Source organism: Rhizophagus irregularis, chromosome 4 (assembly GCF_026210795.1).
Source record: "Rhizophagus irregularis chromosome 4, complete sequence".
NCBI classification, from domain to species: domain Eukaryota; kingdom Fungi; phylum Glomeromycota; class Glomeromycetes; order Glomerales; family Glomeraceae; genus Rhizophagus; species Rhizophagus irregularis.
In genome coordinates, this window is record NC_089432.1 from 2,028,007 (window position 1) to 2,088,182 (window position 60,176).

A 60,176-nucleotide genomic window follows, 5' to 3' on the forward strand; every position below is an offset into this window, starting at 1 on the left:
ACTATAAAAACGTTTATACTGGTAAATATATTCAAGACATAGTAAATTTATTCTTGAATTAATATTAATTAAATCAATTACTTTGTATATTTTTAGATTGTTGGAATAATGAACCAGATGGTCGTCCCACTATCAATCAGGTTGTCTCTAAATTAAATGCAATGATTATAAATAACAGTAATAATATGACTATAAAAGATTTTCAGACTAATGGCTCTTATACAAACATCCAATTATCCAGTAAACAGCAACTCAATTTGAATGCTTTTGAAGATCCTATAAATAATCCACCACATGGGGAATTATCCAAAATTATTCAAAATTTTAACGATATGAGTACTAAAGAAATAGATTCTTCAATATCATCAAATAATAACTTTAAGGTGACAGTTGATGAAATGGTAGAACTTTCTGATAAGACAAATATAGATGCAGAACAGTTAGATAGACAAAGCCTTTATAATTATCTTAATAATCGTAATATAACTTCACGGGAAATTTATATTTGGATAATAGATAATCAAAATTATTTAAATTCTATTGTTTTACTTGGAGATTTTAATTACTTAGGAATTGAAACTAATATTGATAAAGAAAAGGCATTTGAATTATATCAGGTAGCTGAAAATTCAGGAAATATTATTGCACAATATAATATTGGTTGCTGTTATCTATATGGGAATGGTGTTTATAAAGATTGTGACAAAGCTTTTGAATTATTTAGAAAATCAGCTGAAAGAGAATATTCAAAAGGAGTAAATTATTTAGGATATTGTTATGAAAAAGGAATTGGAATTAAGATTGATGTAAAAAAGGCATTTGAATTATATCAAAAGGCAGAAGGTTTAGGAAATTCATATGGAATAAATAATTTAGGATATTGTTATAGAAGAGGAATTGGAACTGATATTAATGAAAAAAAGGCACTTGAATTATATCAAAGGTCAGCAAATTTAGGAAATTCATATGGAATAAATAATTTAGGATATTTCTATCAACATAATATTGATGTAAAAAAGGCATTTGAATTATATCAAAAGGCGGCAGATTTAGGAAATGCAAATGGAATATATAATTTAGGATATTGTTATCAACATGGGATTGGGACTGATATTGATGAAAAAAGGGCATTTGAATTATATCAAAAGTCAGCAGATTTAGGAAATTCATATGGAATGGATAACTTAGGATATTGTTATGAAAAAGGTATTGGCGCTGATATTAATGAAAAAAAGGCAATTGAATTGTATCAAAGGGCTGCAGATTTAGGAAATGCAGTTGGAATAAATAATTTAGGTAATTGTTATAGAGAGGGAATTGGAACTGATATTGATAAAAAGAAAGCATTTGAATTATATCAAAAGTCAGCAGATTTAGGAAATTCATATGGAATAAATAATTTAGCTCATTGTTATAAATATGGAATTGCAACTGATATTGATGAAAAAAAGGCATTTGAATTATATCAAAAGGCGGCAGATTTAGGAAATGCAAATGGAATAAATAATTTAGGATATTGCTATCAGTATGGGAGTGGAACAATTATTGATGAAGAAAAGGCATTTGAATTATATCAAAAATCAGCAGATTTAGGAAATAGTGCAGCTCGATATAATCTTGCTTTTATGTTAAGTATGAGAATGGAGACATAAATCAAGCAATTTACTGGTATTATATATCTGCATTACAAGGAGATCAAGATGCTCAAAATAAATTAGAACAAATTCATGTGTTCTATGCAAAGTAAATTGGAATGTTTAAATAAAATAAATAAGTAATTAAAAGTACTTTTATAGGATTTTTTTCGTTTATTTCTTTGAGTGCTATACAGTGGCGGGTGATCTTTCGTAACACAGTAGTCATGACAGTACAAAAATGTTTTATTTTGATTTAATAACAATAAGTTTATTATTTGTAAAAATTTTATATACATTAATAAAATAAAAATCAAAAATTTATTAATATTGGTCAAACATGTGATGCATTTCTTTTGATTGTTATTAAAATTTTTTTTATTTGCATAATAAAGATCCCAAAAACAACCCAAATATATAAATATTTTGATAAACTACATTTTACCACCTAGTATAATCTCCATTAGCTCTAATAACATCGTTTACTATACGATCTGGCATAGCACTCTAATATCATTATCTTCAAACCACTATTTTGTAAGATGTGCGGTATGCTTCGGATCATTGTCCTGTTGAAAGACAACATTATCTTTATCCATCCCATGCCACTCAATGGTTTCCCAATAAGTCTTCCTCCAAGATTTGACGATATAAATTACTATCATTACTATCCATATGACCATAAATTCGGCATATTTTACCAGCGCCACTGGATGTAAAACATCCTCATACCATAATACTACCCAAACCAAATTTTACTGTTGTTTTGACACGGTGGTCTCTTAATGGCTCCCCTGGTTTTTTCCAGCAATATTCTCTGCTATCTGATCCATATATCATGAGCTTTGACTCATCAGACCAGATAACTTTGCTCCAATCCTCTGATGTTCATGATCAATACTTTTTTTGTAAATTTCATACGAGCAATTCTATGTGTTTTTTTAAGATAGGGCTTTTTCTGTTTGACTCTTGCACCTGATCCATTTCGATGTAAGGTCCTATTCACTGTACTTTCACTGACTCCCATCTGCTTTTCAAATTTTAATTTTTTAATAGCTACTGCATTAGTGCACTTCCCTGTTGTAATATACCGCAAAACTTTTCGCTCATTTTGGCCTGTTAAGAGTTTTGGACGTCCAGATTTAGGTTTATCTTTAAAAGTTCCAATAGCATCTTTACATTGCTTGATTCTTATAACAGTTGATTGCGAAATTTTTTCTTTATCCACTACATACCGGGAAGGATAACCTTCTTCAAGAAGAGCACAAATCCTAGACCTTTTTCGATAGATAAAAAACCATAGTTAGTTTATAAAATTAAAAAAGGAAATGATATGCTACAAAGCACCTTTTTATACTTTTTCATTGTTGTTTTGAAGCGCGAAAAAAAATTGTTTATTATTGAAGAAGTTTACTTCAGTTTAGTAAACGGTCAAAAGAAAAGGATCGCGTGTTTTAAGAATTTTTGCATATGGCGAGTGGATTTTTAAAAGATGGACGAGATTGATAAAATAAGGTACCATGACCACTGTGTTACGAAAGATCTCCATTTTACATTTTTCATTTCGGTCACTTTTGACCGCCACTGTATAATAATTAGTAAATAAACATATGAGCTGTGTATTTACTAGCAGTTTATATTAACAAATAATATTATCTATTTATTTTTTAAGTGCAATGTTAAACATAATCATGTGTTTTAACGAATTCTTTAGGACTATACACACATTTTCGAGGATAAAAAAAATCGCCACTGAGAATTACCCTTCTAGACCAATCCCGTACTTTCCATAAAATCTGTAATAAAAAATCAATCTTTAGCGTCTAGCAAATAACGTGAAAAAGAGCATTATAACTTTATGGAATAGTATCAAATTAACTATAAAAAGTATAAAGTTAAAAAGTGAAAAAATGGAACATTAACGAGACAATTCAGGTGTAAACTTTTGAAATAACTAGATGTTAATGCTTTAGAGATTTTATTGTTTTTTTTAAAAAAAAAAAAGACTAGAAAAAAAATCGTAACGAAAATGAAAAAATAATTTTTTTTTATTCGCTTGTAAAACTCAAAACCGCAACGACAAATTACGATATACGATATATTTACAATACTAACTTCTAACTTCTTTCATTTCTATATAACTTAATAAAAGTTTATTGAATATTATTCTTATATTTATCATAAATTGAAATCTTTTTTCCGAAGCGTCAAGTTTTAATAGGATATAGTATTTAGAAATTAATATCTAGTAAGCTTGACGAACAATAAAATAAATTATTATATCCACTATAACTAATTATATATATAAATCAAAGAAACTGTTTAACGAAGCAAGATAACTTAGTCCCATATTACCGGAGTCTAAATCTACTGAACCAACGATTGGAAGATGAATATAGAATGTTCGTCATATTTAATTTTTAATTTCATTTAAAAAGGAAATTATTTCATTATTTCAAAAAATAAAAAAATTTAAAATCCCAATTACGATCTAAGTATTCTATCACAGCACATTCCTTTGTTTTACAAATCTTTATTCATGCCGCATCATGTATCTTAGCTAAAAATATATATATATATTTATAATTAATTATTAATGGACAATTAAATAGATCATATACTGTATGTACAGTATAAAATAATGTATACAGAATTACAAAGCCCAGAGAAATTATTTGTCATATCTATAAAAGAATGAATTCATTAAATAATATTTAAAGCTCTAGATTACTTAAATTTTGACGGACACAATTTAAAAATTTAATTATAATATCTTTTAAAAAAATTACTTACTATTAGTTCACTTAAATATATAAATTAAATTATTTATTTATTTCATTTATATACTTCATTTTTAATTATGTTAATAGTATACATTATTAGTAAAAGAAATGTTTCACCTTCCCTATTTATAAAGGATATCGAAAAAAAAAATTTAATAAAAAAATTTCTAATAAAAAGATATCAGAAATTTTTATTAATATCATTATTAAAGTACTACGGCCCTACCACAAAGGGACTTCCTAAGAAGTGCACTATGCTCCTCCCGTGAAAATTACGCATAGCACCATGCCGTACCACAACCAACCGGTCCTATCGTGGGACTGCAGCGAAAGCTGGTACCCACGAGCTTACTAAAAGCAAGCATCTATGCTCCAACCCTTCGCATAGTATTATACCGCTCCAAAAAAATTCCCAGCCAGCTCTACTGCGAGACTGCAACAAAAGCTGGTACTCACAGGCTTACAAAGTAAGCATGCTATGCTCCCACCCATGCATAGCATCATGCTGCTCCAACAAAAGTACCCGAAAAACTACTTGAGAATACCTATAATACTTCTTTAGACAATAAACGTACGAGTTGTGAGGGGAAGTGAAAAAAATGAGAGAAGAAAGGAAGGAGGAAAAGGAGGCGAGAAGAAGGGTGAGACGACAAGAGTGAGAAGGTAGGGGAGGGAAGGTTGAAAGACGATAAAAATGTGAGGAAGTAAAGATGATATAAGTGGAAATAATAGTTTTATAGTTATACTCTGTAAAAAAGTTTATGATGCACGATCAGTACTATTAAATCAACAAATTATTAGATGACTCATAATTATTACGTCGATGTTGAGTCATTTGATCACGTGATTCAGATCCAGAGTTTATACTTAATGCCAGCTGGAATTATCCAAAAAGGAAAGATCTGCAGTAAATTATTTTAGATCAATATATTTCTACAAAATGCAATCATAAATTTGTGCAACATAGAGTATATATATATATATTTCAGGAGTTAATGTAACACGGGTGAACTTATTTTGTTTCAAAATGTCTCAACTTAATATTGATTGTTTAAACGAGATTTTTAAATATATAGATGATGATGATATAGTTACTTTAAGTTCATGCTTATTAGTTAATCAACTTTGGTGTCAAGTTTCAGTGAGAATTTTATGGAGAAATGTTTCTAATTATAATACTTCGAATTTTAATACTTTAATTGCCTGTCTTCCAAATGAATCAAAAAAAATTTTAAATGAGAATGGAATTAATATTTCAACACCAAATTCAAAATTTCTAACTTTCAATTATTCAACATTTTGTAAAATTCTATCAATTAATCAAGTTCATTACAAAATTGAGTTACTTCTTAGAAATCAACAAACTATTTCATATCGTAAACTTACTAAATATACTTATTTAGTGGTAAAAGAAATATTAAAAATGTTTATGAATAATATTCCTTCCTTAAAAAGTTTAAGTTATTTAAAAAATTTAAATATAAATTTAAATTTGTTACGTTATAACAAAGAAAAAGTTTGTTTAAAAAATCTCACAGAATTACATTGTAGTTCAGATATTTCCAACAAATTTTTTTATCAACTATCACGAATATGTAATAATTTATTACTAATTGGAATAATGATTAAATGTCATAGTATTCCAATTAGATTAGCAGAATTAATTTCAGTTCAGAAAAATTTAAAATCCTTTTATATGATAATAGATTGTAGTATGGATGACATTCTGTGTAATATTCCCTTATTAATGACAAAACTTCCTAACACTTTAATGAGTTTATATCTTTCTGCTGGAACATGCAATTATTCATTATCATTTATAACAAATTTTACCAATTTACAAAAACTTGAATTATCATTTAATTCTACTCTTTATCTTGATTTTGAAAAGTTACAATATGCAAATTTTCCACAATTACAAGTTCTAATAATTAAATTTGCACGTCCAAAATTTGAATTATTAATTAATTTTTTAGAAAATAATGGAAAAAATTTGAAAGAATTATATTTAGATCATTATGACAATTCATTTAATTTAGCAGTTGCTAAGTTTTGTCCAAATCTCTTAAAACTTTATACTATATTTACTAATGAAGAATTAGAAACATTAAAAATGGTTCTTATTAGTTGTCAATATATAGAAAGTATTGAATTATTTTGTGATGAATATTTGAGTGATAAAAAGGCATTGGAAATGATAGTAAATTATTCACATGAATATTTATGTGAAATAGTGATAACATATGATTATCAAGAATCAAGATTACTTCCAGAAGAATTGGAATTTTTCTTTATAAATTGGACGAGTCATATACCACAAAAGTCACTCTCTTTGGAAATTATTAGATGTGAAAATGATAAAACTAGCTTAGATACAGATCATGAAAATATGAAAATAATTGAAAAATATATCAAATTAGGTGTTATTAAGAAATTTAAAATTACAGATTTTGATATTAATAATTACACGTTATCATTTATTATGTCAAATTCGTACAATGTTTAAAGTATATTTTTATGCAGTTATAAGTAATTATTGAGTATTTTATATATAAATTAATTAGTTAATTTTGGCTAAAATAATAAAAGTGACCAGAAACATGAGTTATTAATTTTGTGAAATCTTTCTCTAAATGCATAGTGCTTTCTTTATTATACTTGCTTAAAAAATATTTATAATTCCAAATGTTTCTTAATTCTTTCTTTTCTATTTGTCATACTTTTATATCTCTAAATGATCCATTCCAAATATAACCGTTACAAAGCATATATATATTCACCGGTCATAATTTTTGTTAAGTAAAATCCTTCTCTATGCGGAACTTTAACACTACTTCATATGCTGCAAAGTGCAAATACACATTTTAATACACATTCTCTTATAATAGTAGAAGGTTGCGTTTAAGCCAACCTACCAATCTTCTCGTATAGATCTTTATAATGTTGAGAAGTTAGTCAGTAATAAATCTTTTTTCCTTGTATAATATTATAGTTGATATATTTTTTTCACTTTGAAAAGAAATTTTAATGTTAAGTCTTCCAAATATCGTGTTATCCGATAATATGTGTCTAAATCTATTGGTTGAATCAATCAAAAAGGGTTATCCAAAAATAAAGTCCAAAAATGCGATGTTTCCGAGTTGTGATAAATAATCGATTCGACTATTGACGTATACGCGATAAACTATCTACGTTTGAATGTCTTTTGAAAATGGTTTTAGCCTAGGACGACCAATTTGAAGTCGGAAATACGTAAATGAATATCTTATAAATCCTCCATATTTGTTATATTCGATTAAAAAGTGAAATGTCATTATTTAATGATATATTCAACCTTACTTTAGTATGTATATATTGGCTAGCCGACATTCATAATTGAATGTCTATTGGAGAAGATGTAGAAAGTACAAAGGTAGAAATATAGTACTTGATAAAGGTTTTTTTCTTGTGGTCAGTTTCTCCTTTGATGTTTATAAAGAAAGCTTAGTGTTAATCATATTGAATTTCGTTGTAGGTATAAAAACTAATAATTATAATTCTAATGTTTGATATAGAGAGAGTAATATTTTTTTTAATAAAAGTTATATATTTAAAATCCTTTTTAATATTGTTTACCGAAGCTATATTTATTAAAACGCGTATAATATGGTAATCTGTAATGATTGTTGATTATTAAAAATCTCGTATAAGCCTTAATAACTCTTGAACATATCATATTTTCTCTAAATTCTATATAAGGAAATATGATATTATAAAGTCGTATAGAATCATTTCTGCTTGATATTTCCATAAAGTGTGAGGCTTTAGTGTCTTTGTTCGCGAAGGTAAAATAGGCGTGCGGCTTGGGTCAGTAAGAATTACTGAGCGAAAACGGGATGTTAATGGCTTTCGCGGAGACTTGTTAACGTCAATTTTCGATATTACATTATTCGTATTATCCTTTTGATTGCGGTATCATGGTCTTTGATTTCTCATTATTAATTAATTAATTTACTTTACTACCTTATAATTATTCTCTTTCATCACAATAATTTTTTTTCTTGTAATGCCTAGTGCATAAAAAATTCAACAAGTAAAGATCACACATTTCATTGTTCGTTATTTTCCATTTTAAGCACAATTGAACTGGCGTAACGAACTCTGAACATTATGTTAATTAAATAATGAAACCTCATTATACTAGTTTTTGTTCTAGGAGTTCAATTGATTGTAGTTTTTAGATTAATTAGAATAATTATATGATATGTTTTACAAAATTTTTAAAACTATTTTTATAAAATAATTAAAGTTATTTAAATTATATAAATAATAAAAAAATGAATAAAGATAATTTATCATGAAATAATAAGAAAGCATAATAATAAAATATATATTATATCACTATGATGTGACATTAGAATTGAATATTAAGGTTATTAAGATTAAGGAAATAATATTATTAGGAGTTTTATACTGTAAGTATTTTGGAATGCAATGATTAAAGTTTGACCAGTTTCAATAAATAATCCAAAGATCTAAATATAATATCACGTTGCTCAATTTTCTGTATAACTTGGTTGATTAAATGCCATTGGCGTCTCATCCATATTGACAATTAAAGGCAATGGATTATGATGTTCTCTTCAACAAGATAAAAAATTAACTCTGTTTTCTCAATACAATTATTTTCTTTTTACATACCCTAGACGATCGCCAATTTTTATCATATATCTTAATTACTGAATTATTGTTGTTGGTGTTAGCTAAAGTTGCCTGCCGATATTCTATTAGCCAATGTCAAATGTAGAAAAAAATCCCTTCAAAATACTGACGCAGCATACACTTTGACACTATTGCATAAACATTTGTTATTCTTCGGTTATGAGAAAGTAGTTTCTCCTCTTCAAAGTTCAAGCTTTCTTTCGATAGTTCTTAATGCATTGAAGTCTTTCAAAGTTGAACCTCTTAAAAGCAAAGATCGCCGAGTAGTGAGCGTATTCGAGACACCGCAATGAACGAAAGACCTGCTGCGAACTCTGGTCTATTTTTGACTTTGAGTCCCTGGCTTTTATGTATTGTAATAGCTCATGCGAGACCTATAGGGACTTGCAAACGTGAACGTTGTGTTTCGTTTTTACCTCTAAGTTATTATGAATATTATAAGAATTGCATAATCTATTCTTAATTAAAACATATAATTTTTGCATAATTCTTGAAAATTAGAATAAAAAACATATATATTATATTATAAAGAATAAATGTTACGTCGTGAATAAGAATATTTAATAAAGTAAAAATTTTATATAAGATAAAAATGGTCATAAATAAGATCTATTCTGTGTTAAAATAATATAATTAAAAAAAAGAAATAAATTAGAATAAAGGATTTTTAAATAATTTTTTAATTTGAGAAAAGAATATAAATCAATTGAGATAGATCTCCTATTTATTGATTGAGATGATCGTTATTCATATCAAAGCCACATCCAAAACTTTACCAAAATTGGTATACTTCCTACACAGCATTTTTAACAAATTTAAAACCATTTTAATGTTGTACATATTGTTCTACCATTTGCTAATTACATCATTATTGATACTGATGCGTGTCACTTGATTTAACAAATTTTTTATTAACGACCTTGCACATGATCCAATTGATCCATGTATAGATATACAAATTTATATATTAACTAAATTTACGAATAATAAATATATCAAACAAATATAAGTAAGTTTCATAATTAAACCTAGAAAATTTTTGATTTTGTCAATAAAAAAATTTTTGTGAAATTATTCTGGTAATTACATTTCGATCGTCCTATCGGTAAAAAAAAAATGTTAAAAACTTATTTTAATGTACTGTTACTTTTACATATGATAATAAACTATTAAGGCATATTTTATTTGTCAATATTATAATTATTATAATTGTTAACTTGAGATATTATTAAACATGATACAATACTATTCCCAATATATTGTGTTACGGACGTGGATGTAATATTTTTGTGGAGAATATTTAATGCTAATATAGTCTAAACTTGGTAAAATTACAATTTTAGAGTATCACTTTGTTTATCTAACGATGGATATTTTGCTAGAATACATCAGTTGCAATAATATGTTAAAAGAAAAGAGTCCTTTTTCTTGATTCTTAATATGATAAACCCATATGTAACCATCACTTATAAGAGATTTTCACAATATTTTTCAATATCTTCACTATTAACTCTAAACTCATGTTTAGTTCAGTATTTTATCTTTCATAAAGTTCGTTAGTATTACTTAAAGAGGTTAAGGAATTATATATGGTTTCTGTTATATCCTGCATAATTAATTATCGTGCCATGTTTTCTGTTTTATTTTTTATTGAAATGTAATCTTGTAATATTTTACAACATAATTTCTTTTTCAAACCTTATTTTGTTGTTGATATGATATCAACAATTTTTAGAAAAATATTCCGTAAGTGAAAAAAAAGGTGATGTGTGGCGTTAAGATCAATAAAAAGTTTATAATTACCGTCTGGGTCATGTGCGCAGATCAAGTGTAATCTGGAACAAATCCGGCTACCATTTTTTTTAAGGGTCGTTTCCTTGATGTCATTTAGTTAACTATAATATACCGCAATAAAGTTGTTTACAGTATATTAAAAAAGCAAAAGCATATGAAGAATGAAGTAATACATACTCTCCACAAAGTTATTCTATGTAAAGTCGCAAATTCGTAACTTTCTTGTAATCTCTACATTATACTTGCTAAATAAAAATTTATGATGAAATAACAAACTTATACCAAATCCAGTGACATGACAATGGAGAATCTAGGTTAAATTCTTGTGAAAAAATTATATGCTGTACAATAGATATTCGATTTACGGTACGCAAAATAGATCTAGTTGCGTCAGATCCCGACAGTTCATTATCCAAAAACTCTAACAAATTATTGCATAATGGCTTATTCAGGATTTTGGGATTATGGTTGTAGACAGACTGCAACGGACCTCAACCTGGCGAACCCGGTGAAACCAATTTGCGCACCGGTTTCATGATAAAACTGTATTTTTAAACATGATCAACTATTAAAATATGCGTGCAATACGAGCAAAATATTGTTAATTACTGTTTTTTGAAAAATTTGATATTTATTAAAGAAAAAAAATTTACCTTTTTTTCAAATATAGTCCGACCTCTTTATAACTGTTCTAGTGATTATATAGAAGTATGACTGTATAAAGGTCTAAGATTATAAATAATAAAAGAGATGTAGGTTAGTAACATAGGTTCTTATAAAGAGGTATTCTTATACGATAGGGTGATTGTATGGAGGTCTGACTGATTTTATTTAAATTGTTGTTATCGGCATGATCAATGTTTAATTATAACTCATTAAGTTGACCTAATTAAATAAATATCATTTTAACTTTTTTGGAAATAGATAACAGGATTATTAATGGAAGAACGTGATCTAAATTTCAAGTTTCAGCCATTTGTGTCACGCGACTCTTAACATGATACCGCTTCGGATGCCTAAAAAAAGAATGTATTTAGATATTAATAAAATATAAAAGTATATTTTTTAGGATTTTTTAATCTTCTTCCTTAATGCCTTATCATTCTGTGTATGGTTTAAATTCGTCTTTTTTTTTATGATAATACTGATAATACTCTCGGGTTCAGTTCTCAAAAAACTGTTTCTGTTCCTCTGAAATTGCTACTGTATTAATTGGATAGTACTGGTTTCGTTTGTTGAATTACCGTATATCGCGGGCCACAGCACCCCCGGGTATCTTGCAAATTTAGGAGGTCGATTGACGCTGTACCCGGGAGTGTACCAAATTTCTTATTATAAATTAGAGGTTTTAAAAACTTGTAGTATATTCAAAAAAAAATATGCATTACTTATCTCCTGGCTATTCCAATTAGCTAGGAGATAATTGATTTATCCCCTGCCATTTACACAATAGTAAGTGTTTTATAGTATATCGTGAGCGAGTATAATATAGTATATTTTATTGTTGAATCTTATTTTTCTTTCGCTTGGTTTTTTTTTCATTTTAAAAGATTTTAAAAAAATAATTAAATTTTAAAAAGTTTCGGAACTATTACTATTACACTTGAAAAATAATATTGAGATTATTTTTCTCATTTGGAAAATGCAAATCTTTCCGAATTACTCAAATTTTCAAATCAGTCCATTATAGTATAATCAATAGTTAATCTTTACCGCAAAATTTCCTAGAAACGGATATATAAAATTTGCTTATAACTACATTTGCATAATCGTGTAAATGGTGCCGATCAGGGGATAATTACATGTGTCGCCTGTGTAAAATTAGGTTGTTTACAGCTGATTTCATAATGTAAAAGACACTTAGCAAATTTTAAAGAACTCGGAAATATTCGGTAAAGCTCACAATAGGATAGAATTATACCACCATTCTCGGAATAGTACTCTAAAACTAGCGTATAATTTTTATTTTATATCAAGTTTTACCGAATACTTCCGAGTTCTTTAAAATTTGTAAAATCCCGTACATTATGAAATCAGCTGTAAATAGTAAAATCAAAAGAAAATAGAGATTTTTTCAGAAAAAAAGGGGGATACCGTGGCCTAGAGGTCCGCATCGACTCTATCTTACAACCTGGCCCGGTCCGCACTTTGAAATTAACCTAAAGTGCCCGGCCCGGACTTACAGAAAATTTGAAATATAGTGGACACTTGAAAATTTTGATTGTCGAGATTTTCGGGTACTCAGGTTACTTGGCTAGTCGGGTTATTAGAAAAGATACATAACACGTGACATATATATATATATGATGGCGTAGTATAAAGTATAATTGTATATACTATATAATATGTAAACACATCAATATAACATAAATTAATGAATAAAAATTTTTTTCAACAATATTACTTTATTTGATTTTTATTGAACAATGACATTTTCTTTGGAATTTCGTTTGAATACCTGTCCAATTTGTCTAATTAATAAACGAGAATGTTTATTTAGTATTGATTTAGGCATCATACAAAAAATCAAAAGAAAATAACACAGGTATACTTTAATTAAATTTTAATATAACGTAATTACATTACATAGTATATGCAATTATACTTTATTATGCTTTATACTACGCCATCATATATATGTGTCACGTGTTATGTATCTTTTCTAATAACCCAACTAGCCGAGTAACTCGAGTACCCGACAATCCTGACAATCAAAATTTTCAAGTGTCCACTATATTTCGAATTTTTATTAAAAGCCCGGCCCGGACCTTTGGGGGTTCCTTAATGTACAGTGAGGGTGTACGATATTAAAGTACAAACTGGCCAGAATTAACATTAACGCTATCACGTGCAAGTGCATAACTCCTAAACTCGGGCCAGTTTGTACGTACACCCTCACGGCCGTACGACCGTACAGTGCCTGGAAATAAGTCAGTAAGCACGTGACTGTAGATCATTTATTTGTTTAACTTTAAAACCAGTTTTGTCGATCATTTTATTATAAATTTGTCTCCAATTTTTTCCCATGCGTTGTTTAGAACCTTCTTTAACTACTATGTCTTGCAAACGAAGAGAACTTACAATTTTTGAACGTGGAGAAGTCATTGGAGCTTGGAAATGTGAAGTAAGTGAACGAAAGATAGCTGAAGCATTAAATTGTCCCAGTTGTACCATTCATAAGGTTATTTCTACTTACAAGATACGTGGTGATGAGACACTCCCTCCTAGGACTGGAAGACCGCCTAAAATGACAGAAAGGGATGGCCGACATTTAATAAGAATTCTTAAAAAAGATAGGAAAATGACCCTTCAGGAGTTACATGAGAATTTCGTTTATTCTACTTCCACACATGTATGCAAAAAAACTTTACTTAATTATCTTCATGAACAAGGTTTTTATAGTCGAGTAGGAGTAAGAAAACCTCTTGTTACTGAAACCAATAGAATTAAAAGACTCAACTGGGCTAAAGAACGAAAATTATGGATAAATGAGTGGGACAGTGTTATTTGAAGCGACGAATCCAAATTTGAATTATTCAGAGGAAATGGTAGGAGATTGGTTTGGAGAAGGCCACATGAAAAATATGATATTGAGTGTTTAATACCTACAGTAAAGTCAGGTCAACAAGGAGTGATGGTTTGGGGATGTTTTTCAAAAAACAATCTTGGTCCATTAGTTAAATTAGAAGGTAAAATAACAGCCACAGTATATATGAATATACTGGAAAATTATTTATTACCATTTATTAATAATCTAGACGATCAGGAAAATTTTATTTTTCAGGATGATAATGCCCCTATACATACTGCAAGGGTGGTTAAGAGTTGGGAAGAAGAAAATGAAGTAAACAGCCTCCCTTGGCCCGCACAGAGCCCAGATTTGAATCCTATAGAGCATTTATGGGATGAATTGGAAAGGCAGGTGCGGGCACATAAGCCATTACCAAAAAACAGGGAGAATTTATGGGAAATACTTCAAGAGGAATGGTTAAATATTGAAGCTGATAAATATCAAAATCTTATTAGTAGCATGCCTCGTCGTATCTCTGCTGTTATAAATAGTAAAGGTTACCCAACAAAGTATTAATAAAAAGTTGAAGGCTTTGTCTTTCAAATAAAAAAAAAAATATTAAATTTGGCATAGTAATTTATGAATTATTTAATTTTAAAAATTCGCATTAAAATTGATCGACATCACGTGCTTACTGACTTTTTTCCAGGCACTGTACGTTAAAAACGCCGTTGTAAAAACAAAAAAATCGGCCAACTTAATTTTGGCCAGTTTAATTTCGGCCAGAATTAAGACGATTTGGCCAGAATTACGAAAATCCGGGTTTAACGAAAATCATGTGCCGGATATCTCTATTTCCCATCTAATAACTATTTATTATGCATAAAGAATAAAGATAACATGTTAAAATTTAACTACTACGCTATTTAACTACTACGCTACTAAAGTACTGTTATTAAATTTCAATTTATTATTACTACTTTACTTTACTCGGAATAGATCGTGCTAAAAGAAAGGCATCATAAATATTCGAAATATGGATAAATATTAATGTTGAGTTTATGTTGTTCTATCTAATAAATCCTTGATTTATTTCAATTCTTTAATATAAAATATTATATTCAATGTTAAGATATTGATCATTCGACACGAAAATTTTAAGTTTCATCGATCCCAAATTTTACTTTTATATAAAAAAAATATTTTTTCACATTTCAATTAGATAATTACAAATTTTAATATATTAAAAAATTATAGTAATCAAGATTTTTGCGTGTTTTACTTTATAAAGATAAAAAATAAAATTAAAAGTACTAAAGTTTGAAAGGTTTGATATACTAGTCAGCCCCCGACATAACAAAATAGACGACTGAAGCCAATCAGACCTTCGTTACGAGGAAATTCGGCATTACGAATTACTCAGTATAATGGGAATGGGTATGATATAAATTATTAATTAAAGAGTGATCATGAAAAACTGGTGTTACATTCTCTTTATAACGAAATTTTTTTATAAACATAACGAAGATTTGAAGATTTACAAAATAAATTTTATTATAAAGAATTTTTTACAAAAGTAGTTATATGTACTTTATATATGGTTTATGAGATATAATAGTAAATTTCAGTATAACAAAATATATGTTATCACGGATTTATACAATTAAACGCTTCGTCGATTTTTTACCGACGAGTCTTTTGTAATTGCGTAGACATAATTTTATTTCTTACAGTCCATTATTTTGACATTCACAAAAAAAAAAAATATTTATTTTAGTGGTGATTAATTTTCTTCAAACTTAAATTTTCGAAAATAAACAATCAATTAGTTTTATAATATTATTAAGGGTATTGCTAAACATCTCCTTTACCAGCATTAGGATGGCATCTTGGGCGGAGTTACATTCATATTCTTAATTCTACTCCAAGTTCCATCCTAATGCTGGTAAATGCGATGATCGCCTAGGTAGGGATTGGAACTGGCTAAAGCGGTTAACCGGTTAAGATAATCCCAAAAACGGTTAACCGAATAATTAAACGGTTAATCGGTTAAATATATCAGGATAATTTTTTAATTCAGAACCTCCGATATTCCTATATTGGCTAACGGCTAGCTAAAAAAATAAACTAATTGAAACTTTTTTATTGCTCAATTTTTTACGAAATTTTTTTTTAAATTATTTTTTTTTATTTTTTATACAACATGGATGATATTGACTATAGAGACATATAAGAATCTCAATCTTAGTCATCAAGACAACAAATAAAAAGAAATTCAAAGTATTTAAGTTGCTAGCACTAATAAGGTAAATAAATATCATAATTAAATACTTGAAATGTTATCTATAAAGTCTTTTTAGAGAAAATAGGTTAAGAACAACCCATCGTTTTCGTTATTTCAATTTTATCATTTTTACTGATATTTATATTTACATTATTTATATAAATTATGTGTTTACAATTTATCGAATATTTATGAATAAAGTTAAAAACTGAATGTGTTTTTATCATAAATGATGTATAATTTTAAGAGTAAAATTGCGATAGATTTATCAAATATTCAAATGGGCAAAATAAAACTTATAAACGCGTTAAACCTAAAACTTATATCTTTAACCGGTTATTATCCGGTTAAACGTCCCGATTAACCGGTTTTTAACCGGTTAAGGATTTTTTGGACGGTTCCAATCCCTACGCCTAGGCGATGATTAGTAATCATCTATTATTAATTTCATTACAAGGGCCACTCAAAATCCCGAAATCAAAATCTTATCGATATTCATATCCTGAATATTCACCACAATCTCGGCCATTATCCCGACACTAAATTTATGACTCTATTATCTGATTTTGATTAGTAATTGGAAAATAAAATTATAACAATTTCAGTTAATAATGGAGGTTACAGTACAATTGTCCGAACAATATTTTCCCGAATATACCTTTTCCCGATGTCAATTATCTGAATGCCAATTTCCTGAACTGGACATTTTCCTGAAATATACAATTCCCGAATCTTATTTCCCGAACTCCAATTTCCTGGAATCCCATTCACGGTTTGAACGAGCATGTGGTTATATTTCTATTACTCTTTCTTATAAAATCAGTAGTATATGATAAATAATAAACATAGCGAGCGAACTAAAAAAATGACGAATAACCATCGATTATTAGAATTTATTAATATATAAAAAAATAATTTTGTAATTATCACACTATCTATTCTTTAATCTAGTACAGATATCTCTGCGCGAGTACGTAAAATATGTCACGTGATCGTAATTCATGTTACTTCAACTTCGCATTAAGCTTAAATTTGGCCAATATTTTAAATGACGGACTTAAATGATAAATGTTCATAAATCGAGACCATAATAGAAGTCATTTCAAAATTTCTAAATGACCTGATTATTTGCCTGATTTTGGGTTAGAGATACAGCATATATTTTTTGCAAATTTCACATTTCACTACCGGTTCGAGTCAGTTATTTGATTCATCTTTAGATCGATCAATTTAATGTATGGGTTTAGAATTAGGCCAACCTATCGTGTCAGTTGATAACTAAGATTTGATATGTTTACGCGAAAACTTGTTTACGTTTAAATCTAACGAATGTAAAATCACTCTGGAAGCATAACTAGTGGTATTTTTCGGCATAAATATTATCCGTAAAACCCGAGTCGATCTCGAGTCGTATAACGCAGGTAAAAAAAAACCCCGACATCTTTTTTTTTGAAAATTATGTCACATTTTGCTTTTCATTTAAATAAAGAAATAAATTTTCACAAGGTAATTATTCATTTTGGTTAAATTGATAAATATTTTCCAACATTCATGGTAAATCGTCTGCTTAGTATTTGTAATGAAAAATATCTCTTATAAGGTTATAGTGCTTTACAACGATTAACATATTTATCAACGTAATAAGCAGACGTATGTGACATTCGTGTGATTTTATCTTAATTAGATACGAAAGTTTAAATTTTATATTATTTATATTGTACTTGTTATAATATCGCTAACACTTACTAAAAACAATATAAAAAAACGATATCAAAAAAACTAGATTGTCCATAATATGGGAGCACATAAACCAATAATTGTTAGTATTAATTTTGATGAGAATTCTAAAGGTAGTCACCAATCATTAAAAAATATTTTAGAAAGAGAGATCTACTACTAAATATATGTACTGTACATTGTTTTGGTAAGACCGTTATACATGCTTGAACACACAACGTGATTTTCACGTCAAAAAATTGTAATATAAAACGGTTTACTAAAAAAAATTATGAAATACACTTGATTAAACAGAACCTAAAAAGTCAAAGACTATATATACTGTAATAAAGGGGCACGTTTTATAATTATTCTTATTAAAAAAGAGTAATCGAATAAAGTTTCAATTTAATTAACTAAGTTTCGAATTCCAAATAATTTATTCGTATCACAATTAATATGTAGTGAACCAATATAATTATAAATTAATCTACTGAAATAAATCGTGGATTATTATTCTACCAATAAATCACTTGGGTGTTTTCCCAGACCTTGGGGTTATTCTTATAAACCTTGTGGCACAGCTGATCATTATTTACATTTTCATTTTATCATAGTCACATCATTTTGTACTCTTCTCTTGGCTTTTACGAACATGGAATTGGATGTGAAATTGATGGTCAAATTATTTTTCTTTATTTTCCATATTAAATATTTTTTTTTATTATTATTATTTTCATAATAGTGTATAAAATAAAAATAAAAAAACTATTAAATTTGATAAAGTGTGCTTAATGATTGCCAAGGACATGTGCGCGTTTTTTTTTATAGATTTTATAGTGTAATTTTAGCAAATAATATATACTTATTGTATAATATTTAGGCAATAAACGTGCTGTTTTCGATTGAGGCCATTTGATTGGCTCAGAATGTGCCACGAAGTGGCACAATCTTACCAGCCTAACAGCTAAAGACATATACAATAAGTGTTTTATTATATAGACTCTCACGATCATACTAGTTGTAATGATTATTTATTATATATATTACCGATAAAGCTATTCAATAAATGTAAAAAAAGTACAGTGTGATCCTATAAGGATATATAATAAAAGCATTTATAATATTAGAATAAAATAATTCTTTATACAGTAGTTGTCTAGTAGTATTTATTAAGCATTACATTTAATGGTTATTAATTTATTTTTACAACACTTTTCTGTCATAAAAAATTCCAAGATACTCCAAATAATCTCTACAGTAAAAAATTAATATAAAATGTTACACTTACACATGCATTATTGCAAAGAATAAATGTTACACGATAAAATGGTTACGAATATAAAAAATAAGTTTTATAAATAAAAAAGAATTATGAAAAATACTTTTCATTTTTTTTTTATTAAAATTACGATCATTTTAAGATAAACGTTTCTTCGCTTCCGAAAAAAAAAACTGCGGAAAATTTTCCAAGTACAAAAATTTTTCTAATACTACGTAAAAAATAAGACTTACCTGACATTATAGCTAAGATAAGGTGCCTGAACCGGTCCATAATTTCCACCCTAAACAAGAGACGTTCTTTTAAAGCAGCTGATATTTGTCGAAAGATATGGGTTTATCGCGTATCATCTTTTCAATCAAAGATTTCTCAACAGCAACCACAAAATGTTAGCCTTTATGACGTCCTAAATTGTCAATGGTTGAAATGGCATTATAGTTTTCATCAAATATATTAGTTTGAATCCAAACCGTGATACACCGATACTAAACTTTATAAATCACTGTAACTAGTAACCCGTTATTAACGGTTATAACAAATATCCGTTAATATCGGGTTTACGATTTAAATTTTAAACTAACGGGGTTCAAAAATTGAATATCGGATACAACCGAAAGTTTAATCTTACAAATGATATTTTTGTAACGGATTATCGTGTTATCGGTTTAAACGGGTTAGCTAAACTTTTCGGTATTTTCATGTGATGCATTTTATCAGAATCATCGGATCCGAATCATCGGAAATATGAAACCAAGTTTATTCAAAAAATCATGTTCTCAAAAGAAATGCATCTAATTTTGATACTGATAAATAGAAATTGTATTTTATTGTATTCAATTTTAATATATAATAATAGTAATAAAAATAATAAATGATTTAAATATTTTTAAATATTAGAATTATTAAAATTCGATAAAAACATGCTGCGAAACCATTATTAACCAGTTAAACACCCGCTATCCAACCGTTAAAACCCCTTTAAGCAACCCGCTATCCAACCGTTATCGTCCCGTTAACCAATCCGGGCTAACTCGATAAGAAAAGGGTTAAATTTTCCTTGATGCCAACCCGAGTTTGTATTACCCCAATGGGTCAACCCGTTTACCTGTTAAGAACCGGTCTGAACACTAGACTGTAACATTATTTTTTTCGGTTAATATCTTTTTTTGTAAGTTCCGTCGTATATTTGTATGTTTTCTTTTTTTATTAATTTAATCCGATTTATAATGGCCATGACATATTGTTGCACTATACCTTACATAATGCAAAAGTATTGATCTTGATATTGTACGACTAGTCTTCTTGATAGACCTATATGGTGGCACCATATAAACATATCAAGATGCATACCCTAAACCTATCAAGAACGATATTTTCACCTATAATAATAAGGTAATATATGTCATGACCTTAAGCGTAGCACTAAAATTATTTCAATTATTAAGAAAAGAGATCAAAAAGAATTATTATCCACTTTTTTGTACATAAATTCAAATATATAATCACATTCAATAATTAATTTGAAAATAAAATTTTTTTAAAAGTTTTATTTATAATTTTTCTAATGCGCATACGCAAAATTATTTTAAGTTATGCTACCAATAATCACAACATAACAATAATTCGAATTTAAATCAGAGTTTCTAAAAATATTCGCACAAATTAGCACTTATCATTTAATTAAGTAAAGTACTTTAAAATTAAAGTTTTATAATTAATTTATTTAACGTGCGAGTCATGCGAGTCAAAAAAAAAAGCTGACTTTTAATGACTAGAACCACATGACATACAGACTCCGGCAAAAGTAATGGCGGTCAGTTTTTTTAATATAGCACATAAATTTTATAATGAAGCTATGAAATCTTTTTTTATTTTCGAGAAGAAGGGTCAAAAATACATATATTTTATTATTTGATAAATATTTGGTTTGACCTCTATTTGCATCAACACATGCTTCAATTTGATTTTGCGTGCTTTATCACCAATAACCTCGCTATTAATAATTGTGCTATTTTCAAAATTATTTTACTTTTTTCTAAATAAATTGAGAAGTGGCTCGTAAATTTTTTTCTTTTTTTTGTATTACCATCTCCTTAATATACTGCTTCAAAAACAATCCAATGTTCTCATTATGATTTGAGATTTGGGCTTTAAAATGATTATGAAAAACTCACAAATTTTCATACCACCTTAAATATTCTGAAAGTTGTTATTTTACATCTCTATTATAATAATAAGCTCATCAATGGCCTAAAAAATTATTTGGTAAGTCAAAAATACACATATTTTAAAGTTTTCTTATTGAGAATTAAAATAATGTGAAAATGACCATTATTTCGATTTGGCAGTATTTTTTAAGATATAGCTTTAGTATTGACATTTAAAATAAAATATTTAGAATTTTTGCATTTTTTATAAGAGGGGTATATATTTCTTACAGAAATGCAAAAAAATTCTAATTCAATTAGAAAATTCCTAAAAATTTGTTTCAAGAAAAAGTTAACACCCTCATATATAAATTTAATTGTAATGAGAGCTATTTTGGGTATTAAAATAAAAATAATGTTAATATTTGAAATTACTTTTTTTTTCATTACCTTTTAAATGAGCATTCTACCGTTTAATTTGGTATAAAAAGTAATGCTCTGATTGGAATAGTTATGAAGTTATGATCAAATTAAGAAGTGGTATTCCCACCGCCATTATTTTCCCGGGGACTGTAAATTTGGGGCGATCTGCGAAATGCAATGCATCAATGTCATTGCACATTTAGACTCTCAAATTTGAAGTCAATCATGCGCGTCACGGACATTACAAAAAGAACTTTATTAGATTGAGAAAGTAGTTTGTTGAACATTACTAAACTTCTATTTTGCCTTGTTTGTCCATTACTGTGTATTGTATGTGTTATTTTTTTTAAAACGAACTTTTAATGTAACGTGATTTGCTATAATTCTTTTTCTCTTAATATTAAATTTATTTTAATAGAATAATAAAGCAAATATAGCAATGAATCAACCTTTGAGAATCTATTAACCTTCTAATTTCAATATTAAAACTTCTGATGTAAATCATTATACAAATTGACCATGATACGAAAATAAAATTAACTTCAAAAAATTGATAATGCAATATAATCTTAATAGGCATGATATCACATGTTTCTGATGCACATCAGATGTGTCATACAAAGGTAAAATATTTTATAACTGCCAAATTTTAACTCGGGTATGCCCGGTCATACTCGGGTAACTGGATAATGGTTCGCAGCTCTAATGCTATGCTGCGAGATCGGCATGATAAAAAGAGACAAACTCTTTATCATTATGATAAATAAGTTGTCGTTATGTAATTCGTTCCTTATGTGATATTTAATTATTTTAACCTCGTCATAATATATTGATATAAATTTTAGTTCGCAGTTCGGTGATATTCTTAATAACCCTCCTATCAATAACAAATTCCAATAATAATAATTTTAATCACAAAATTAATTAGGAAAGCCGAATATATTGTTTGATTTATGTGGCGCATGTAAAACAAAATCAATATTTACAGTCAAGATCTCTTTTTTAGTACTTTAAATTAAACTTGCTAAAAGTACATAAATATACCTACTATATATAGTATGTTATTTTATGTTCTAAAGACGATAATCTCTTCATTGAAAACCCTAATTATAGTTCAAGTGAATTTTAAACACAACATAATCGGCACAATTAGTAATATTGTTATTTCCTTATTTATAATTACTATTTAGTGATTAAATACAAAAATGTTTCTATTGTTTACTATATATCCCGATATGGATGATAACAAATTCTTGTATAAATATATACAAATTTCCGTATGAGAAGTGATGTGGTCAATTCCATTCGTATATTAAATAATCAATGCGTTCGATGTTATAATTCAAAGTTGGCCACCCATCAAAAAAAAAATTTATATTTTTTTTTTTGATGAACTTTGACTCGAAAATTTATCGAAAAAATTTTTTCGCTTCCTCGCTTTCGATGAACGTTATTAATAACAGTCATGACTTTTGACAAACGTCTCGTCTCAGTCGTTATTCGATCATTATGAAAAGCCATACGAAAATTAACTCTTGACTCTAGTTTACGATCTTTTCTTAACGCAAAACTTTAAGCTTATTGGAATACTTATAATAAGGAAGGAAATACAAGTAATATTTTATATGTAGTATAATTGGATAATTAAGATATCGAGCATAATTTTATCGCTTATCGTTTGTTTTTTATTTGCTCCCTTGAGAACGAAAATATATAGTTATAGTCTTTCCTTTATTTGTTACCGTTTTTTTCATCTTCGTATAAGAAAATAAGAGCTAAACTAATTAGCCAATACGTATTTTTTATTTACGATACAGTTACATATATTTACTATATGTACTATACCGATATACTCTTTTATTTTTACTTTTTTTTAAGATTATTCTTACATAAATAAAAACTATCAATATATATCAATTTTTTAAGTTGATTAAATGATTATAATGTTCGTATAAAATACTTTAATTGGTTGATCTGAATCTTTTTTAACCAATTATCTGCAGATCTAGCACTTTCATATCAGGTATTTCCTTCAATTAAACAGGCCTCGGTCCTTTGCAATTTTGGTCATATGCAAAATAAACAATCTTATTTGTGTAACAATGAAATACAGTATCATTGTCGCTCAAACTGTAACTCCCCAAAATGAACGAGGACTAGCATGTACCGTGTTCATCTTAATTTTAACGTCTACAAAAAAAATTGTTTTCAGTTATTTCCGAATAAGCAGCGATTTCCCTAATTATTGCAGCTACTGTACGTTAATGAGGCAAAATTAGTAAAGGAAGTTATTGCGGCCCTATAATAAGAAATGTTCAAAAAAACATATTTGCATGTATTTTATGGATTTTATGTACACTATGCACTCTCTATATATGTATGCATAAGGTTCATATATTCTTTTGTACATTTTATACACAGAGAGCTCTTTTAATTTGCATATTTCTGTTGTGCCTCAGATCGATTCTTGCCTCAGATCGAAGCTCACGCACCTCAGATTGAGATTGTCACCTGACGCACCTCATTTGAATCATGCAATAAAGTCTGTTATAAGTAAAGTTTTTTTCTCATTAATTAAACCACTTTTTGTAACATATTCAAACTTGTGTGCCATAATGAGTTACACGTTTCCTGAAATTTTACTTGTGTTTTATCTTAAAAATCATTAAATTTTAAGTCATTTTCAAATGAAAAGATTTTTATGAGTATGATTCCAACTATTCTGAAATTTTAGGATTGTATACTTAAAATTATGATGAATAAGTTTACTTAGTACTTAAAAATACATTAAAGTTGGAAAATTTGATGTTTAATTATAGCTCATTTTATTAGCAATCGAGGTGCGTCAGGTGACAATCTCAATCTGAGGTGCGTGAGCTTCAATCTGAGGCAAGAATCGATCTGAGGCACAACATTTCTATACATTTTATAGATAATTTATGTATATTATTCATTTTATTATGTTTTCTGAACATTCCCTTTTTATAGAAATTGTGAGTGGCCTAAATTTTGTTACTGTATAGAATCGAAAAGTAGAATATAAATAGTCACCTTATAATAATCTACTGATTAATATGTCTTAGGACCTTATTAATATGTACACTCTGCGGGTTTTTTTGTTATTGTGTTGATGTAATAGTGCATTATAATCAAGTTGGGTACATATTAATCAATATACTATAATGCTCCATGTTGTTGCCTTGCTTTTAGGCCCTTTTTATTGCTATGAAGCTTATTGCTAAGAAGCGCACCCTAGTTGGCAAAATAAATTACTTTGCCGGGTGAGTAAATCTGGGGTTAATTTCAGCCAGCACTACATGATTTGAGGGATCCAACTCCGGGCAACTCGGCACCATGGTAGCGTCATGGTAGTGTCATGGAAAGCTAGGGAAATCCTATTAATTTCAATTTTATATCAGCTTGGATGCCAAGTTATAGTGCTCCAAATTCGGCCAAAAGTTATGGAATAGTGCTGACCGATTCAACTGCGCCTTGAGTTCCTTCTTGGTGACTTTCGAGAAACTTTCAAGCTACTTTCAGCGTCCCAGTAACTGGATCACCATGAGATTTTCATAGTAATATGGCATCATCAGCTGTCCCTAGGAAAACTTAATATATTTACTGAGGACACTTCTAGGGACAACTATGCTATCGATTTTGAGATTTTTAAGGTGATTGACTATGTTCTTCTATTTCTGTCCCTAGTGTCCCTAGTGTCCCTAGTAAAAAGTAAAATTCTAGGGAAAATTCGAAATCACCCAGTATGCTATATATGTATGCTATATTTGTATGATATATGACTATGGGCAAAAAAAATAAAAAAAAAGTATGAGTTTGATTTTTTTCTAGGGTCGCTAGCCTATAAAAAATTTTCAGAAAAATGATCATTTATCAGAGTTTTTTCCAGAATTTTTTTTATAGGGTAGGGTCAATAGGGACACACATCTAGAAGGCTTTCCAGAATTTTGAAAGCGCCAAAAAAGTTACTTCTTGTGTATCGAAGTGTCCCCACATTTTTTTCTAGGGACAAATTCCTAGGACTAACTTCCTAGGGCCAACTTCCTAGGGCCAACTTTCTTAGACCAAAGTTTTCATAGGGTCGGATCTGCTACTGAAGCCATCCTAGCCAGCTTGACTAGCTTTATTTGATGGCAATGCTTTCGAGATCGATATTTACCTGAATGCTTTTTACATGCGCCGTATGGCTTTCATATAGGTGCCTTCCAGTGAACTTTACACTCTTCTAGGCGATAGAATCCCTCGTTGCATACTGCACCATTTTGAAGAATAAATGGACAATGATTTTTATATGTCTAACACTAATGATTCTAATAAATTAATTTTTATTTTAAACTTTTTTGAAACGCGTGTAGAATATGTAGAGGTTCAGCCAACTTCCCCGCAAAAATAATTCCCGTAAAAATAACGCAAAAATAAGGTATGTATATGCCAGAAGTTATATATGCACCGAATTTTTCTCATTATGGACTTTTGTATTTAGGAATCGAAATGAGCGAAAATCACTCTCAATCGTCTTATCGTTTCTTGTGGACAACTTCATGCTCTTCCACACGATAGAGCTATACAATCAGTTACAGTTGGCATGAGTCAACAAGTTAGCGCACTTGTACTAGGCTACTAGCTATAATTCGAAGCAATTTGGGGACATCCTTTAATAATATTCTCTTAAAAAATTCGACAAGTTTATCCCAATGGAATGTCTATGAAACCGCAGGCCTTGATTTCTGATTTTTTCAATGAGCAACCTCGAAAATTACATAGAAATTATACGCTAGAATCGAAAGTTATTCAAAAAAAACTGCAAACCAAACACTGAAAGTGGTGTATCAGTTGCTCTGTTCATTTAATTAAATGTATGAGTTTTAATGAAATGCATTTAAAAATCAATGAATAACGAAGGACAAGTAAAATCACGTGCTAATCGGCCATTTTATTAGCTGCGGCAAGTTAGTACAAAGAATCATTACATCATAAATAAATCATAGTACATAATCAATTAAACTTTTATACTATATAGACTATAGTTCCCACACAAGCCTCTTTAGGCCGTTTTTGCTATACTAGCATATAGGGTGGGAAAAGGGGGGGAAGCGTGATTATACTTGTCCTTCGTTATTCATTGATTTTTAAATGCATTTCATAGAAACTATACGCTAGAATCGAAAGTTATCCAAAAAAACTGCAAACCAAACCGCGCAATGGTAGTGTCACCTTGGTTTTAAAAACTGAAAGTGGCAGGTGCACCCGTGTATCAGTCATTTCATAAAGTATTGTTATTGAGAAAGCAGATCACGTGTAATGATGCAATGCCTGTGCGACATAAAAACATATGCTTAGGCCCTTTCACAGAAATATTTTTTTTATCCGCCTACTATCACTATAAAAGCACCATGTCTGCTCTCTGAAAGTAATACACCAGCTTATACCTCTACTAGCGTCACTGGAGTTGAGACGGTTTTGTTAGCGGACGATATTAAAAAATATGACACGGCTGAACTTTTGAAGGGCCAGAACTTAGGGCTTAGCGAAACGTCACTCAAAATTTTAGAAAATTATGATGTTACTGGTCGTGCCTTCCTCAAGATGAAAGTGTGTACTTCCTGTAATACTTGCGGAGTTCGCTAAGGAGTGTAAGGGAAAGAAGTTGAGGTCTTTCTCCTATCTCGGTTTGAGTAAGGTGTTAGCGAAATATGGTCTCGATTCCGATGGTATAGATTCCATCCCGCTCTTCTCTCCCCCAACTTACGAAATTTAAGACGATAATAAGTTTTTCAAGCACTGCATGGCAGAGATACTTCTTAGGTTAGGTTCCTACGGTACATTAGACAGCTTGGAGGCTGCGTAATGAATATATGGTGACGCTTCTTTATTCTGCTATATATATCGTCATGGAAGAGACGAATAAGGAACTTAGCATGCGACCTCAATATGGTATCGTTGAGGAAGAAAGTAAAGGACGGGTTGATTATGCGATTAAGGTATGAGATTTTTTATTGGCATTCACCACGTTAACTTTACCACTGACCAAAATACTACTTGCTGTGTGAACGAATAGGAAGCCGAAGATCTTATTTACATTACAGGGGACAAACAGCATAAAATTCCCGTAGGTGGGACTGGCACTTCCTTCTATATAGTCCTGAAAAAAATTCCAAGGCAAGCGATACTGCCTATTCAATCGAATTTATCAAGAAGGCCTTGGTTAATGATTCCAAAGAGTATGCTAACCTCCGTAAGAGTGTGAGGAAGGTTTTGGGTATAAGGAAAGAGAGATGGATAAATTCTTGGATGAAGCACAAAGAAAGTGTTGGCGATGAAACAAGGCTAAGGAGAAGAAACTTCTACGTGAGTCAGCTAAAATCAAGTCCAGAACGTCACTTCGGACTTTTCACAACCGATAACAATTTCAGTAGATTCGAAATTATCACGTGACAAAAACCCGTTGCCATTGGTAACGAACTAACGATCAGGATTCGAAATTATCACTTAGTATAGATGATGATATCTCTGCTTCACAAGATTAAAGATAAGAAAGCAAAAAGAATGATATATAAAGAAATATACCCAATGTCACTCAAGACAATTTGCGAATTCAAACCCATAGAGTTAATGCTATTTGGAGAAAAGGGGTTGGGGTAGATAGAATTAAATTAGTCACTTGTAGCGCGAGTGATATTTCTAGATTAAACAATACTCAAATTCAAAATATTATAGGTTATGTGAATGCGAAAACCGTTACCAATGGTAACGATCAGAGTCATGTGACTTCAGCAGAATCAGTCTCACCTCAAGCAAGTTACTGTAGAAAATGGAAATCAGCTTCCCTATGATCCTGAATCAGCGAAGTTGTTACCCCAAGATGAGGTGGAATATTGTCTTAGCCGTAACTCTTCAAGCATGGCATTGTTGTGTAAAAAAGTATTGGTATTTACATGGCAAATGGGGGATCAATAGTCAAGGCGGTATAAGATATTATTCTACTACATGAACAAAAATATGTATTTTTAATTGCAATCAATAAAGCAAAAGCATTAGGTGCAATATATTTACATATCAATATCTAGTATGTGTTGAGAAAAGTGTGGATTGTGTTTATATGCTAATATTTCTCGATCAGCAGTTTTTCATCTGGTGATCCACATTAGGATATATAACCGTGTATTACGGGAGCACCATATAATTTATTCTCGAAATTTCCCGCATATATTCAAGCTTTTGCATGCAAAAAGACCCCTTGTTGATCCAGGGACACGACCCCAGTGTTTATTATAATTTTAAGGAGTGTCCGCTGATCTGATTTTCGTGATGAATCATAATAGCATAATTTTCCAAAAATTTATTCCAAACATCGTTCCTTAAACTCACTACAAATCATATAAAAAGGTAAGGACTTAAATCCTTTTATCCGCCTCGTGCAAGTAAAGCAAAAAAAAAAATCAAAAGCAATATTCAAACTACCACAACGAGGTATATTCCGTAAAGTAATAACAAAGTTACTAGTTTGGTTGATTTATTGACTTGATTCTAGAAAATCGTCATCACGATGCTAATCATTTTTTTCCGGCTCCATAGATGCTCAAAGATAAAAAGGACATATTACCTTTCTTGATTCTGCGCATTTGATATTCGCTGAGAAAATCGTGATCACCATCATGTGCCTAATCAGAAGTAAGCTTATTCTATATTATAAGCAACAAGTATTAATTTTTTGGCTTTCTATCACCAGATTTCCGTCACATGCCGAGATACAGTGCGCATTATATCGAATAAATTTTCCGAAAATAAAGTTATAAGCATCTTCAAGTGCCGAGATGTTTGGTGCAGTATCGAAGTGACGATAAGTTATGAGGTACAAGGTTACACATATGCTTAATACATCATTGCGATCTGCAGATCGTTGGGTATTGGTGTGCCGTCGAATGGAAAAATTTCCTGAGGAGAGTTCTTTAATACGTGCGAAATTTCAAATTGTTAAAGAATGGATTGAGATGAAACCCTATGAAGGTAATGAAGTAGATTATGATAGAATCTGATAAAGAAAGTTGAGAAGATTTTCAGATTCCACAAGCTAAGTAATTTTATGCAATACAATTCCTTATTTTATCTACTAATTATAACCTTTTATATATTTTAGAGTACAAGGCAATCATTCCAGATAAAATTGAACTAATGTATGACTAGTGAGTTCAAGCAATTTAATAATGTTAGAGTGTAATCTTTGATTGTGCATACATTCAAACTCAATAAACACTATTTCAATTGTCAACCGCAATAATAGTAAAGCCTTCGGTACATTCTTGTTTATACATCAAATTTTATATTTTTTATTAAAAAAAAGAAAACTTATCGTATCATACTAATTTGATTGGACGGAAATTATTGTGTAACATGTTCAAGAGAACGATAAAAAAAAACTAATAGTATTTCTTTTAAAACAGGAATATAACAGATTTATTTATCTCATATATTAAATCTATAATTTTTTAAATCAGAATTCTTCTTTATTCAACTTCATAATTTTTGTCGATGGTTTACACTCTAATTAAAAAATCTTCTAAATCACTTTTACCCAACTATTTTCTAACGAATATTTTTTTTTTTTTTGTTATTCAAACTTAAGAAAAACCGAAATGGCTTCGGCATAACGTCCTTTGGCGAAATGGCCATCCGATAAAATGAACTGAAATTATATATCGAAGAGCTTATGTTAAGTAAATATATAGACAAAATGTCTAAAACAAACACAAAGTGCAGTTTATAGAATAATTGTCATATAATTACATTTTTTTCTACTGAATTCTAATCTTTTTTGACTCGATTGCACGTGTTCAGTAATTCTGTCGGTTTGCGAGCCGATTCTTTTGAGATTTTTCCTATATAAAAGAAAATAAAAGAAGATGAAGTAAATGGATTATTTACTCAGTAAGCGTAGAAAAATTGAAATGGAAATCATAATAAAAGGTGGACTATTTTATCGTTCAAAAAACAAAGATCAACAAAAATATATATATATAATATAATAGTAATAATAATAATAATAATTGCGTAAGGGGATAAATGTTATTTAAAGATAGGATCACATTAAAAGAAAAATTAGGAGATATCCAGAAAAGTCTTATGCGTATAAAGGAAGGTACATGACCAATACCTCCACAAGAATCTCCAAATAAAACCTAAAATATACAGCCTCCAAGCGAAAGTTTGAGATCAATGAAGTATATTTAATGAATAGATATTAGGGATGAAAAATTATCTATGCTTACTTTCTTTTTCTGCGTCAACAAATTTGTGACCACATCGAGAACTTCAGTAGAAACCGCTGGATCGTCTCTTAGGATGTATAGTGTGTTAAAGAAAAATTGATTTGTTTTTCTCGTATCCTCTGCTGTAGAAGGCCAACAAGAGGAGACCCAATTAGAGAAATCCAAGAGAGACCACTGAGAGGGAGGAAAGAGTCGGAAATAATTTATCTTCCCGTGGGAAAGTGAGAGGTGGTTAGGAAGCTTTTGAACCTCCATAGAGATCATCATGGCAGGTCCACGCTTTAACCCGTATTCTATCAACCTTTCCTCTGTTAAGTTAGGAAAAATAACTCCATCGATTTTTTTTTCACGAAGAACCTGAAAGTCTTCATCATCCAATCGTAGGTCTTTACTTTTCAAAAAGGATATCAATTCCTCAGTGGACCATTTGTACATAGCAGACATTTTAATAATATTCAAAAATATTAAAAATGTTATAACAAGATATAATGGTAGTTCCTAGAAAATCCTAATATTTAAATCAGGAGTAAAATAGACGCGTCAGCAGGTAAAGAGAACATGTTAATTCCTTTTATACGTGTTATAGAAGAAGAAATATTTGGGCATACTGGCTATTTTATTTGATAGCGAAAATTATTAAAAATAGAAACACGTGTACTATTGACAAAATTTAAATATGTTAATCTAAATAGATGTGATACAATACACTATAGGTAAACTGGATGATGTAATAATGGAAGACAGTAAACACAGATTATAAAGAGAATGTTCATTTAAGAAAAATTACATCATTGAAGAGTTGAATTACCGTTGGAGGTAAAAATTCAAGTAAAACGATTCCCGACACATTATTTTTTTAAGTTTATATTACAGTCAGTGCAACCATAATGAAACTGATTTGAAAAAATGTGCATTTAAAGAGGGAGTGCATTTAGGGAGAGAAATTTATATAATGTTTATATACTTCGGACTGAGCAAGAGGATGCATTTAAAGAAAAATATATAATGTGCATTTAGAGAGAGTGCACTTAGAGGGAGTTGACTGTATTACTTTTCTATAGACGTAATATTATTATAATGCTTGTAATAATTAATCTTTTTATTAATATGTAATAATAATTTTTAAAATATATCGTGGTTTATTGTAAAATTAATATTTGAAACTAGGCAAAAAGGCATTTGAATTATAAATAATATGACACAATATATATCGTCGTATGAAATGAAGGAGGAATTGCAAAAGATATAGATAAAGCTGCTTATTGGTATGAACAATCTGTATTATTTTACAATAATTACTTTAAATTTTATTGAGCATATACGTCGTTTTTATTTATGAAATAACAAAAAAGTATAATTAAGAAGGCGGTTCAATTAGTTTAGTTTCCGACCTGGCCAAATTATAAAAATAAATATTGTAAAACATTTATAGTTAAATTATGCACGTATAATGATAAATTCAAATCTTGGTTATAAAGTCAGAGTTAATATAGTAAATGGAAGTTCATAAGATCAGTGAGTTAGTAGATGTGAGAAGAAATTGCAGAAAAGATCAAATATCCACGTACATGGGCTTTTAAAATAAAATAAACATGAATAAAACAGCTATTCTAATAGTTTGATTTTTATCATTTATCATTAGATACTAGTCGGATTTTGAAAGTGCCGTATATGGATACAAGTCTTAAAATGAACTGACCTGCTTTCATGCGTGATATTTGTAAAAATTTTATTTGAATATTTTCGTTTCATCTCCATATTTTCTTTAAAAACTCGTGAATCTTTGTTACATGATGACAAAATCTCAGCCAGCCGAATAATTTTCATGATTTGAAGCTATAAATAATTTTGTTTTAATCGAAACGATTAATATTGAGTCTACGTCTACTAAATAATCGAGACTCGAACTTTTTCCATCAAATTCGGTAATTTGATCGATCAATTCCTAGATTGCAGTTATTGGGTTAATTAATCCCTAAAACAAAGTAGAACATAATGATAAAAGCTTTATTATATCCTTTAAAATAAATTCATACTCGGAGTCGTGGCCAATGTTTTTTTTTTAAATTATTCCTTTTCTTTATTTTTTTTAGTAGATCAATATACTTTTTATTATAACAATTTTGTTCTTATCACGTCTTAATTGTCTTATTAATAAACCTACTCGATGAATAAGTCAATCATATTCATATTAAATTTAAGGAGCATAAGAGAAAAATAAATATTTCTTAGTTACTTAAATTCAAAACAAAAAATTTAAAAAACATAAAAAGTTACTAATTATATAATTTTATTCATTATTAATGTTTCTCTTTTTCCGTTTACTCTTTCTGGAACTCTCCATTTCATCTTGATCATCATCTGATCCTTGCTCATATTTACTAAATATTTGCTCAATATCTTTCTCAATATCATTACCTACACTGCTATCTAGGCGTTTAGCCCTTTTATATAGTTCATACGCCTTTTCTTCATTTACATTCGTTTCAATCCCATGTTGATAATAGTACCCTAATTGTATCATTGCATTTGGGTATTCATTTTCGGCCAACTCATTAAATAATTCAAAGGCTTTCTTAATATCCTTATCGACTCCTTCCCCCGCTCCATACATAGTAGCAAGCATATATTGGGCTGTCCAACTACCTAAATTCGCTGATTTTTGATATAGTTCAAATGCCTTTCTTTTATCAACACTGGTTTCGATTCCATTTAGATAATAATGTGCCAAATAACAAATCGCATCTGGATGTTCACTTTCATCCAATTTTTTAAATAATTCAAAAGCTTTCTTGTTATCTTTACTAACGCCCTCACCTTTATCGTATATACAAGCAAGATTAAATTGAGCTTCATTATATTCATAATCTGCAGCCTCCTCAAATAGTTTCAATGCCTTCTTCTTATTTGAGTTAGTTCCAATTCCATCATGATAGCAAGTCGCTAACATAGTCATTCCAGATATACTTCCTAATTTTTTTGCCTCTCGATATAACTCTAATGCTTTCTGAAGGTCAATATTAGTTCCAGTTCCATATTGATAACAATATCCTAAACGTTCTACTCCGTCTGGGTAATTTTCATAAGCCAATTCTTTATATAATTCGAAAGCGGTGTCAGGATCCTCATCAACGCCATTCCCCTCTAGATAACATTGAGCAAGATTATATTTGGCTATAATAAGGCCTTGTTCTTTAGCTTTTTTATATAACTCGAATGCTTTTTCTTTATCAACGTTAGTTCCAATTCCATAATCATAACAATACCCTAAATTATTTTCACCGGGCGCATTTCCCAAATCTGCAGCCTTTTGATATAATTCAAATGTTTTTTGTTTATTAACATCAACTCCAATTCCATGCTCATAACAATGAGCTAAATAACTCATTCCATATACATTTCCTAAATTTACTGCATCTTGATATAATTCATAAGCTTTTTGTTCATTAATTTCTGTTTCAATTCCTAAATGATTGAATCTACCAAGAATAACTAATGAATTTGAATTATTTTGATTAGCTGAAATAAAATTAAATATTAATCGTGAAGTTATGTTACGTTCATTAAGATATTCAAGAATTTTATGTTTTTCCTCTTCTATTTTCATAGAACTAAGTAGTTCAATTAATTCTTTAATATTATCATCATTAACCTCTATTTCATGTTCTTCTTCGACAGCCATTTCCTCATCATAATTATGGTCTTCATTAACTACATCTTTCTCAATACTTTCTTCAACGTGGTCATTATCAACCACGACATTTTCATGATCATCGATAACCATTTCGTCACAATTTACGTCATTTGCTTCTATAGTTTCATATTCGATTTTCTTAATACTTGAAGTAATTTGACGCATAGTTTGACGATTATCTGGTTCTATGTCCCAACAACCTAAAGAAGAAAAATTCATATTTTAAATAAATTTTTTAGCCAATTAAATCAATTAATCATCTAGTACATGATTGAGTTTAAAATAAAATACTTGCCAGTATAAATATTTATATAATCATCGGGTGTATCACTAACAGGAATTTCTCTACGGCCACTGAAAATTTCCATAGCTAATGCGATATCGTACGGTTCATTATCAAAAGGAGGACGACCGCTGGATATTTCCCACAACAATACACCCACACTATAAACATCACTCTTTTTATTTAATGAATACACTTCAATCTCATTATCCCTATTTCTTTTCCTGGTAAAACTCTTTGGATCAACATAAGGAATCATTCCAATTGATTGAGGATCGGACGCTTCTTCAATTCTTTTAGATAGGCCAAGATTTGCTAATTTAATATTTTTTTGATGTATTAATATGTTATTAGAATGCTATTATTAATTATAATAAAAGAGAATTAATTATAATTACGTAAGATATATGCGTAATATATAAAATAATAAAATAAAATAAATGAACGAATACCAAATTACGGTGTACAATTTCTTCGTCATGTAGGCATGACACAACGTGAACTAATTGAAATGCTAGATCGAATTTGTCATTCCAAGTAAGATTTTTGAAATTTTCCTTCAAATAATTTTTAAGGGTGCCACTATCGGCATATTCCATTACTAAAAAGAAATCTTTTGGATTGTTTTCTTATTAAGAAAAAAGAAAAGATCGGTTAACATTATTTTATTTCATCATGATAACAATTCACGTCATACAAAATATGTAAAAATAATATACCCGTTACAATACCACAAAATCGAATAATATTATTGTGAAAATCTATTTGACGCCGAAGTTGTATCTAAATCGTAAAATATATTAAAAATATGTATATATTTAATTAATTAATTACGTATTATAAATAATTATAAATTATTACCTCATGAACTATTTCTTTAAGTGTGGTTTTGCTGAGATTATAAAAAGATTTCAAAACTAAATGTCCATGAAAGTCATTCCAATTTGCACGGTAAACCTTTCCAAAATTACTGGAACAAATTTCTTGTATGTTACTAAAATTTTTATATTCATATTGTTTAATATTTCTGCTCGCTATTGCATTTTCGATCCAGTTATTCCATTCGTTTGAATTTTCAATTTGCATATTAAAATTATTTATTATAATAACTTGTAACTAAGTGTGTTTTATTGTTAATTGTGTCTTGTAATTAACCGTCGCTGGGAGAACTTTTTTTTTTAAAAAAAAACCAACAAAACAATACTCGCTCAACATTTATATATGCATGTAGTCAGGTGATCAGTCGATCATTTTATTTATAGTAAATAATAAAGAGGCGGTGTTGCAATAATTGCGTTTTTTATGCCACCCGCACCCTAGCCACCTTTCAAAATTGTTCAAATTGACAAGCCACACAACCACATCCGTTCATTCCGTTGGCGGTTGTAAAACATGAATATCTTATGTAATCGTAAAAATTATTTTAGTCCCGAATATTTGAAATATCGAATTTTAAATTATAATTACCGGTTGTATCCGGTTGGTTAAAAGCTTATCAAGGGTATTAAATCGGTAATTACTCAATTAGTGAATGGACATATCAGCGGATTTGTTTCATCACATGTCATTTGCTATAACAAATTTATTATAGAAATGGGAAAACCAAATTCTCTAATTAATTTACTATATTCGGCTGACATGTGATGAGAAAAAATTCATTGCGAAGATCGTTCGTGTATAAAAAAGAACCGAAAAATAAAGGTATAATCCAACGGTCGAAGAAAAATAAAAATTAGTTATTCAACGAGTATATTTTTTCTTTTCTTTTCTTTTTTTGAAATCTAATATTTAAAACCACTGCAATCACGTGGGCGTTACGTTTAGACTAACCACATAAATAACAATTTACAATTGTGTAACTGCAGTGTGTAATGCAAAGTATAAATCTTGATTTTTTACATGATAGGCACGCTTCATACGCGATTGCCGTAATTAAAAAAAAAGCAAAAAAGAAAGAAGCAAAAAAAAAAGTTATGTAGAACAAAGTTAAAGAAAGAAAAAAAGAGAACAAAGGAACGAAAAAAAGAACCCATCTATATGGAACCGAAATACCAAAGCGCCGAAATTGCCGAAGAACCAGGTCCTATCGAGGAAATGAAATTAGCACAAAGTTAAAGAACAAAAAAAGAACGGAACCGAAATGTTAAAGCACCGAAGTTGCCAAAGAGCCAGGACCTAAAAGGAAAGAAGAGTTAGAACGATAGAACAAAGAGCCGAAATGCCGAAGAGCTGGAATCTAAGAGGAAAGAAGAGTTAGAACAATATAACGAACGAAAAAAAAGACAAAAAGAGAAAAAAAATGAAAAAAAGTACCTTGGAACCTTGAAACCGAAATATCAAGCCCGAAGAGCTGGGACCTATTGAGCAAAACATAAAAAACAAAAATAAAATCCCTTGGTAAACTATATAATTTTGCTTTTCTTACTTTTTTTGAGATGTTAAATGAGTTATATTAATTGGAAATTTTTTACATTATAGTTCCCCGTTATCCTTATGTACTTGCATTTGAACCATCTGTTATTGAAGTGCGTCATGTCTGGGAGGAAAGAATAGTCAGAACGAACAAAAAAAAATGAAAAAAAGATGCACCTTAGAACCAAAGAGCCGAAAATTGAAGAGCCAAAATGCCGAAGTGCTTGGACCTAAGAGAAAAAAAAGTTAAAACGAAGTTAAAGAACGAAAAAAGAGAATAAAGGAACGCAAAAACAAGAACCACCTGTATGTGAAACTGAAATGGCAAGGCGCAGGTATTATATATATATAATTAAAATTTTACTTTATATATGTTTTTAAGTTTTAAATATTAACTGTTAACGTAGTTAACAGGTGAATCCTAGTATGTATTTAAAAATTTAACCTGATCTCAATTGCATCGCCTTCTTACAAGAAAACAGTAATTCTTGTATATACCAGTAATTTACTTGGTTTACTACGCGTTTTTCTTCCTGTACTGTATTTTTTTGGCCTAATACTTAAATGTAAGGGTTTGAATTTACATGAATATATTGCACGTGAATATCCCGCATTGACTAATTACATGTGCATTTATGTTTTTTTGCAATCACAGATAAAAAGCTAAAAAAGGAATTAAATTTAAAATTTATTATACTCCTTAATTATCCTATTAACTATATACGGTACAATTATATAAAACACATCTCACAATTAATCTTTTTAGAGATCAACTATTTTCTTAAACATAATCATCATCGTGGCTTCGTTGATCACGTCATAATTACATCAATTAACTTATGATTCGTCCCAATTTTGTGTCGCACTAATTTTTTTTAGTGCTGTCAAAAAAGTGCTGAGCATGATCGAACAGGAGGGTTAAGTAGTGTTTGTGCTACGTCTTTTTTTTTTGTTTACAGAAAGCGCAGAGTGCTGTCAATTTAAACACTATATATATATAATTAATTTAGTAATTCAGTTACTATCAATATATGATCATGATGAATAATACTTAATATATTAAAACTTTATTTAATAAATATGTAAATTAATTATAATTAAAAAAATAAATCTAATAAATAAAAAAAAAAGATGTCAAAATAAAATTGCTAAATTTAATCATTTAACGAATCATCATTATCTTTGATACCTTCTCCGGACTTAATGGATGAATTTGTGAATATCGCCTTATAATGATGATGACGTTTTTTAGATTTTTTATTGTTCTTTTGCACATTCTCATCATAATATCTTCGCTTACGATCAGTTTCTTCAAAAGATTCATCATTTGGAAAAAGTTCTTCTAATTTATTTCTAGCATCTTGATCTCCTTGTTCAGCAGATTTTTTATACCAATAAATTGCTTGATCAATATTTTTTACAATTCCTTCTCCATTTTCATACATAAAAGCAAGATTATTTTGAGCTGTAATAATATTTCCTAAACCTGCAGCTTTTTCATAAAGTGTAAATGCCCTTTTTTTATTAATTTTAGTTCCAATTCCATGTTGATAACAATATCCTAAATTATTTATTCCAAACATATTTTCTAAATGTGCAGCATTTCGATATAATTCAAGCGCTTTTTGTTCATTAATATTTGTTTCAATTCCTAAATAATTAAATTCTCCAAGTAAAACTATAGAATTTGAATTTGAATTATTTTGGTTATTTAATAACCAATTATAAATTTCTTGCGAAGTTATCTTATTATTATTTAAATAATCAATAATACTTAGTTTTTCTTCGTACCCTTTTTTTTTCTTCGTAAGTAAATCAACTATCTCATTAACCACCATGATAAATTTATTTTTTTCTGATGAAATCACTTCATCCAAAATTTGATCTTTTAATGATTTCAATTTCTTAGCAACCTCATTCATATTTGGACGATCATCTGGTTCGCTATTCCAACAATCTAAATATATACATACATTAGTGTATAATTTAATTAATTAGAACATATATATTTTTTATAAATTATAATTTAATTTAGATCATATTTACCAGTATAAATTTTTACATAATTTTTGGATGTTTCAAAAACAGGAATTTCTCTACGACCCATTGAAATTTCTACGGCTAAACCAATATCATATGGTTCATTTTTGAAAGGGGGATGACCGCTGGTTATTTCCCATAGTAACACACCCACACTATAAACATCACTTTTTTCATTTGATAAATACATTTCTATTTGATTGTGTTCATCTCTTTGTCTAATAAAACTCTTTGGATCAATGTAAGGAATCATTCCTGATAATTTTGATCGAAAATTTGACGCTTCTGTAATTCTTTTTGACAGGCCAAGATCTGCTAGTTTGATGGTATTTTGATGAACTAATATATTATTGGAATTCTATTTTTAAATGCAAATACAAACATAAATAATAAGAATTTTGAATCATGATTTCGTTTAGTATAATAATTCAATTATAAAAATGTAATTACCAAATCACGATGTACGATTCCTTCATTATGTAAACATGATATAACATGAACTAATTGAAATGCTAGATTTAATTTATCGTTCCAAGTGAGATTTTCAAAATTTTCTTTTAAATAATTTCGAAGAGTACTACTATCTGCACACTCCATCACCAAATAAAAATCCTTTGAATCGATTCCTTGTTAAAAGAAAAAAAAATTCAATTAGTTAAAGTTGAATAACATAATAACATCATTTTATCATTGTGATCCAATACTTCATCGTAAAATATTATTAAATACTTATAATACCTGCAACGCCATAAAAGCGAATAATGTTCTCATGAAAATCGACTTGATGTTGAAGTTGTATCTATAAATTAGGAACGTTATTGTAAATAATTAATTATGAATGAAATATGTATTATTATATGATAATTTTACCTCATGAACAATTTCTTTAATCGTAACTTTATTTAAATTATAAAAAGATTTTAATGCAAAACGTCCACTGAAATTTTTCCAATTTGCACGAAAAACTTTGCCGAAACTACCGGAACCAATTTCTTGAACGTTGTTAAAATGTTTAAAATCAAAATATTTAATAAGTTTATTATATATAGCTTCTTCAATCCAATTAGTCCACTCATTTGAATCGTCAGTATTATTTATAGTTTGCATTTTGGCTAATGTGAGAAAAAGTTTTTAAAAATTGCAAACAAGCGTTTGTGAAAATTATATGCATAAATCAATGATCACCTCATTATATGTTCGCCTAAATTGGGAATTCATTGTGTGTAAATTTTGATTCGTCTATTCAAACTATTGTTCAGTCATTTTGGGATTAAATGACCGATATTTTTATTATATTGCAAGCGGTATTAGTAGCATTAATTCCTATTGGTCACCACAGTATTCCTAGTGACTGAACTATAACTCAGTTATTGGATGGAGGATATCGGTCTTCGGCCGATATCTCTATTTCCCATCCAATAACTATTTATTATTATTAAAATTCAAAACCAAAAAGGGTCAAAAAAATTATTGTTAGATAAATGAAGGTTTTATGTATTATTTATTTAAAAAAGATGATATTGTTTGTATTACGAAGAAGAAACTATCTGGTTTACACCTTGCCATATAAAATTCTTATTTAGTTTACTTAATTAATTTGATCAAATGATGTTATTTTTGATCAAATGTGTGTACCGGTACCCTTTTTATTTGTATTATGCACTGCCGACGTTGGCACGACAAATAGATCGACTTAATCAAACTATATCTTCATGTTTTGTTTATGATACATGCACGAATCAGACGCAATGGCTCAAAAGCTTATTACTTTAATTTGAACCAACTTGCGTCACCACGCTTACGTAGTATAATCTTTATTTGTAATATTCGTTCATTCTAAAAATAAATTTTCTAAAGATAAATCAAAATTAACTTTTAAATGAAATTTACTAATTTGATTACTTATTTTAAAAGTTGTTTCAACTTCATTTGAGCATCTTGATCTTGTTCTGCAGATTTTTTATACCAATAAATTGCCTTATCTAAATTTTTCTCCGTTCCTTCTCCTTTTTCATACATAAATGCAAGGTTATATTGAGCTACACAATTTTCTAAGTCTGCTGCTTTTTGATAACATTCAAATGCCTTTTCTTTGTCAACATTAGTTCCAATTCCATGTCGATAAGAATGTCCTAAATCATTCATTCCGGACGTATTTCCTAAATTTGCTGCCTCTTGGAGTAATTCAAATGTTCTTTGTTCATCAATTTTAGTTCCAATTTTATAGTAATAACAATCTCCTAAATTTTTCATTCCATATGTATTTCCTAAATTTGCTGCCTTTTCATATAACTTAAATGCCTGTTTTCCGCTAGGACTTACTCCAATTCCATTTTCATAACAATATCCTAAATTATTCATACCAGATATACTTCCTAAATCTGCAGCTCTTTGATATAATTCAAATGCCCTTTTTTTGTTAGGAATTACTCCAATTCCATTTCGATAAAAATAACCTAAATTATTTATTCCAGAAATATTTTCTAAATTTGCAGCTTTTTGATATAATTCAAATGCTCTTGACTCATTAATATCTGTTTCTATTCCTAAATAATTAAATTCTCCAAGTAAAACTATATAATTTGAATTTGAATTATCTTGATTACTTAATAACCAATCATAGAATTCTAATGGAATTATATTATGATTCTTGAGATAATTAAGAATGATCTGTTTTTCATTTTCTTTTTTTTCTTCTATCTTATCAAAAAGAATAACCATTTTATCAACAATCATACTATAATTAGTTTCATTTATAAATTTTTCTTTTGCTGCTTTCAATTTATCGAACACTTCGCTGATAGTTGGACGATCATCCGGCTCACTATTCCAACATTCTAAATAAAAAAAAATATATAATTTTAATAAATCGAAACATAATTTAAAAAATTATAACTTTAAAAAGTTTTTGGATTATATTTACCAGTATAAATTTTTACATATTCTTTAGGTGTATTGGGAACTGGTACTTCCCTATAACCATCCAAAATATCCATAATCAGGCCAATATCATGTGGTTCGTCAGGAAAAGGAGGATGACCGCTTGATATTTCCCACAATAATATACCAATACTGTAAACATCACTTTTTTCATTTAATGAATACATTTGTGATTGACTATCTACTTGTGCAAAACTTTTTGGGTCAGCATAAGGAATCATTCCAACTGATCTAGATTGAGGATCGGACGCTTCTTCAATTCTTTTGGATAAACCAAGATTGGCCAATTTGATGGTATTTTTATGAATTAATACATTATTAGAATGCTATTATTAATTGTAATAAAAGAGAATTAATTATAATTACGTAAGATCTATGCGTAATATATATAAAATAAATGGACCAATACCAAATTACGGTGCACGACCCCTTCGTCATGTAAACATAACACGACGTGAGTTAATTGAAATGCTAGATTAAATTTGTCATCCCAAGTGAGAGTTTCAAAATTTTCCTTCAAATAATTTCTAAGGGTACCACTATCGGCATATTCCATCACTAACGAATAATTTTTCGTATTGTTTTCTGATTAAAAGAAAAAAAATTAACAAAATTTAATTATGTTACACCATGAGTTTGTATATAACCATAATTGGATTTTTTTTTTTTGCAATCCGTTCAGATTAATAATAAAGAGATTTTTTATATTATAATTACAATGTTCCATTTATACTAATTACATTAAATATTTATTATACCTGCTGTAATTCCACAAAAGCGAACAATATTATTATGAAAATCTAATCCACGCTGTAGTTGTATCTATATCATAAGAAAATAATATAGTTAAATAAAACAAGTATGATTTACAGTGAGGTCACATTAAAATATAGTACCTCATGAACAATTTCTTTGGCGGTGATTTTATTAAGATTATAAAACGATTTTAATGCCATGTGATCCTTAAAATTATTCCAATTCGCACAATAGACCTTCCCGAGACTTCCGATACTAATTTCTTTAATATTACGAAAGCGTCCATAATCATAACATTTAATATTCCCTGTAGAAATTGCTTCTTCAATCCAGTTAATGTATTCATTTGAATTATCAATATTAGCTTGCATTATGATATTATTTTCTACTGTAGGAAAAGAAACTCTGAAACGTTATAACTTATGAATTACAGTATATATATTATTGTACGTTAGATCAGACCATAGTTTCCAAATTGGTTATTTGAGCGACGATTTTTGATTAAATGCTTATTTAGGCATTTATTTCTTTCATTTTATGCACGAGCTATAAAAAAAATTTCTGCTCAGAATATTGGTGTGTGACAAATTCTCCCTAGCTCGGTGTGTAATAATTTTGATCCGTCAATAAAGTCCGCTTATCAAATGTTATTAGGCGGAAAGCAAATCATATGAATCATGTGAATCTATAGATAAGAAATGGAAGTATCTATGATAGATAATGCAAAAATTATTTGTACTTACTATTTTGTAAAAGAAAGCAAGAAATAGTAATTTTTGGTTTACAAATATTTATTTATCTTTAGTGAAAAATAAATGGTTATTTTTTATAAAGTCCGTAATAACCGTAGTAATATTTAATTTATATGCGGTAAAAGGTAGAGTACTAATAGTACTTAATGTGTGATACTAAATTTCGGTAAACACAAAAAAAAGTTTAAACAACTGTTAATTACAAAGCACGTAATTTCATTCGTTCACAAACCTCCGGAAAAAAATCAGTATTTTTGCATATTCCTTAAATCGGTAAAGTTATTTTCAAACTAAACCATTAATGGTCATGATTGCTAAAGAAACATAAGATTCTTTCATCATTGAGAGGGCTGAATTCGTTTATTTAGCATCATTAATAAATTCCGTTAGATTGAAACATCAATAGGCGTCTTAAAATATATTTGGTTATATTTCAAAGGTGATTTTGATTTGACTAACCGAATTTGGGTTAAGGAATCCATTTTATTATACTGATTAGTAAGATCATTTTAACAATGAAAATCAATTTTGTTACAACCAATTATATGTCAGGAAACCACAACTTTTTTTTCGATAGGTTATATACTACTTAAAATTTTTTTGATATTAATTAAAAACAAGTAACTTTTTATATATTAAAATATACAGTATATCACATAAAAAGGAACTGGAAATTTTTAATACGTTGAAATATCATATTACAAAAAAAATTTATACATAACTCGCATTCTTCCAAGTTATCATTAAGTCACGTGACTGAATTAGAAGGACGATTTAGTCGCTCGAAGAACAAAGTTATGGATGAAATGACAAAGTTCTTATTATGTTTTTATAATAATATCTTGTTTTTTCTGTTTTCATTGATTCATTATTAGGCCGTTCCAACTTAAAATCTAACAGCTAAATTTTGAAAAACCTTTTATGTATAAATGCTCCTTTAACTTAAATTATGATTTTCTGGAATTTTCTGAAATTTTCCAAATTTTCCCAAAACTTTTCCATTCAAATTTTTCAGAAAGTCTGGGCGTTAAACAAACAATTAAATTCGAACGGCATTACCAAAAAAAAAAAAAAAAATCTCCGAGATGACGAGAAATTAGCTGCGCTATATTTCTCTCATGATCAAATTGTATGTACACAAATTCAAAAAGTTACTTTGACGAATAATCATTCTGTTCTAATATTCAGTACACATATATCTGATATATTATAATAAATTTTTAATTTAATTTTACAGAAAAATTAAAATTACAAAAGATTATAAAGAATTTTATAATTATTTTTATGCCGTAAAAAATTTAAATCCATTCCAGTTTTTCACTTATATTTCCATCAAAACCAATGAAATAATTTTTAATTATTCCTTTCGCTTTATATGGTTCGATTAAATCTTCTAATTGTTGCTTCTCTTTCAAACTCATAGAAGTACATATTTTTAATAACATAGGATTTCTATCTTTCCAATTATCTAAAAATAATTTTATATGATTTAATTCAATTATCTTATTAGAAAAAAATTTAAAATCAAATAAATTAATTGAAGAAGATTTAGCTAACATTACAAATAATTTATCCCAACCAAATAATTGAGAATCAGTAACATCAATAATTAATTCATTTAAAAATTTACAATTAATTAATAAATTATCAAGTTCTGAAATAAGTGAATTGTCATAAAAAACTAATGATAATTTAAGATATCTTAGATTTGGACAATTTTGATAAATAGTTTGAATAAGTCTTTTATCTCCACTAACATTAAAAACAACACAATATATGCTAATTTCAGAAAGATGTATTTTCGTGCTTTCAATTAAATTTGCTAAAACATCAGGTGGAACTCCATGACCCTTTATATTTTTAATAATTTGAAATGATCTAAATTTAGATAATTCACCAAAATTTTTATTGTATGGTAAATCAATTTCAAAACTTAATAAATTTACAAGGTATGAAAGAATCCTTGTATAAGGTAACCAATCCATTCTCAAATATTGGATAGTATCTGCATGTTTAATTAATGATTCTTCAAGAGATTTGTGTAATGATTTATTCATTCTTGTTAAATCGATGAAACTTACGTCATTTAGTTTTTCTTGTACTTCAATTAATTTAATGATTCCAGAAATATTATCAATAATCACATTTTGATTATTAATAATTCTTAATCTTTTGATTGATTTACATGTTCTAGCTAATAATTCTAGAATATTCTGACTGATTTTACAATAAATGGATAATGATTCAATTTCTGAAAAACAATGTTCCACCCCTAGAATATAATGTAATTGATAATTAAAATTTCTTGGAATTGAAAGATGAAGAAATTTTGTATTTCCATTAATAAATAATTTTAATATCTCATTCCTTATTGTTATAGTAGACATAATACTTTTTTGAGAAATGAGAGTTATTATATTTTCTATAAGAAAGAAATTTAAATATTTCCAGAAACTAATATAATTAAATAAAGGTCGTTGACTTGTTTCTGTAATAAGATCATCAATTACTTGTTTTTTCAATAAATTTCTTGATTCTTTTGATAAATGTGAAAATATTACATTAAATAATATTTTTTTTGAATTATTGGTCATAAAATATTGACCAGGATTTCTCCATAAAATTGATACCGCAGTTATACACCAAGTTTTATTAACCAAAAGACATGAATAAATGGATTTTTTATCATTTAAATCTTCCAATATTTGGAAAAGGACGTCTTCGTTGAGATACACCATTTTTTCTTTATTATTTTTTTTTAGAAAAAAAAAAATTAAAAAAATTTGCTATATGTATATATTTATCATATTTCGTGTAACAAATATTACGTTTCATGTTATGGACCACATAGACTGGGTACCGTTGATCTTAATCATGTAAATTAAATACTATTCCACACTTCATCTCTTATTTAGGGTATGAATTACTATGTATGGAGTGTTTTTTTTATCGAGATAAATCATCTTTTATTAATTAAAAATTTAGCACCACATACATATTAGATTCAAATAACTCCGCTTTTTGGATATATTATGTTTATTAAATGTACACTTTACGTATTCTATGATTGTAAATTTATAGTTTTTATTAATGTTTGCGATACAGATCTGCAAAACATGAGATCTGCAAATTAAACATACGCGGGACAGAATCTCATGCGCTATAATATGTCATCATCCTGTATCATGCACAATACAATTAATACAATTTAAATATTTACCAATTAGTGTTACTAGCGGACCGCTTCGATCCGACTTAAAGCTAAAGCCGCCAACCCGCTAAAAAAAACTCGATCGAACTGCATCGATTGAAACTTGAAAGTAAAGTACAAGCGTGAAGCAACCGATAGAGCTAATGGGACAGATCAATCACCAATGGAGTCCGATTAGACTGTGGTTCAACTGATAGTGATTCTTATTTATATATTAACATGTGATTTATTATATGTATTGTTTTGTTACAATAATAGAAATTTTTTTTAATGATTAAGTGATTTAAAAAACGATTATATTAAGATTTATCACCTTATTACACTAAAAAACCAATTTATTAATTAGAACCTTTTTTTTTTTTTTTTTTACGCTATTTTTAAGTTTTACCATCTACCAATCAGCTACATCAACCTCCCATCGAATTAATTTTTTCAAGTCGAACGAACCAAAAGACCATTCAGATCCAGTTTAGTTCGAAATACGTTCAATTAAACAATTTTCTAACATATATTTCGATTTCCAATAAAGACATAACGTCAGTTGCATGGTAAAATATCTAAGACACACTATTATAAATTAAATTTATTTATTTATATGATATATTGAAAATATTCTTTACTTAAAGGCTTGTAAATTGCAATCAGTAAATATTAATCAATAAATAATTATTTAAGTTTATAATAATTATATGCTAATTTCTATAATATAAACCTAAATCAATGTTTAAACAAAGTATTACAAAATTAAAAATTTATTTTAAAAATTCCATATCATTGTTCTGCGGCTTTTATACTTTTTCGAATTTGTCGTGGCGCATCATTTTTTGAAACAAGATTATGCATAATGATCTATTAGGTTAGTGTCAAATTGATAAATCATGGCAATGTACTCTTTATGTGTATTGATATCCCGTGTTGATTTCCGAATTCTTTTTAGATCGTCTTCTAATGATTAATCATTAATGTAATGGGCTTTTCTTTTTCTGGCAATTTCCTTCGCTGCAGTTCTTCGGAATTTTCTGCAGAAGAAGCCATCTTGTGAAAGGTCATCTGTTATATTCAATGTCAGTTTAATAATAATAAAATAATCATACTATATGTTTTCTTCCCAATTTTGTTTCCGGTCGAGCTGTTACAGTACGTTGAAGTCATTAAAATATCTTGTATGAAAGCCAGCTTTACAGAATTAAGATTACGTCACTTTTTTACTAGATCTGTTTAGTTGCCATATTTGGGATTGTCATTATGCTAACAGCTAGCCCAAATAACCCAAAAAGCTACTGTATGGGGATCATCTGATTCACGTATATAAAGTAAACATTTTACACGGAGTTTTTTATTTCTACTTTTTCTCACATCATTGACCATCATCAAAAATGCAAGCTAATACTAACAATTCAAATGAATGGATTAACTGGATTGAAGAAGCTTCTTCAAAAAAACTTATTAGACATTTTGAACATAATCGTTTTTATAACTTTCAAGATGTTTGTGACGGAAGATATGGGAAGGTTTATCGTGCAAATTGGAAAAATTTTCACGAAAGTTTTGCATTAAAAACTTTTTATGATTTTAATGAAATTACAATTAAAGAAATTGTTCATGAAGTACTAAATCATAATAATTATAATGCGTTTATTAATTAAATATATTCAAGTTTCTAATTTATTCTTATAATTTAGATACAACTTCAAAACAAAATCGCTATTAACGAAAATATTATTAGATTTTATGGCATCACGAAAGGTATATTATTTTATTTACTTTGTATATATATAACGGCATTTATATATCATCGATGATTTAATATATTCTAATCGTGAATCTGAATCAATTAATTGTTTTCTTTCTTTTAATAAGAAAATGATTCGAAAAATTATATATTGGTAATGGAATATGCCGATAGTGGTACCCTTCAAAATTATTTGAAAGAAAATTTCGAAAGACTCACTTGGGATGACAAATTAAATTTGGCATTTCAATTATCTTGTGGTGTATCTTGTTTACATGATGAAGAAATTATCCATCATGATTTGGTAATTATTACGATTATCTTATATCATTGTTTGATGATATTTATATCTTACGTAATTATTTATTTATATGTTAATAATAGCATCCTAAAAATATATTGATTCATCAAAATACTCTAAAATTAGCCGATCTTGGTTTGACAAAGAGAATTAATGAAGCATCTAATTTTCAATCATTTGGAACAGTTCCTTATATTGATCCAAAGAGTTTTGTTAGAAGACGAAAAAATGGAAAAAATGAAGATAATCAAACACAAATATATTCGTTAAACGAAAAAAGTGATGTTTACAGTGTGGGTGTGATATTGTGGGAAATATCCAGCGGACGTTCTCCTTTTGTTGATAAAATACCTTATGATATCATTTTGGTAAATGAAATTTTAGGGGGTCTTCGAGAGACTCCTGTTGCAGATACACCCAAAGATTATATAAAAATTTATACTAGTAAATATTCAAACTCAATTATGCATTGTATGATTAAATTGGTTTAATTTACTAATCGATTAAATTGTGCATATTTTTTTAGGTTGTTGGGACATCGAACCAGATAATCGACCAACTATCAATCAAGTTATTTCAGTCATTACGGACATTATAAATATTATTACGAAAAATGATGAAATTTCTAACGATGACGATGTTGAAATGAAAGAGATTTCCGATGATGATAATGTTGAAATAAATGAAATTTCTAATGATGATAATATTGAAATAATTGATGTGAATTATGATATAGGTAATCAAATGGTTGACGTGAATTATGATATGGATTACGAGATGGTTGACGTGAATTATGAAATGGTTGACGAAATGGTTGACGTAAATTATGAGAATGACGTAAATTATGAGAATCATGACATAACTGAGGATATCGAAGACCGTGAAGTAGTGGTTGATGATGATCACGTTGACGAAATAATTGATCGTCTCAGTAATGTAAAAGAAAATGAAGAAAAACAATGTATTCTTGATTATCTCAATAATAATAAGATAACAATACAAAAAATATATGATTTTATATCAAGTAATCAAAATAATTCAAATTCAATTGTTTTACTTGGAAAATTTAATTTTTTAGGAATTGAAACAGAAATTAATGAACAAAAAGCTTATGAATTATATCAAAATGCTGTAAATTTAGATAATAATGTATATGGAATAAATTATTTAGCTCATTGTTATGAGAATGGAATTGGAGTTAGTGAAGATAAGCAAAAGGCGTTTGAGTTATATCAGATGGCTGCAACTCGGGGAAGTGCATCTGGAAAATGTAATTTAGCATATTGTTATGATAACGGAATTGGGACTAGCATTAATAAAAATAAGGCGTTTCAGTTGTATAAAGAGGCTAAGAGAATAGGACATAGTATAGCGCAATATAATCTTGGCATATGTTATGAAGAGGGAAACGGTGTTGATAAAGATCATAATACTGCTTTTGAATTATATAAAGAATTAGCCGAAGACAAATATCCCGATGGAATAGAGCGTTTAGGATATTGTTATCAACATGGAATTGGGACTAGTATTGATGAGAGAAAGGCGTTTGAATCATATCAGGATGCAGAAAGTTTAGGAAGTATATCGGGGATGACCATGTTAGCAACTTGCTTCCATGATGGAATTGGAACTAGAATTAACATGAAGAGGGCTTTTAGACTATTTGAGAAGGCTGCGAATTCTGAATATAAAGAAGCTCAATTTTGTCTCGCTTGTATATATGATAAAGGGGATGGCGTTAGTAAAGATAACAAGAAAGCTTTTGAATTATTTAAAAAATTGGATGAAAGTGAACATCCAGATGCGATTTGTTATTTGGCACATTATTATCTAAATGGAATCGAAACCAGTGTTGATAAGAGAAAGGCATTTGAACTATATCAAAAATCAGCGAATTTAGGTAGTTGGACAGCCCAATATATGCTTGCCACTATGTATGAAAATGGAGTTGAAACCGTAAAAAATATGGATAAAGCAATATATTGGTATAAAAAATCTGCGGAACAAGGAGATGAAAATGCTCGAAGTAGATTAGAATCTTTAGAAGTTAATAATGACTTTATTTAAACGTTATTGTTGGATTTAGATTTATTAACTAGCTGAATTCATGAATTTAAATTATATACACGTACATTTATGCAGATTTTATTTAAACTTTACCGAACAATTAGGTTAATTCTCTAGAGGCCTTCTGATTAGAGTATAAACCAAAATAACATTAATTAATAGTCTTTTAAAATAAAAGAACATTCTAGATATGTCTTTTTTCTAAAAAATTACCATTTTTATATTACATAAAGTATGTTTTGTATTTTGTGCATAAGCATAATGGTTTAGAATCAAATATATATTACTTTAAACGCGCGAAATTTTTTATTCTCACAGCGGCAAAATAATACCAAAGTGCAAACCAATACTAACTATTCAAATGAATACGTTATTAAAATTTAATTGTAACTTTTGCAACATTAAGAAAATTTGTTCCTGAAGCTTTGAGAAATTCTATTGTGCGAATTTAATATAAAATTATAAAATTTTAAAGGACATTTTGTATTGAATAATCTTGATAAAGTCATTGCAAAAAAACAACGATCATGAGGTATTTATAATGTAATATTATATTAGAGCTAGAGTTGTATTTATTTTTGAAATTTGCGCGATGTCGTAACGTATGTTACAACGTTGTATTGTCGTATTATAATAATATAACAGCATTTTTTTAATATATAATTAGAAGAAATTAATCTTGTGTATTAGTTGCAACATGCGTTACAACGTTGTATTGTAGTAATTCCGTCATCCTCAACTCTACATTATATTACGTTCCTACTAACTAGGATAATGTTATCAAGGATTTTATGTTAATAAAAAAAATGCATTTACATTTTATTAAAAGGTTGCAAATTTGAAACCACTGTAATAACTCAGTACAGTTATGTAAAAAATGAAGAAGTTATAGAAAATATTAATTTAAGTAATTTTTGGGTGTATAGAATCTGCAGTGTAAGGAGATCAAGATATTCGAGATAGAACAGAAAAACTTTTATGATTGTATTGAAGGAACGCATACGTGAGCGAATAATGCGAAAGTATCATTAAAAGAATAATAGTAAGCATGTAAAACAACCTTGTTCTATATCGGTAAGCATAGATCGATCAAGTTCATGTTTAGGAAAGCACCGAAGGTAAAACTGAATCATCAAATGTGCAAAGTTAGACGGTATTTCTCAATTTATTCTTTTAATAATTTACTTTAAAGAATTAATTAATTAATTAATTACAAACTTACAAATATATTTATGTGATAACCGCTAAAATCAAATCGGTTTCCAATCGTCGGTTCTGTATATTAAAAAAAGCCGATAAAAAATCGATCGGTTAATTGTATTTGTTTAATATATTTTAAAATAATTACCTTTTTTTTTTAATCAAGAATCCTTATTTACACGTATAGTAATTCTCATTTTTGAAATGAAATTATGCAAATACAATTTTTGCTCGTTGATCACGTGATTTTTCGCATCACATAATCGTTAAATGTTAAAGGACATGATTAAAAAAAATTACAATCAATTTATTTTATTCCGTTTTGTGGACGGATTTGACGATATGTGCGTGTAGATTCGTACTATATTTAACTTAAATTAATCATGCCTGTGGAAACTTTCACTTGATAATAAGAAAAAGAAGTCAAACACGGATATAGATCTGTCATAACAGTATATTTACAGTGAAATTACATCATTTTATTTTAGATAAAACAACTGATCAGAGTAGTTAGTAATAAAAAGAATGAAGGATGTGATAATCTGAATTCTAAATAATAGTGTACCTTTAAATTTCGTTTACCGTATTAGTACATTTGAAATACATTGATGTTTAAATTTCCGTTCCGTTAGTCAGTTGATGTTAAATTCTTTAAAAATAGGCTAAGATGTGAATTTAAAATGTGACATGATAATGCTTAAACGTACTTTTTAGTAAAAGAAAGTAAAAAAGTGTAATTTTAACGATGTGTAATTCTTGATATACTGTATTTGTCTGGAGCGATGTACTGGCAAAAAATAAGTATTGCGTGAATAATGTGAATATTTTCATCGATAAACTTCAATACTTCAATATCTACTGATAAGTTTGAAAAAATCACCTTGTCCAGTAAAAATGTTATCCTCCATAATTGTATTATTATATGTCACTCGAAATTTTTTTTGTATAATTAATGTGTTCACAATCAATATTTTATCGGGGTGAACCGATTTTTACCCGTCTAATTATTATAATTTATATTTACTCCTCTCGCTCCGGGCTTACAATTGTTCATCTCTTAGCATATTTCAAAATATACTGTTTTGTATTTAAAGAAAAGAGATGTTATAGGTAAACAAAATGAACGATCTTAATTATCCAAACAAACCATACAATTTAATCTTTTAATTAAAAAAACTATTTTATCTTTAATTTCAGTAATTGCTTAAAAGCTCGCGTCATCACGCTATTGTCACGAAATAAATACATTTTTTGATTCAATAAAATTGTTTTACGGTTATTGAACGTACTTAAGATTATTTTTATTTATAAGCTTGTTAACCAATATATTTGGATTAATTCGGAAAATTACATATGAAGAGAAAAAATTTTACTTGTAATATAACAAATTTTATACAAATTTGATTACTTATCCTAAAAGTTCTAATTTGTTTAATTCGTTTTTAGATTCTTGATCTCCTTGTAATGCAGCTTTTTTATACCAATAAATTGCTTTATCCACATTTTTCACAGTTCCTTTTCCTTCTTCATACATAGAAGCAAGATTATATTGGGCTATCCAATTTCCTAATTCTGCGGCTCTTTTATATAATGTAAATGCCTCTTTTTCGTCAACATTAGTTCCGATTCCACATAGATAACAACGGCCTAAATCATTCATTCCAGACATATTTCCTAAATTTGCTGCTTTCTGATATAACTCAAATGCCTTGTTTTTATTAATTCTTATTCCAATTCCAGCTTCATAACAACATCCTAAATTATTTATACCAGTTGTACTTCCTAAATTTGCAGCTTCTTGATATAATTCAAATGCCTTTTTTCTATTAATCTTAGTTCCAATTCCATACTGATAAAATTGTCCTAAATTATTTAGTCCAGATATATTTCCTAAATCTGCAGCTTTTTGATATAACTCAAGTGCTTTTGATTTATTAACATTTGTTCCAATTCCTAAATATAAAAATGTTCCAAGTAAAACAATAGAATTCGAATCGTCTTGATTATTTGATATGAAATCATATATTTCTTGTGAAGTTATATTACGTTCATCAAGATAATCAAGAATTTTTCGTTTTTCATTTTCTTTTGTTTCTAATATCATACTAAAATGATCAACTATTTTAGCTACAATTAGGTTAAAATTAGGTGGTGAAATTGATATATTCATCATCTTATTATTAAATTCTTTTAAATTAGAAATCACCTCTTTTATAGTTGGACGTTTATCTGGATCACCGTTCCAACAATCTAATATATGAAATAACAAATTTTAAAGAAAATTATTTTTCTTAATCAATTAGAGCTATTATAACAAAATAAGTTTAAATGTAACTTTACCAGAATAAATTTTTACGTAATCTTTGGGCGCATTTAAAACTGGTATCTCTCTGCAACCTTCTAAAATTTCATTAATCAAGTCAAGATCAAATTGATCATCACAAAAAGGAGGACGACCAGTAGATATTTCCCATAACAATACTCCAATACTGTAAACATCACTTTTTTCATCTAATGAATATACTTGTATTTGATTATTTTCGTTTCTTTGTCTATCAAAACTCTTGGGATCAATGTAAGGAAGCGTTTCAAATGACTTTGATTGAAGACCGAATACTTTTTCAATTCTTCTTGTCAAGCCAAGATCCGCTAATTTGAGGGTATCTTGATGAATCAATATATTGTTTGAGTGCTATTATTTATTAAATTCGATAAATAATAGAGTTAAAATTATTGAATGAATCATAAAAATCTTTATAGTATACGTTTATTACCAAATCATGATGTACAATTTCTTCATCATGTAAGCATGATACGACATAAGATAATTGAAAAGCCAAATTAAATTTATTATCCCAAGTAAGTTTATAATAATTTTTTTTTAAATATTCTCTGAGAGTTCCATCTTCTGCATATTCCATTACCAATGAATAACTTTTCGATAGATTATTTTTATTACCCACTAATATATATATAAAAAAAAAATTACTGTGGGCCTTACAATTTACAAAGTTAATTATGAATATTATTAAATATTACCTTTTGTAATACCGTATAAATGAATTATATTCTTGTGAAAATTGACCTTACGTTGTAATGTAATCTAAGACCATTTTAAAATTTTTAATTTTGATATATTATGTTAACAATAATCAAACCAATTTAAATTATAATATACCTCATTAACAATTTCTTCAGCTATTATTTTATTGAAATTATAAAAAGTTCTCAACGTAAAAGTTTTACGCAAATTTTTCCAACTCGCACGATAGACTTTTCCAAAACCACCGGAACTGATTTCTTTTATGTTATGAAAGTATTTAAAATCATAGTATTTAATAAGATCTTTAGAAATGGCATCTTCAATCCAATCGATCCACTCGTTTGAATTGACAGTATTTTTTTGCATTTTGAAGTTATTTGAAGAAGATGGGTTGGGTAAGAATGCTTATTATATAGTTTCAGCATATTTTAATCCAAAATTAACTACCGGAATTAGTTACCATTTAAAGTTGATTTTACAATAAATGTTTTTTTTTCGTACTTGTAAGTACAAGAATTTGTGGTTACAAAATGAACGTGTCAGGACACGAACATGTTTTTCTTTTACGCCAAATTTAGACTTCTAAGGAATTTTACTAAATTTGGTAAGTCTGAGAAAAAACTATTCATAGTCATAATCATAATATTAATAGAAAAAATGATGGATGATTCATTTTTACGTAGCACGTTTTTAGCACAATCAACTTAATAAAAGCGGTAACTATATTCCATAAAACCGTATTTGATTGTTTTATTCCGTGGGTTTTCAGTAAAAGCAGCAATGCAGCATACTCATGAATTAATAGATTTTGTCGATCATTACAAGTTTATCAATAACAAATACATCATGACTATTACTAAAAAAAAAAGTAATCGAAAATCCGACTTCCAATTAATTAATTTAAGCTATACAATTTAATTTTAATTATTTGTTTTACATTATATAAGGGATCATGTTCTAAAGTAATTGGTGTAAAAAAAAGCATTATCATATGCGCGTGGTTCAACTGCGGTACAGTATAAAAAATAATATTTAAAATATCACAAACTTTTTCAATTACGATAATGAAACTCGTACAATAGTATAAACTGTAAAATTGATAATAAAAACAGAATCTAAGTTTTACTAGTTGAACGAAAATCAGGTTTCAAAAATAAAAAAAGTTATATCCAGGACCCAGAAATATATATATAGGAGTCAGGTGATGAAAAAAAATTTTTATTATGAGCTGTACGCATTTTTTCAGGGCCGGAATTATGATAATGTCAGTCAGTTATTATAATAGGAAATAAAATTCTGACTGGTATTATTATTAAAAAATTATCTAAAAAGGAAAGATTTTCATGATTTTTTTTAATTCAAAATACGCAAACTCAAACCTGACCCTTTTATATATATTTCTGGATCCTTCTGGAAATACAAGAAAAAAGAATTAAAAAAATTAGAAAAAAGTTTAAAGTCGATTATTTAAAGAATTAAATTAACCTTTTAATACTCCCTTATAATACTAAATAAATCATAATAATTAACGTTATCCTTTTCGAGTGTAGGTAGTACCTCTGCTTGCTTTAGAAAGGCAGAATATTACAATGTGCCATAATTGCATAAGAAAGCTAGTAAGGGAGACAATTAACTATTTTCAAGACGATTTGGTCATGTCCAGCACACCCTACAGAATTTACAAATTTTTTTAGTCACCATCTCCTCATACCATATGAAGTTTACCTTATGCCTATGCTAAGCAGGGAACCCCAGGACATCTATGTGGCCATCATAGAATCTATGGCAAATGGTCTCATATAGTATTCAATAACAACAATTAAGTGTATGCCATGACATAGAAATATGTGTCATTTCCACGGATATGGATCGACTTGGGGATCACCTATGTGCGTGGCATTATTGTAGCTACGACTTGTGCACAAAACAGATGACTACATAGCCAGTAGCAAATGGTACGTACTACTAGCACATAAACCTGTCAACCATAACAGTCCACCATCCGGAAGACTTTCAGCGATCCCTCCCCCGGTGAACACGTACTCAGCCGCGTCTGGGCGAAGATATAGTTGAGTATTTGGGTGAAGTATTTGGGTAATCTCAAGTAGTTGAAAAAAAGGAGGTAAGGTCTTTTTATATATTTTTTTGTAGTACAAACTTTTTTACAAATTATGTAATTTGCAATGACTCATTACTGCACTACGCCTCAATCAATCACAATATTCAACATAGCGATCAATCTATCTAAATTGTCGCTTATGTCGCGTAACTTTTTACAAAAATGTCGCATATTAATATATACAGTCAAACTCTGATATAACGATATCATATGAAGATCATTGAAATTCCGATATATCAAATTATACCGATATTTACTCTCATATAGTGGGAAAGTAAAATTTAATATATATCGTATCGAATATCAGGTCTTGACTATATTAATAACATTTCCGTTTATTTCTGGTTAACAGTACTATTATTTTTAAAAAAAATTCTTAATTAAACATATACAAATTATTTAAGACGTGTTGACATAGCTAAAAAAAGAGTTTCAATATTACCGATCGTTCCTATTACTTAGGTCATCGCAATATTATATATTGCTTATCATTACTGCAAAAACACTTGAAAAAGTAATAATTGGGTGTCGGAGAATTATTACTCCAAATCTGATCTCAGTCGTGCAAATTTAAAACCAGGTAAATTCTAAATATAGATTTAAACTTTTTCAACTCCTCCATTTTCCTTTCCTAAAATTCTTCTATTATATACTACGATATGTCTTTTTTCAATTGGTACAAAAATCATTTATTCCGAAGACCAATTCTAATACAAACCATTACTATCTACTGGTAAATGTTTGTTTGCTTGATGAAATACATAATTTGATATTATAAATTTGAATTTATTCAGGAACATTATTTGTTACAGGAGATATTATAGCACAACAATTTGTTGAACAAAGAGGGTTAAAATCTCAGTTTTTACAGAACTTTAAGACTTGGAGGATTTGGTTTATGTATAGCTGTAAGCATTATTATTTAAAAGATGAAAATTTTATTTCTAAAAATTTTTTATAATAAATTAAATAAGGGACCATCCACGACTATCTGGTATCGAAAATATTAAGTAATTTAAAATACAGTCAGACCTCCATAATTGCACACCCATTGGGACCATATGCATAATTTTCAAAATAGTGCATTTAAAGAGAGTGTGCATTTATAGAGGTAAAATAATTAGAGATCATATAAGCTTGGGACCAAACTAGAGGGTGCATTTAAAGAGACTAGTATACATAGTCATAGTGGGTGCATTGTTCTTTAAAAATCCCATGTTAGGTAATATATACCCTTACATTATAAGATTAATTATTTTATTCCTAATTTATTTATTTATTTTGTTTTCTTTTTCTATAAAGGACTATTAACACATGTCACTTTAGATCAAGCTATATTCGCACCGTAAGAAATATCTCAAATTTTAGAAAAGCTTGGAGATGTAAATATAAATTCCTCTCAGAATATTTATCTTAAAGATATTGTTTTACTTAAGTTAATATTAATATTCTCAATATACACAGGCTTTTGTACCTACTTTAATTAATAATTATCGGCTGTACAATTGCTCAATTTTCAATTTATTTCCATTGAATTATAGGACTTTAGTTGTTAATTGTGTTGCACTTGGTTGGAATACTTGTTTATCTGTTATCAATAAGAAAAGTTCCGACAAAGCGAGTGTTAAATAGGAAACGAAATAAATGGAATTGACTACTAGTGATAAAATATTTTGTTATAAATAAACTTTAGTTGATGGTCTAGTAAAATGAGGAGATTCTTCGAACGTATTTATTCGCGTCTTATAACTATCAGTCTCTCTTTCTTTACCGAAATTGGCATCATCTTAAAAGAAGAAGAAACGTCTGATTCTTCTTTTGCTTCGTTCGAGCAAATCTTTACAAAATTATTTTGATTATATTTATTAAGTCTATTACCATAAATGAATTATTATAAAACCAGAAAGTCAATGGAATGTAACGATACAAACAAATTAAAATAAAGATACGGAAAATGACATTAAAGAAGTATTCTCTACGATGATTTAAATGATTTAATTAAAATCTAGACAATATAATGAGTTCGAAAATGAGGAAATAAAAACGTAAATGCAATTACTTGGCATC

General features: G+C 28.4%; 11 protein-coding genes across 11 annotated transcripts in view; 4 read left to right on the forward strand and 7 right to left on the reverse strand.

Annotated features, from left to right (window-relative positions):
• The window catches only part of OCT59_023799 (uncharacterized protein), a gene marked incomplete at both ends in the record, with an annotated part of 2,698 nt that extends 1,046 nt beyond the window's left edge, over positions 1-1,652 (forward strand). The window contains 2 exons of the mRNA XM_066134969.1: positions 1-21; positions 97-1,652. The exon at positions 1-21 is cut by the window's left edge and continues 319 nt beyond it. Of these exons, the coding sequence (XP_065991044.1) occupies positions 1-21; positions 97-1,652 (1,577 nt within the window). The remainder of the gene's footprint in view (positions 22-96) is intronic.
• A 3,792-nt stretch (positions 1,653-5,444) lies between these two features.
• On the forward strand, positions 5,445-6,923 carry OCT59_023800 (uncharacterized protein; the record flags this gene model as incomplete). Its single annotated transcript, XM_066134970.1, has 1 exon — positions 5,445-6,923. One exon carries the CDS (start codon positions 5,445-5,447, stop codon positions 6,921-6,923), a length of 1,479 nt encoding a protein of 492 aa, XP_065991045.1.
• A 7,014-nt stretch (positions 6,924-13,937) lies between these two features.
• On the forward strand, positions 13,938-14,362 carry OCT59_023801 (uncharacterized protein; the record flags this gene model as incomplete). Its single annotated transcript, XM_066134971.1, has 3 exons — positions 13,938-14,036; positions 14,112-14,264; positions 14,357-14,362. 3 exons carry the CDS (start codon positions 13,938-13,940, stop codon positions 14,360-14,362), a joined length of 258 nt encoding a protein of 85 aa, XP_065991046.1.
• Positions 14,363-28,184: 13,822 nt separating this feature from the next.
• On the forward strand, positions 28,185-29,126 carry OCT59_023802 (uncharacterized protein; the record flags this gene model as incomplete). The annotated part of the gene is made up of 3 exons (XM_066134972.1): positions 28,185-28,274; positions 28,352-28,514; positions 28,876-29,126. The coding sequence occupies 3 exons, from the start codon at positions 28,185-28,187 to the stop codon at positions 29,124-29,126; spliced, it is 504 nt and encodes a 167-aa protein (XP_065991047.1).
• A 1,644-nt stretch (positions 29,127-30,770) lies between these two features.
• OCT59_023803 (uncharacterized protein) lies at positions 30,771-32,101 on the reverse strand. The gene is made up of 3 exons (XM_066134973.1): positions 31,560-32,101; positions 31,078-31,169; positions 30,771-30,976 (listed from the first exon to the last, which is right to left on the reverse strand). The coding sequence occupies exons 1-2, from the start codon at positions 32,001-32,003 to the stop codon at positions 31,125-31,127; spliced, it is 489 nt and encodes a 162-aa protein (XP_065991048.1). The 5' UTR covers positions 32,004-32,101; the 3' UTR covers positions 30,771-30,976; positions 31,078-31,124.
• Positions 32,102-33,643: 1,542 nt separating this feature from the next.
• OCT59_023804 (uncharacterized protein) lies at positions 33,644-36,622 on the reverse strand (the record flags this gene model as incomplete). Its single annotated transcript, XM_025318200.2, has 5 exons — positions 33,644-35,453; positions 35,549-35,894; positions 35,989-36,164; positions 36,256-36,319; positions 36,398-36,622. The coding sequence occupies 5 exons, from the start codon at positions 36,620-36,622 to the stop codon at positions 33,850-33,852; spliced, it is 2,415 nt and encodes an 804-aa protein (XP_025176720.2). The 3' UTR covers positions 33,644-33,849.
• A 282-nt stretch (positions 36,623-36,904) lies between these two features.
• Positions 36,905-37,909, reverse strand: OCT59_023805 (uncharacterized protein; the record flags this gene model as incomplete). Its single annotated transcript, XM_066134974.1, has 7 exons — positions 36,905-36,936; positions 37,004-37,027; positions 37,161-37,169; positions 37,367-37,447; positions 37,589-37,619; positions 37,689-37,772; positions 37,850-37,909. 7 exons carry the CDS (start codon positions 37,907-37,909, stop codon positions 36,905-36,907), a joined length of 321 nt encoding a protein of 106 aa, XP_065991049.1.
• Positions 37,910-38,847: 938 nt separating this feature from the next.
• OCT59_023806 (uncharacterized protein) lies at positions 38,848-41,095 on the reverse strand (the record flags this gene model as incomplete). The annotated part of the gene is made up of 6 exons (XM_025326312.2): positions 38,848-39,059; positions 39,138-39,905; positions 39,995-40,346; positions 40,439-40,614; positions 40,727-40,787; positions 40,859-41,095. The coding sequence occupies 6 exons, from the start codon at positions 41,093-41,095 to the stop codon at positions 39,046-39,048; spliced, it is 1,608 nt and encodes a 535-aa protein (XP_025176718.2). The 3' UTR covers positions 38,848-39,045.
• Positions 41,096-41,759: 664 nt separating this feature from the next.
• On the reverse strand, positions 41,760-44,090 carry OCT59_023807 (uncharacterized protein). The gene is made up of 5 exons (XM_025318198.2): positions 43,825-44,090; positions 43,687-43,750; positions 43,338-43,513; positions 42,912-43,254; positions 41,760-42,825 (listed from the first exon to the last, which is right to left on the reverse strand). The coding sequence occupies exons 1-5, from the start codon at positions 44,053-44,055 to the stop codon at positions 41,891-41,893; spliced, it is 1,749 nt and encodes a 582-aa protein (XP_025176717.2). The 5' UTR covers positions 44,056-44,090; the 3' UTR covers positions 41,760-41,890.
• Positions 44,091-45,734: 1,644 nt separating this feature from the next.
• On the reverse strand, positions 45,735-47,174 carry OCT59_023808 (uncharacterized protein; the record flags this gene model as incomplete). The annotated part of the gene is made up of 1 exon (XM_025318197.2): positions 45,735-47,174. The coding sequence occupies one exon, from the start codon at positions 47,172-47,174 to the stop codon at positions 45,735-45,737; it is 1,440 nt and encodes a 479-aa protein (XP_025176716.2).
• A 7,045-nt stretch (positions 47,175-54,219) lies between these two features.
• Positions 54,220-56,356, reverse strand: OCT59_023809 (uncharacterized protein; the record flags this gene model as incomplete). The annotated part of the gene is made up of 5 exons (XM_025318196.2): positions 54,220-55,197; positions 55,288-55,639; positions 55,722-55,909; positions 55,987-56,050; positions 56,126-56,356. 5 exons carry the CDS (start codon positions 56,354-56,356, stop codon positions 54,356-54,358), a joined length of 1,677 nt encoding a protein of 558 aa, XP_025176714.1. The 3' UTR covers positions 54,220-54,355.
• Positions 56,357-60,176: the final 3,820 nt, after the last annotated feature.

Excerpts from the sequence above, each read along its gene's own strand:
- OCT59_023807 (XM_025318198.2), bottom strand. The coding sequence starts at position 44,055 with ATGCAAGCTAATATTGATAATTCAAATGAATACATTAACTGGATTGAA. Across the intron at positions 43,255-43,337 it reads GGGTCGTGCACCGTAATTTG|CATTCTAATAATGTATTAAT; the intron begins GTATTGGTCCAT and ends AATTAATAATAG. Across the intron at positions 42,826-42,911 it reads ATATGTAAAAATTTATACTG|AATGTTGGAATAGTGAGCCG; the intron begins GTAAATATAATC and ends TTTTTTATTTAG.
- OCT59_023803 (XM_066134973.1), bottom strand. The coding sequence starts at position 32,003 with ATGTCTGCTATGTACAAATGGTCCACTGAGGAATTGATATCCTTTTTG. Across the intron at positions 31,170-31,559 it reads TGTTGACGCAGAAAAAGAAA|GAAAAATCTCAAAAGAATCG; the intron begins GTAAGCATAGAT and ends TCTTTTATATAG.